This window comes from Chamaea fasciata, unplaced genomic scaffold (genome assembly GCF_029207755.1).
Source record: "Chamaea fasciata isolate MVZ Bird 193981 ecotype frontalis unplaced genomic scaffold, bChaFas1.0.hap1 SCAF_6, whole genome shotgun sequence".
Lineage (NCBI taxonomy): Eukaryota > Metazoa > Chordata > Aves > Passeriformes > Sylviidae > Chamaea > Chamaea fasciata.
Window position 1 is genome coordinate 49209223 of NW_027094091.1, and position 71753 is coordinate 49280975.

The 71753-nt window shown below is 41.7% G+C and overlaps 1 protein-coding gene and 1 long non-coding RNA gene across 3 annotated transcripts; one reads left to right on the forward strand and one right to left on the reverse strand.

Moving 5' to 3' along the window:
* Positions 1 to 2539: 2539 nt before the first annotated feature.
* LOC136291340 (uncharacterized) lies at positions 2540 to 3911 on the reverse strand. Its single transcript, XR_010721498.1, has 2 exons — positions 3705 to 3911; positions 2540 to 3403 (listed from the first exon to the last, which is right to left on the reverse strand). It is a non-coding gene; the product is annotated as an uncharacterized lncRNA (long non-coding RNA).
* Positions 3643 to 57268, forward strand: EMCN (endomucin). 2 transcript variants are annotated; one of them, XM_066186312.1, is made up of 12 exons: positions 3643 to 3767; positions 20720 to 20788; positions 23070 to 23165; positions 23563 to 23673; positions 30548 to 30670; positions 36565 to 36597; positions 39314 to 39385; positions 40991 to 41086; positions 42746 to 42770; positions 43764 to 43825; positions 54207 to 54269; positions 55536 to 57268. In XM_066186312.1, the coding sequence occupies exons 3-11, from the start codon at positions 23084 to 23086 to the stop codon at positions 54263 to 54265; spliced, it is 663 nt and encodes a 220-aa protein (XP_066042409.1). In that variant the 5' UTR covers positions 3643 to 3767; positions 20720 to 20788; positions 23070 to 23083; the 3' UTR covers positions 54266 to 54269; positions 55536 to 57268. The 2 variants fall into 2 exon arrangements, with proteins under 2 accessions (XP_066042409.1, XP_066042408.1); XM_066186311.1 differs by lacking the exon at positions 3643 to 3767 and adding an exon at positions 4170 to 4692.
* The last annotated feature ends 14485 nt before the right edge of the window (positions 57269 to 71753 follow it).

Genomic DNA, 71753 nt, shown 5'->3' on the forward strand with positions numbered 1-71753 from the left:
GATCCTTCAAACATGTTTTGAGTCCCTGTGGTGTATCAGTAGGGTTCCAGGTGTGTAAGAGTGGGAAAGACATGCTCTGTGGTACTGGATATTGTTACAGAGTCTGTTGGTAGAGCAGATAAAAAATTCTGTGATAGTCAGAGATGCAGTAATTCTACCAGCCTTGAAGAAATCTTTTGTAAAAAAAAACCCCACAGACTAAATGTATTCCTTAGTTGCCTGCATAAAGGCACTTAGAGATTTAGTGGAATTTTTCACATTAGCAGCTGTCTCTATATCAAGTCAATGAGACTGAAGCAGTTTCATCCTACAAAGAAAAGGTGGCTATCTTGGGGTTTTAAACACTTAAATACATTTATGAGGCTGGTCTTCCATATTTTTAATATTATTTTTGCAGAAGGATTTGGATACTGACATTTCTAGTCCATGAAATATTCTAATGTTTCCATTTAAAAAATCCTAACAAACTATCTACATTTTAGTATGTCCCTCAGCATGAATTTTTAGAGAGAATTCTACACGTAGCCATTAAAATATCTTGGTTTTCTACTGCTGAATTCAAGTTCTTTGAAGTTCTACTTTATACAAAAATTTTGATAAATGTAATAGGCTAAAACCCAAGTACTTTTAAAAATGATTTTTAAAAGGACAGAAAGCATAACTAAACAAAATATTCCTGCACTGTTACAACTGCATTTTTCAGTTCAAATTTACCTGGTTTATGGAAGTAAGTATAATGAAATATACAGGTAAGTCATAGGTACTTTCTGGTGCAATACTGCTTTAGGTGTGTTTGCTAAAATACGGATGAAGCAAAACAATAGACTTTGAGGGTAATTTGCTATTTTTTAATCGTTCTGCTGTAAGAGTTAAAATAACCATCAAGAGAAGGGATAGCAAGCATCAGTGGGAAAGGCTGAAAAATTTAGTCAGTGTGTTTGCTTCTTCACTTTAGTAAAACACCAAAGACTGTGTGTTGTTTGCACCCTTTTATTTTTGCTTTTGTAAAGACTTTGACAAATTGACTCTTCACACCCACACTGGAAATTGTCAGCAGCCCACAGCAAGGTAGCACTTTGCTGTCCACATTATTACCTGTTTTATGCAGTGGTGCTTCAAGGATATTGAACAATATGTAAAATTTTTACGTTCTCTAAATCTGAAGGGGATTATATGAACCTCATAGGAAAACTGTGCATGAAAAGGTAATGTTATGCTCCAAGCAATGTGAACTAAGAAAGAATATATAAATACAGCCAGAGACCAATAAAGCTGTAACTGCAAATCCACTGTGGCTGTAAATGGTTTCCCTTTAATAATGAAATACCACGCTGGCAAAAATGAATATATAACCCATGCTACCCCAACCATTACTGGACTACAAAATAATGCTATTTTAAAACAGAGAGTCCTTTCATTCTCTAGAGTGCTCTTTGGTCATGTTTCAAGTTTTCTTCTGCAACTAGGAAGGCTAAAAGCTTACTTGAAAAGTTGTGGAAACTGAGTTATGCAGTCACTTGTTATGGTGCTTGAAATGAAGCTACAGATATCCCAACACTGGCAGTAACACCACAGTTGGCTGGAGTACCAATGACCAAATTCCTCTGTAAAACAAAGCACATGTTGGCACTGAAGCTAAGTTTCTCAGTTGAACAAAAGTAAGAAAACTATTTATTCCATAAGCAAAACTTATTTGCTGATAGGAAGGAAAAAAAAATTCTTTTCAGTGAACACATAGAAGAATTATCTTTTTCTGCAAAGATCTCTAGAAGCTTTTGGAACCTTAAATTATTTCTTGTTAAAGAAAAAAGCAGTTTCCATTGACAAGAGTTGTGAGAATCTCTTCTGGAGCTCAGATATTACAAGTCAGAAGCTACAACTCAGCTTTAGCCTGAATTTTTCTTTCAGTGAGTTATTTGAGCTGTCCCTTTTCTGTTCCTATTATTTCTTACATGCATGGTGCTGCTGCCTGAGTTTGATCTAGCAGGAGTTAGCCGCCTTTGAAATTGACATGAGTAACTGTGAGGGACATGGTTCTCTTGATGTTTCAGGGAGCAGAAAGTTGTGTTAGGCCTCTCTGACCTAGAACCTGAGTTTCATGACATAATGTAAGGCAAAGCCAATTGGCTCTTTCTCTTTCTTTCCCTCCCAACCCCTTGTATGGGTCTAGGGAGGTTTTTGCACCTATATTGGTATGTACTGCAACACCCTGTGCCCTTTCTGCCTTCAGTGAGTTGCAGGGAACCACCACAGTCAGCATCTTCAGCTGCATCAACTCCTTGGGGTGCTGCTGTTCAGATAAACAGCAAACCGTTACTCATCTGGGCATTCAGATAGTTTCTCTGGGTCTCAAAACCCGAGGAAAGGATGCTGTCCTCATGCCTTCATGCCTCTTAGATCTTGCAGAGATTTCATTTCAGTCAATTAAATAATATCTCTTTCTGTATCCTTCTTCAGCATTAACATTTCAGGTGGCAATAAAAGGTTAGAGTCCTTCTTATTGCATTAGGAACAGTACTAACCTGGGATGAATTCACTCTCTGTGTTCAGATTTGTCATCTTTATTGAAGGCTTTCTGCTGCAGTAGTTATTGCTTTCCTAGCCCAGTCTAACTTTAGGTCCTACGTCAGCAGAAAACAAGCACAAAAACAGAGCACTGGCGCAACTCCCTGCCATATGCTCTGATGAACTTGGCAAAAGTGTCACTGTGTGGCCCACCACTTTCTGAGTCAAGTTTTTATTTCTGTGGGATCCTTTTCAGTAATGCTGAGAACACAGTCCAGCTATGGAGAACTTACATGTTTGCATCTCTCATGGGTTTAAATATCCAAGTTTGTCCAAATGAAGTGCCAGAAATTCATTGTCTACCATCAGATTTTTGTTGAGCACCAGCTTCTGTCCCCTGCAGAGGATGTGTCACAGTCCTAAGATGTAGCAATGTAATTTCTTTAAACAAAAGTTGGGTCAGTCTTCTCCCAATTAACAAGAAATAGGACAAGAGGAAGTGGCCTCAAGTTGTATTGGGGAGGTTCAGGCTGGATATAAGAAAGATTTCTTCACAGAAAGGGTTCTCAAACATTGGAACAGACTGCCCAGGGAAGCAGTTGATTCATCATTCCTGGAGATATTCAAAAGATGTGTAGGTGTGGCACTTCGGGACAGGGTTTAGTGGTGGACTTGGCAGTGTTGGGTTAGTGGTTGGGCGCAATGATCTTAAAGGTCTTTTCACCCCTTAACAGTTTTATGGTTCCATAGAATTCTATGATTCCTCACACAATGCCAGGCTGCTACCATTTTCCTCATCCCATGGATATAACAGCACTGTAGCTGGAAGCACTGTGGATTAGCTTTTTGGAGTTCATGCATGTGAAGCCATTCCATAATTTCTCCTCATATTTGGAACCTGTCATGAAGAAAAAAAATGTTAATTACTGAAATAAGTAGAGTTGACTATTTAATTATTCAGGCTGTTTATGAGGTTAGTTTTTCCTGAGAGCTGACAAAGAGGGAGAAGATCAAACATACTGCACTTCATTCTCATTGTGGTTGAAGGTTTGTGATTAATCGCCCTCAGCTGCCTTGAATCATTAAGGTGCAGAGCACAGGACTATTACAAGATCATGTTTTGATAGCCTTTAACTCTACAGCTCTGCTTAGGTTTCTTCCACGGAAGTTGGAGAAATTGCTGTGAGAAGGGGAGATACCAAAATATTGCAGTGTCCTGAGGAGAAGAGAGAGAATCTGTGCTGGCTGATTAGACAGTTCAGGTAAGAGGCTTGCTTTGGGGTTTGTACTCTCATCCCATGGCACAGCAAGTTCCTAAACAGAATAATAAAAAACCTTTTCCATTACTAGTGGAGCAGATACAGTTATGGCTAGTTGCAACTTTCCAAATAAAATAAAATAAATTAAAAAAAAAAAAAAAAAAAAAAAAGACAAATTTTAAAGGAAAACCCCCCACCCCAACTCTAACTGCACAGCCCAGAGCCTCTCGCTGCTGGGGCGCCTTGTTGGAGCCACTTCCTATTCTGGTGGCCCTTGCATCCTGTTGGTTGCAGGATGGCAGCTCTCTCAGGGAGACTCACTACCTTTAACATGAAGCAGCTGTGATTTTCCCCAAGGCTACTTTACACAGCCCAGAAAAGAGCCAGATGAGGGCTCTTGTTTCTTGTTTTGCTTCTTCTTGGCTGTGTTGTCCCCCACTACCTGGGCTCACTCACTGCTCACAAACACGTACTTTTAAAGTATCCCAAGCTCCAGTATGAAAGCTGGTGATGTATAGCATATCCTAAGGAAAGATTTACCTCTGTTCAAAAACCTTCCTGACCTCGTGACTGAAGAAGAACAAAATAACGTATTAACAAAAACATGGTTCACTGCCAAAGAAAAGGAGTTCCTGTAAGGACTGAAACAATAAATCTCCTCTGTACTGAACTCCCAGAGGGAGTATGTTGTGTTTCCTCTTGTTCTTTATCGAAGTCCCTAAAATAAGCAGGAATGGGCAGTGACCAGGCACAGTCACCACATACCTTTTTCCATGGAGTAATTAAGGCCTGCCTCAGAGTGAGAGAGCACTCCCTGCCCAGCTGCATAAGGGAGAACTGACAGAACTACCATCACTACCACCAACCATGAAGCTTCTGGGGACTGCCTTCTTTTTCCTTGCTGTACTCTGTGTTTGCACTGTAGGAGGTAAGTTCTTTGGCTTTTTTGGATAGACTTGTCACATCTCTTGAGTGGTTTGTGAACAAAAGCTCAGCTGTCACTTGCTGGGTACTTTTTTTCATTTCTACTGCAGTGATTGAAAGACTGTGTGTTGGAGGAGAAGGTACTAACTGGCATTTGAGTTATATGTGTTCTGTGAAAAACTTTCCTGCCATTGTATTTTTGTGACAGCTTTCTTTCTAGGTGTCATGAAGCTCCTAAATCTGAGAGGAGTCAAAAGCAGAGGTGTATTTACAAAAGTTTTCAGTTCTGTTTTTCTTCTACATGTTAAAGCATTTTTTGCAAAGATGGCTTTAAGGGGGGAATTGAAATGACTGAAAGATTTTGCAATTTTTGCTCTTGGAAATTAGATCCATCCTGATAGATTTCCCTGGCACTATGCCAGCAGTAAGTTTGGCCAAGAGTGTCTCTCAGAAATGATCTTAGTTTTGGCCCCAAAGATATAAGGGCTTACAACATTTATCAAGTGTCAGATAATGAAGAGTGCAATCCTACGGGCCATGGTGGTTACTGGGTACAATATCTTTTAGATTTGGTTCTTAAATGCACAGATTTAATAAAACTGTTGGTGTTTAGGTAGTCACTGAACTGATGTTTTCATTATTCTTCAGCTTGAAAAATCATGATTTTAGAATGAAATTAACTAGTAAAACCTGAAAGAGTGGAAGAAACTGCAACAAGGGCCAGAGTCTATCATCACCTTTGTCAAGAGATACATTTGAAGTAAAAGCTGCCTTTTATCTGTACTTTCATTTCCCGTCTCTCTGGGCTAAAACTTCCACAAATGCCTATAAATTGCCTGAAAAGGATCTATTGACCAGAACTTAAAAATTTGATAATACTAGATTAACTGATCTAAACGAAGTCAATCAACTTTTGCTCAGGTTATGTGTTGAAATCTAGTCTTTTGTGGTGTATCTTATGCTATTGCTTGGGCTCATTGCTGTTAGGAAAGCAGATCAATAAAGGAGATTGAAAATAAGCCTGTGCCACAGAAGGAACTGCTTTTAAAATCGTGTTAAGTAAGTACAAGTCCCAAAACCCTGTGTTGAAGTGCTATTTATTCTCTGTCTGCTACTCCTAGTAAAAATAGTCTTCCTGTCATTGTCAAAGCTTTAATTTCACAATTTCTGAAAAGCAAAGTGGAGTTGCATCAAAAAGAGCATATTTAACACAACAGTCCATAAAGCTTACCGGAAAGCAACATGCAAAGGTGGGAGGAATCCTGCTAATTTTGTACAGTCTTTTCTTAAAAAAGGATTTTCCCTCCTCTGCGTGATATGAACATAGCAGAACCGATGACAGTGAATAAGCAGATTTTATATAGGATACGTTTGTTCTGAACAATTTTGGTTCTGTATAAACAGAAAAAAAAGCATTTTTAAACACTTAATTGCAAGGTAGATGTAGTAGTGAAATTCTTTTTGCAAATTCACATTAGAAAATGAAGAACATTTATGGGGAAATTTGGAGTATGTTTTGTCTACCTTGTCAAAGTAAAGTTACATGCTCTGGTCAAGCTTGCTTCAAGCAGCCCCATGCATCAACCTGTTAAGACAGAAGTGGTTTTATTGTCTGTTGTGCAAAGCTGGACCAAAGTATTTGGATTTTCACTTTTTGGGATCCCTAAAAGCACTGGTCATCTGGGCAGTAACAGCAGAATCATGTAATCTGCAGCTGGGAAGTGATGGTGAGGAGACTCACACCAGTGTCCCTTGTGCTCCTTCTCCCTTTTTTGAGCATTGGTGATAGCAACAAGACTTTTCTGCAGCTGTTTTTAGTATTTTAAAATTATGATCAGTAATCTTTAGAGAAGGTCAAATCACACCCTGGTGTTTTAATACTCCCTCCCCCAGGTTTTGGAGTAGTTTGCCTTCAAAGCTCACAAAGACAAATGTGTGGGCTTCCAACTTTTTCCTGTACCACACACAAGGTGTTTGTCCGTGTATCTTTTGTATATCATGTAGAAGAGGACTATGACATTTCCACTGTGGTTAGTAAAGAACATACCTGATCTCCTGTGGGGCTTCCAAGTTTCATGCTTTGTCTTCAGCTGTATGCTCATAGTGCTTTTCTATGCAATTTTCTAACTTGTCTTGGGATCTTTCTTCCTCAAAAGCCCCTCATGTTTTGGTGGAGTCTACCCTATGCCAGCACATCACTGGAGGCTCAGTTGATAGCCCCCTGACAACTTGTTCCTTCTACCTAGACTTTTCTCAACCCTCTGGGAGTTAAATTACGTGCTTAAAACAGGAATTCCTTCATGCTCATCTCAAGGTGTTCAGTTCTCCTGGCATATTGCCCTTTATTCTTATCTGTTCCAAAATGTAGCTTGAATAAAAATGCTTTCTAGGTTGGTTCATAGCATTTTCAGCTTTAAGCAGGCTGCACTGAAATGTGTCAAAAAATACAGTGTCAAATTATAGTAATCAAATATGAATGCTCTTGAGTCTGCCTTAGGATGTAATTACTTTTAAAAATGTGTAAAGGTGAACTTTTTTTCTTCTAAAGATGAGAGGAGAAGCCTTGGCTTGTGCTTATAATGTAAGTGCTTAGATGTTGCATCTTCTTTTGCCTTGATCTTGGAATACAGCATGGCTGTGGCTGCACGGCACAGCAAACATTCTCCCCAAAGTGCTGGTAGCACAGCACTGCATCCTTCTCACACAGCTCCCAGGCTGGCTTCTTGCAGAAATGATGGCAGAGGAGAGTGGGCTGTGCTCCTCCTGGCATGGGGCTGGATGTGTCCAGGTTGTGCACCTGAGCAGAGGAGCTGGAATGAATCACTTTGCGTCGGACAGGTCCAGGGGTGGGGTATTAACGCCCAGCTGCTGACCCCTGCTGACAGCCAGAAGTAGCTCTATCCGAGTGCTCTGTCAAAGTTGATGGCACAAAGAAACAAGGGTGGTTTTCTTTTTTGAAAGGTAGGAGCAAATCTTGGCATTGAGAGTTTGGTCCAAATGCCTCTGAAGTAATTTGGAGCTATTCCATTTCACTGTGGATCAGCCCTAAAATACGAGTTTCCCAGCCCCCTTCCTCATTAAGGGGATGCTGTGTAGCATCCTAAGCCTACAGCACAGCTGATTAATCCCGACTCCCAGGCTGATGGCTTGAGAAAAGTTCCACTAAGACAGGGCTCCTGTAGTGATTACACACATTTGCAGCTGTCTGAATGCTGCTCTTGTTGATGTAAATTAGAGGAGATAGATAGCCCTTTCCTTTTCCATCTTCTGTGCTCTCCACTCACAAGCCTACATGTATTTTAAAAATTAAGTTTTAAAATTAAATACTAACTAAACTGTTTTGAGCAGTAAAAGCTTGTTAGAATGGTCTCACCTCACTCTGGGTTATAATTCATGTTTGTTCTCTGGACAACCAGCAAGGCCCAGACTGTCAAAGCTGGATCATTGTCTCATTTCTAGAAATTCGAGAAATGTGAATAGGCTTTAGATATTACTTTCTTACACCGTTAACTTGTTTGAGCCAAAACTTTGGATATCTTGAGTATTTCCCTGTTGTGGAAAAAAAATAGTTGCATTTGGTGCTTTGAATGTTTCTAGGAGTTTGCCAAGACTAGCTTTGTCAAAAATCAAATTATAGTGCTGGACCTTATGATAGCCTTTAATGGAATATTGAATTTTTATTCCCGTGCAGATTTTTTTGTTCATCTTTTTCCCCTGCTGCCACATTCCTTTAGTTCATTAGATCCTTTGCATATTGGGACAGTTTTTGCCTAATGGACTTTAAAGGTGTATTTATTACTGGACAGAAGAAAACTGCATGTTGCATCCCCAAAGCTGAAAGCAAGTTTACTGCATTTACTGAGGATAGAAGCAGATGGCCTGATACCTGCTTGGTTATGATTTACAGCCAAAATAAATGGAAACTGAATATGAAGGGCACGTTGCCTACAGCACTCAGCTCCAAACCTGGGAACACATAAAGCTGTATAACATGCCCAAAAATTGGTTGTCTCTTCTGAAAATTTACCAGAATGTTTTCTCTTTTCTTTAGCTGACTGTTTTTTTCTGTATTCAAACCTAGAGTTCTTATTATTCTTTACTGGTTTATAAATTAGGAAAAAAGATCTGCTGAGATCTGGTTTGGTTTGGTTTTGTGGGGTTTTTTTCCTAAATAGGAAAGTACCTAGAATTTGGACTCAGATTATTTATTCATCTGAGTCCTGTGGGGAAAAACCTGCTAAAGCACTTGAACTTTTATTATTTTTTCTACTGTATTTTGTACTGCAAAAGTAAAAATTGAAAATAATCTTTAAGAAACTCTTAACCTTGGGATGGGAGTGGTTTTAACTGGTACTATTTGATAGCCAGACTAAGTTCAACATGTAAAATTAGTAAAATCTCATTGAAAGCCGTACTTTTTATTTATGGCTCTTATGAAAGGGGGAGAGGATGGTGTTGTTTGTAATTTTTGCTGCAGAAGCTCAGGGAAGATTCCTTAATGGGTTTGTTTTGCAGCTCTGTAAACAGAGAGACAAAGTTGGATTTGTCTGTGTAGCAGGTGTTATTTCCAAATACAAGACAAGAATTAAAGACCTGGCTCCTTTAGGAAAACATCTACTTTTGGTTTCAACTAGCACTCTAAAAATGGGTTTCTCTATTAAAATTGATTTCCCTTTAAAACAGAAGGGTCAGAGCCCTGATTTGCACCATGTCCTGCCCTGCAAGTCACTGTCATTGTTCCAACAGCTAACATATCAGGTAGCAATACCTTGGCACTCCTCTTGTGCAAGTGGATCCTTGGATGCCCTAACAGTGGCATGTAGTAACAGCCAGAGCTACCTGCAATAGGAAAAGAGGTTTGACACAATTTAATGTGATGTTATCTCCCCACTGTGCCTTCTGGCCCTACCTCCCTGTGTGAGAAGACTGAGCTGATGATCACTTGCTGACATGATGACTTGGAATAAAATTCAGCGAGTGTCATCTGCTGGGGTGTTGTAGGAAGGGGTAGGAAGCTCTCTGCTGCCACCCACACATGTACTAGAGGCTGGTCAGGAAGGGTCCAAATTAATTTCAAAATACTTTTTTTCTCAGCAGTCAGAGTAGCCAACAACCCCTTTCAAGCCAGACTAACTAGTTGATGTTCCAAAGGTTATGTTTCAAACTCGGAGCAGGGCAAGGATTTTCTGACTGCTTTTATGTGGAAAGTGGATGCTTGCCTTTGGTACAAGTACAAATTCTATCCTGTTTATCAGTAGTTCAGTAGAGTAGTTTTACAACAATTTTGAATCCCTTTTTGTTTTTTTTTCAATGGCAGTAAGGTGCTTCTGGGTGTTAGCTGCATGTTGTAGATAGCAATGCCTCTCAGGTTTCTGAGACCACAGAGCAAGTGGCACATAATTTTGCATCACATTTATCTGCTGTAACCATTCTGCCTTATCACTCTGACAAAATTATGTGTTTTGCTGGGATAGGAGCACTACACCAACCTTGCTGTCTGAAGGTTTCTACAAGATAAATAATCATTCTAAAAAGCACATTCAATTACTCCTAATGGTATGATTTCTCAGTGTGGTACTTGATTTGAGGAGTGTCAGTGTAACTTTAGGGTTAAATCAATCAATGAGATGTTTATGCTTCCTGCAGATTTCTTCTTTCATAATCTTTAGCAGGTGATAAATGTTGGTTTTGGGCTTGAGAAATTCGGGTATTGAAACAACAGCTGATAAGAATGGCAAAAGCTTTGGATTTTTGTTGCTCTGAGGAAGACAATGCCAGGAGATTTACTAACCTTCCTGGCCAATTTGCATTATTTTCCTCTGTAAAATACTTATTTGTTGAGATGTCTTTCCATTGCATATTAATTACTTGAATTGATCAGAACCCCATATATTCCTTAATTTTTTACCGCTTTTCCTACTTTTTCTCATGCTTAACATTGTGTAGAAGGTTTTATTTGAAATCCAGTGTTGATAACCCTCTAAACATTATTATATGGGTGTTATCTATCCCATCATGAGGATAACCTGAAATCATCTTTCCTAGAGAGATGGAAATAAAATTCCTCCTCATCTCAGCCTGGGTTATATATCATAACAATATAGATGTAAATATAGGAGTTTGCAAACTCATTCAAAGATTACAGAAGCAGAAATATTACCAAATATTTCTTGACAAAATGCAAAAATGGGTGATGATTACTCTGCAAAGAAATGTGAAATTTAAATGTTTTACACCCAAAATCCTGGTCTCATGTCCAGTAGAGAGGGCAGCTTTTGACATGATACATGGCCAATGCTTCCATGGTCATTCAAAGTCCACAAAATCCACAAATGTGCAGGAATTCTAGACACTCTGGAACTCCTGCCAAGTTGTCAAACTTTATCTGCCCCTACCTCCTACAGATGTTCATAAAGTCAGAAATGTGTGGTGTATTGAAGGAAATGTTTGGCACCAGTGTGCAATTCCATTGTTGTTACTCATTCTTGCACAGGACTGTTAAAATCTGTTTCTGAAAACTACTGAATTCTCTGAATTATGGAGCTTTCTGGACATCCTATGGAGTCCAGATGGAGTCTGGGTGTCCTCTGTTTTGACTCACACCACATAACGCTTGGGAGCTGTAGCTACACCAAAGGCTGACTGTCCAGAAAAACTCTTCCAGCAGAGCAATTTTAGGTTCTCTTTAGGAAGGCTTTTTTCTTATAAGAGTAGTTTATAAATATATTTGCTGTAATTCAGAAGATAGCAAATGTATTTAAGAAACTGTTGGGCTTGCAACAACTCAGTAGTTTCCCACATGGGAAAAACAAAAGGACTTACTCAAGATCTATGCCAAATAACCCGGTCCCTGAGATGTGCAAGGGAAGGACATGGTACACATACTAGAGGTAAAAAACCCTCCCAGTGCATGGTGGTTTTTTGGTTCTCTGCACATTTTATCCTGTCTAGTTCAAACGGCTCTGGAGGATTCCACTATTTTTGCAAGCCATTCCCTGTGCTAATGGAGTCATGTGGCCGGCATGTCTTAATGCTCTTGAATTTAGGTGAACTAGTGCACAATTTATCTTACTGGCTTAGAGATGCTTTCTTGTAATGCACTGTCTGCTTCTTCCCTAATTGCTTTCACCTTGCATTTCCAAGAGCTGGCAGAAACTACTGTTTCCATATGTGAAGTGAAAAGTGGGGATTGATCATTCATGGGAGGAAAGTTTGAAGAAGAGCAGAAAGGTTTGTGGAGGAATGGAACAGCTTATTCACGACTGTAATTGTAATAGTTGCAATTGTCATGGGGAATACAATTGCTCTAATTGCCAATAAAAGTACAAGGGATGTCTACAGCTGTTCACCAGCATAATGGGATGAGCTCCCAGCCCCCCATGTCTTCCCAGTGCACTGACTGGAGCTGGGATTTTGACAGGCCTGAGCATCCTGAATGTGGGCCACTCTGTTCCACTAGGAAGCTGTTTCTCAGAGTGGGAGCCAGCGTGGCTAATGCAGGAGTTCCCACTGCTCTTTGACAGGCTACGTCCTCAGTGCTGACACTCTGTTTCAAGTGCTCTTTGTAGTAATAGCTTTGGTTTTTAAATAAGAATGCTTCGTTACATAGGGCTTGTAAGAAGTGTTTCAGTTTTGTATCTGATCTTAGCAGTTGTATCAGATTGGTAGAAATTCAGAATCACATGAGTATTCCATCAGCTTGGCAAGATAGAGATGAAGAGGTCTTCATCAGCTGTATGTGCCAGTTAGAGAAATGAGATATTTTCCAAGTCTACCCTTCACCCTTGCATGTAAAATAACTCCAGTGAGACTGTACTGCACTCAGGGCTTGCATAGCCCATTTCAGGCCTTCCCTTTGGGAAATTCTGTAGCATTTAACCTTTGTTCTAGGCAGGGTGGAAAAGATGAAGAGAGTCTCAATGGACCATTGAGCATGGAGTTACATTAATTATAGAAGAAATTTACAGTGTTTCCACAGACTTTTCTGACAGGAACTGCTTTTTGATGTTCCAGAGGCTTTCAGAGCTTTGTCAGGAACAGAGTGGCATGGGCGGGTGTGGCTACAATGAGTGTCTAGGCTGATCCCGGATGTTCTAAAAATAAATACATCATAGCAGACACTGCAGTGACCCTTTCCTGAATTATACAATTAGTCATGCTGCTGGGGATGCACTTGGGTCACAAACATAGCACAGAGCTATATGACTTTCCTAACTTCTGCAGCAGATTGAAAAGGAGAGCTACTGACTGACCCGGGCTCAGCTTCCGCCCTGGCTGTTTTCTATCTGCCCTACCCAAACGTGCTCTTTCATGGGAAACAAAAATAGGCTTGTGAAGAGCATGTTAAGGAAAAAGCGTTGTAAGCATCACAGTTTTCTCTCTGCCTTCTGGGTGGGGGTGACTTGCACTAACACTCTTATTCCTTCCTGTTGCAAGGAAAGGGGCTCTCCTTCATTTCTTTTTCTTCTTCTGCTCAATAATGCACAATATGTATAAAGCTTTCTATATAAAACTGCCCCCACGAAGGACATTTTTCTAATTTATTTAGCTTGAATAACACAAGGATGGGGGGGGGGGGGGGTCTGGCAGTTCATTTTCTGTTCTATAATATGGTCCTTAGAAACTCCAACCTTTTATCTTACACATGGACAAACAAATATATAACAATCAAAGGGTGGCAATCACCAGGTTTAAATAGCTTTAAAGGGTTTAATAAAACCTATTAAATAATTTTAACAGGTTTAAATAAAGAGAAGTACAGAGCTTGCAGCCTTCATTCAAGGCAGGCTGGAGTGCTGATGGGCATGCTGAGCGCATTTATTGTTCTATGGAGTGCAAACAATGTACTCATCCCTCTGTAGTACGCAGTAATAGAGAGATCCACCAAGCTTCACGTGAGCAGAAGGCACGCTGAGAAAGCTTGTGATTAAAAGCCTTTGATAGGGAGTTTGCATTTCTTCTAAGGCAATAAAAATGACCCTTAAAACTGGCTATTTAAGTGTCCAGATTTCTACATCCACACATGCAGAGAGGCAAATCATGCTGTGCTTGTGTTGTTTCAAATGCTCAGGAACACGGGGGCACTCATCCAACATTTCTCATTAACGTTTCGAGGAGGGGAGCCCTCGACAACCTACAGCCATGTTGGCTGGGGCTGTTCCTTGGCAGCTGCCTTGTCAGTATTTCTCTGTGCAGCAGGTCCCTAAGCAGGAGCAGTTTGCTGGGTGCTGTGAGCAGGTTTTGTGGGAGCCTTTTGCCTGGGGATTGGTAACTCCCAGCAGCTCTCTGCTAGTATTGGGTCATGTTAGCCCCACGCCTGGGTGAGCAGGAGGAGCTCTGGGGCAGTGCTGGCACCAAAGTTGCATTTCCTGCCTTCTCTCTGTTCCCTGCTGGAAAAATTGTGGCAGCTACCTCCCTTTCCTTCCTCCCCTCAGCTCTTGCTGCCAGCTGCCTACAGTCCGCCCAGTTTATGTTTCCTCTGCAGAAACCAAATCCCACATTGCCCCAGTTGCTGCTACCAGTTCCCATGCCATGCAGGAGCCCTGTCCCTGTCTCTTTCTCCAGCTTCAGGGCTTTACATTTATGTTCTCCCTTCTCCAATGTCCATCTCTTCCACTTGTTTTCAGATGGTTTTGCCTTTTGCAGGAAAAGCGTTATGTGTCGCTGGCTCAGAAGCTTCTTCTGCCTGCCTTTGTGTCTTCCCCTGTGCTCATGCCTGTAAGTTTTTCCCACTCTTTTGCAGCAGGCTGTCTCTGTCGTGTGACACCAGGCTGCAAACCAGGACCAGCAGCTACAGAGAAGAAGTAGAAAGTTGACCTTAAATGTAAGATCTCCACATGTAGGATTTGTATAGTATGTTTTTGGTTTGTTGCTGAAGAGAGACGTGACTGAAAGGAAGGTAACAGCTTGGCAGACCGGAGGTGGTTTCCCACCTCCTAGGCAGCAGGAATCACAGACTTCCAGCTAGTTGGCATCAGGCAGCAAAGGATGTGGCCTTTCTCCCTACCTTATGGTTTTAGTATTTCCTGTAGTATCAAAATACACCTTGCAGGGGTTCACCTTCAACATGGCCAGTGTAACTTTGTTCAGGGGCTGCATTGTCCTTCCAGCTGCCAATGTGAGAATTTCACAGCGGAGAAAATCCTGAGGTGGGAAATGGCTTATGTTGCAGGAGGCTGCATTAAGAGGTTTTGCAGCAGTGCAAAACCATTGTGAGACCAGTCTGGAAGAACACTTTGCAGTTCTGACTTTTGATGATAGCAAAGTGGCAGTGACCCAGCATGAGGCTGTTGCTGGGGACACAGCTTTCCTTTCAACAGGGGCTGTCGCAGCCTGAGTGGTTGTGTGCAGGTCCTGTTTCAGGCACATCTGAATGTGTGTGTGAGGCATGCCACACTCTGAGTATTGCTTTGCATACTAAAGAAATATGAAAACATGAAGGTTGTGGGGTTTTTTGAGTTTAATTCAAATTCATGAAGTTTGCAAATGGCTTTGTTTAATTTAATACCTTTCACTACACACTGATCTGCTGTGTCAGCTGTTGTCAGCTTTGGCCATTCACAGGATTACATCAGAACCATGGTTTCCATTTGAAATCTAGTTTATATGATTATACAAGGAAATCTTAAGTGCAAGTCCTTACTGATTAAATGCACTAGAAACAGTATTACTTCTATAAAATTAATTCTTTCTGAAAAAAAATCTGAGGGAGGGTATTCCTTTTCTTCTAAAAGAATATTTCTGGAGTGTTTCATTAATAGATTTTATATTTTTGATCTTTGAATAGAAGAAAGGAGTTGATGTTTTCAAACAACACTGTTAAAATTGCACTTAAACCTCTTCTAACAGTACATCTGTATTTTGTTCTTTGGACAATCTATGAACCTTAACACAAAATGCACTACAAAAGAAAAAAAAATAAATTTATCTCAAGGTTTAGGGTAAATGGTCCTACACTGGAAAGAAAGACAAATGAGTAGTGAAAACAGAAACGGGAGAAGTGCAAGGACTGTACTGGGTATGGGGAAAGATCAGATAAGAGAATGTAGAGATGAAGCAGCATTAAATGAAAGAGAAAACACAACAGACAACAGAGCTCCAAGGTAAGAGTAAATTAGTTGTGTATGTTGTCAGGCAGCAGCTATTTCTTGGGAACTCTGAGTTCCCAGATCAGTACCCAGATCCCAGATCATATTTTCTTACAAGGGCAGCTATCACTTTCTCAAAAAAGGACAATTTCTATTTTTTTTTTTAATGAACTATGCAGTCTTTACATGGGTACTGCAGGAACAGTGAGTATAGGAGGCTCTTTCATGGTCATGAGGGCTGGAAGAGTTATCATGGGCTAGAAAGAGATCAATATTTATTCCTGATGGTGTGGAAAAACAGAAGTCAAAAAACCAACTTTGGCTTTTCCATGACTTGTGTGTAGTTGCAAAGGCCCAGGGTCACACAAAAAACCATAATATAACATCCTGAAAGTGACTAGGTTTAGATTAGATATTAGGAAGAAATTTTTTACTAGAATTAGAGTAGAATTAGTTAGGGTGGTGAGGTACTGGAACAGGCTGCCCAGGGAAGCTGTGGATGCTTTTTCCTTGGAAGTGTTCAAGACGAGACTGGATGAGCTCTGAGCAAACTGCTCTAGTGGAAGATGTCCCTGCCAACAGCAGGGAGGTTGGTCCTAGATGATCTTTTAGATCCTTTCCAAGCCAAACCATTCTGTGATTCTGTGATAATACATAATAGACAAACATAATATACACACCTATAGCTTCTGCTTTATAACCTTGAAGCTAGGAATTATCATGTGCAGGTTTCCTCAGGACACCTCTGTGGTAATTGTTCCCAGGTACAGCCTATAGAGCACTGGTCAGGTTTTGAGTGGGAATACATTACACCCTCATCAGCAAAATGGTTAAGACACCAGCTTTTGGCTGTTATGCCAACAGTTTGACACAGGCATTGAAATACCTGCAGAGTTTATAGTCCAAATTTCCCTTGTCCATTACCTCTCGTTAAAACTTCAGTGGACATAAGTTTATTTCTTTGTCTTGGCTGCAGCTCCTCACCTACTGACTGCTGTTCTTGTGCCTTCTATTAATCGTTCCCTCTCTAGGCTGAACAAATGCAATTTTTGCAATTCTTCACAAAATTTTCATCCTTTTCTCTAGACTCCTGATTATTTTTATGGTTCTCTGCTAACTCCCCACCTCCAGGAATCCACATCCTTCTTAACGCGCTTCTAAAGCTGGACCAAGTGTTTGTCTGAATGAAAGGAATTTAGCCATATGGTTTTGTCTAGCTAGTGCAATGTCAAGTGAAAGAAATGTCAAACTGGCCATTCCACTTGTTATCTGTAACAGTAGTGACTTCTTCATAAAAATAACTTCTTTTCAAAGAAAGACAGCACTTAAATTCAGTAATTTGTGTAATGAATATAATCAATATATATGTTGAACAATATATTAATCTTTAAAAATGCTTTTGCTTTGGCATTTGCTTTTGTATTATCTGTTTGATGTGGTGTTTTGAACTTTGTGGTTTGTGACCTGTGGTATCCTGTAGGGTATAAACAGAAGTACTAATGTAATAACACGCAATCGTTCCTTTTTTTTTCTGTCCTGATTATTGCAATAACCGGCACCTAATTAAGGTGCCGGTTATTGCAATAATTAACACATGATCAGAACCTTTGTATCTTTTCAGTGTAAAGGTAAAAAAAATATGAGAGAGAGAAAAAAGGTTATGAGAACTTCAAGCTCAGGTCTTACAGACTGAAGCCTACATCAAAAGTTGCAGTCTGAGGACAATTGTGGCCATAGGTCAGTCTTGTCTAAATTCAAGGAGTCCTTCGGAATTTATAAGAAGAAAGTAAGTTCAGTGTTTCAGTTCATCCATTTAGAAATCTGGAGACCAATGCTTTCATTTTAGAAGAAATATACTGTTTAAATCCAACCTAGAAAAGACAACAAATGGAAATTCTGAAAAAAAGAACCAAACAAGCCACAACAATTAATCTCTTTTCAGTTTGGTTTTGTGGCCATATGTCACATGTTCTTGGATCTCTTATTAATTCCTTCATATTTTTCCCTGTCTCCCTGTCTTACTGACTCTAGACCTTTCTGCCCTTTTCTTCTTCCTCTCTTGTTATGTTTCTTCCAGTCTGGATTTCTTCTTGCCTTATTATCTGCTTTAAGACATGTTTGTTGGTCTGGGTTTTTTTTCGTTTTGGATCTTACCACCACCAGCATCCCCCCTTTACTCAGCACAGTGTTGAGTCTGAGAGCCTTTTAGCTCCACCTGTGTTCTCCAGACACAAGGGTGCTGCATCACAGGTCGTCTATGTTTCTTTAGCCGGGTCTATTGCCAGAAAACACAGCAAACGGCAGTGGTTTCTGTGTGGGAACAATCGCTGAGTAGATTTTGGCTTCTCCTACATCAGAGTACATTCATGTGCTCTCATGTCAAAGGGATCACTGCATTCCAATTTGGTGAAAAAACAGGCAATTGTAACTTTACTTAGTTGTCCATCGTCTGAGGCTGCAGCCAACTTGCCATGAGCAGAAAAAGAGAGATTCCTGTCCCTCTCTGTCTGTCAGCAGTCTCTAATGGTGAAAAATCTTTTCTTTATCATTTTTTGATCTCTTGCTTTTATCTCCCATAGGATTCTTCTTAGTTACAATTTAACATTGCAAATAAGAGCATAATAAGGTGCTAGTTCTATCATATCTTTTAATCAAACAGTTCCCCCCCACAATCCTGTCAAGTTTTAAACATTTTTGCATGGTGTTTTCAACTTATTTTTAAAGTATACTTAATTATTCACCATTTTAAGAAAACACTTAATTCATAACACTCTATTGTACTCTGTTAATTGATTTTACCTTAGTGTATCTCTAAGCCGTGATAAAATCAACAAATAGTGAGTCATAATAAAACTGTGACTTATACTCACATTACTTTTTAGTTTTAAAGAAACCTTGGCCTATCAACACGGTTATTAAATGGAACACCTTTAAAGGATGAATAATCTAAGTATTGCAATGAGCCTCCTACAAAGTCATGCTGAGTTAGAGGAAGAGTTTTGGAAGAGTGAGTTTGGGAACGAGCTGATTGGCCAGCTAGTACATTTAGCTGGCATTACAGACATGGTAGCTACTGAGATATGTTAAAACAAAACCATATGAAATGTAGGCACTGTTGAAAAAACATTCTGTTCTAGTGCTGTGGCCTTGTGGTGTGGGGGATTACAGGAGCTTTCTAAGCAGCACATAATGAGAATGAAGAGATGGAAAAATGCTCACCGTTTAGGGAAACAAGATTGCCTTTAGGTTTCTCTGGATAAAATTTGTTTTCCAAGTATTTCAAGTGTGGGCTACGAAGCATTACTCTGACTGGGTAACCAAATGGTAAGAAAACCTGTATTTCTAATGCAGTGTGCACGAGTCTGTGCATGGTGTGACTGTGTCCACGTGTTCTGGGGAGTAGAGCCGGGGGAGCAGCAGGCCCATAGGGGACTCATTTAATTTTATGTAGGATATGCCCATGTCAGACTGGGCCAGCATGTGCTATGACAAGGCATTATGGAGGCAACAGCATAGCTAGAAAATATGCCCAAGAAAGGGGCTCACTGGGAAGGGGCTGAGACCCATTCAGAACATGCAGCTGCCAAGAAGGCTGAAAACACACTGCTTGGAGGGGAGTTGTAAGGGCTCATGTGGTTAGACCTTTATACTTTTCTGCAGAGCCCCTGCAATTGTATTATTTATTATTTTTTTTTCCAGGTTAGATCTGTGGCTCTTGCTGGCTTCTGGTGGTGCTCGTGAAATGTTAATCAGAGTGCAGTACACTGAGCAAAGGGAACAAAACTGACTGTTCTGCCCTGTAGCCAAAAAAAGAGAGAATGCCAGCAGATATTACCATGAATGGAGTCACAGAAGAATACTGACATGCTGTCCTGACTCAGTTTAGCATGTCTGTATTACAGCATGCTAATGCAGCCTGACAGGATGTCACGCTTCAAACTTGACAGCACATGGGGATTAGCCTGTGCCATTTTCCTCTCCCATTCAGTTGCAGAGTTGATCTATTCCTCCACAAATGTACCCATACTTGTCTCACAGCAGTCTAAAATGGCTCAGAGATGCCTGTTTCTGAGTCAGTGCAGCTTTTTCACCCCTTTCAACATCCCTTAACATCTTTTAGTAGAAAAATATGAACACCTCAGCAATAAGATTGAAAATCTTGTTTGAAGCCAAAACACTTTCTGAGTTATGATGTTACAACCTTGCAACACAGTAACTAGAGACGGAAATTATTTAGCTTTTCGTTTGTTGAAGTTTCTTTTTTGGATGATTTATTTGTTTTGTAATATTGAAGAGCCACCTACTAATGACTTTTTAAGACTGGCATCATTTACTGGCAATAAAACCCCAATAGCTGGAGCACTGCATTGAGGGCAATGGGGCAAGTCAGTATTCTAATGTGGTGCTTCTAGAGCCATGCTCTGGGAATTCTCTTCCTCTCACATTTAGGGATCAAGGTGATGCTGAAAAGCCTCCCTGAAGTGTTTGTACTAGCCAGGGAGCTAGTAAAATTTTGTTACTTCAAGGCAGGAGAAGGGCTGCTTACTTCTGTGGCCAGTTATTTTAGTTAATCCTCCACCCTGAAGACTCAGAGAAGCTGTGGTTGTATTCAAGAAGAGGAGGAGATAGCAAAAACCACTTTAACTGTCTCCATTTCCCCCCTCCCAACTAGTCTGTGAGAAACCAGTGGGAAAAGAGCATGCAGTCCAAGGTGGAAGGCAGCAGCAGATGCTCTCCATTACAGCAGTCAGGGCAAGAAAGAGATTTAGGCTATAGCTTGAAAATGTTGGTAGCAGAGTTATATGATTTGGTTGCTTCTGCCAATAAGCTTCTGAACTTGATTTTCCAGGAAGATCCCTGCTGCTCTCTGCTCTGATGACTATGTAGTGCTAAATAGATCTGGAAGGTGCAGAAGTGATACAATTCTTTCTGTGTTTCTTTCAGAAAATGGCATTCAAACCACTATTGCCACTACTGTTAAGCCAACCACTTCTGCAGTAACATCAAAAGCTGGTAAGACTTCCAATTTGCTGTTATCTGGTGTTCTGAAGATCCTGTTGTCTTTCTAGCTTTCAGCTTTTCCAACTTCTGGGAGCAATTAGGTGAATTATTTCATAGAGGATGATCATTGAGCAATGTATTTCTCTGAATCTCTTCTGAAACTCTGTTGCAAAGAAAGGATTGAAGTATCTTCATATGGAGACAGTTAATTTGAGCAAGCTACACTTTTTGTTTCAGGTGAAAAAGGTTCTCTGAGTTCCTATGCTCTCAAGGAGTGGTTCAAGTGAGATAAGAGATTAATAAACAACCAAACACTCCCAGTTCAAGAGGACTTAACAGAGAAAACCTGCTTCAGATGTTAAAAGCCTGTGATTCTGGTCTACATCTTTGACTTTTATGTTCAGTTTTCTTTATTGTGCAGCTTCGTTATGAAAATGCATGAAAAATAAATATTGACCATATTTTGATCATGTGAACTCCTTTATTAGTCTGAATATTGAAAACTGCTGCATCTAATAAGTTATACATGTGAGAGAAGAAAACATGGACACAGTATTCTATTTTTTGATTACTGGGGATACTAATGAGTCTGCTGAAAGCACTGAGATTATGAAGTATACACTAGAAATGCTAGTAATGGAGGAGGATAAAATGCAACTGTATTTCAATATGAGTGTATTGTGTTTGTTACAGCAGAAGATTTAGACCTATTCAAATTGTGTTGCAGTTCTTTTATGCACTTCTCAAAACCCCTGATGTTTATGTCTGTTCAAAAGACACTTCAGAAACACCCAACACCTCACAGTGAATTAACTCTTTGAAAGTTTCACTGAAATTTTTCTTGCAGCTTTTTGTCATGGAAGGAAAAGCGATGTTGGTATTTATGCTGCTATGAGAAAAGAATTAAAAAGCCAGTATGAGATTAAGGCAATTTGTGAGTGTGGAACAAGGAGGCCCATTCCTTGAGGCATTGCTGTTCTAGGTGAACAGTCAGAAAACTGAAAGCAGAGAAAGAAAGTATAAGTTATATTTCAAAAGTTCCAGTGTGAACATTGCATTTAGAAGTACTTAAGTCATATGAGAGAAACTCTCATGGGGTGTAATGATTTATTCCTATTCTTTCACAAATGCCATCCATTAAAATGCTAGAAGAGGTAGTATGTAGGGAGAGGTAGTAGTTGTCAGGTATTTAGCTGAGCCTCTGTAGCTGACAGTAGTACTTCCTGTTTACATTAGATCATGGAATTGAAAACTGGACTCTTAAACTGATTAGTTATGGAGTTTTTTAGTCCAGATTCCCTGGCTTTAATTTGGTAAATCCATTCCTTTGAGCAAATGCCAGGGATACATGGGACCTGCCGTACACCATTCAGGCACAGCAAGACAAGGTGATGTAAACCTTGTATTGCTCTAGTGATGTTTGGGCAACTCTGCTCCCATCTTTCCATACCAGCAGTGGCTGGGAAGGGATCCCTGCTGCTTGCAGGAGCCCTTTCCCCTCCCCTCAGCATCCAAGTCTCACTCCTCTTGAGGACAGAACTAGAAGTCACCTTACAAGGGGCACTGAGTTCACCCCAAGGAATATCATTTACTAGAGAATACTATTCATATCATCATCCACAATGTCCTAAGCTTTACTATACTCCAAAGAGGAGGGCCTGCTGGGTGCTCTTTTTCCCCCCGAAGTCTGGGTGCTGAGGAAGAAGGTCTGGGAAGGCTGGTCAATGAAGAAGACTCAAACATGTCTCAAGGTGGGCAAGGACAGGAAAAAATTGCCCAAAGTCTGGTAGAGTCTGTTCCCCTTCAGCTCTTTTCCTGTGATCTATAAGCTGTGTTCCCATGAGTTACACTTCTTTATGGAGATTTTACATCCCTCCTCCTACTAGGCAGGTATGCAGCAAAATGCTGCTCAGAGGGGCAGTCCAGCAGCACAGGGAACCCATCCATCCACACCAGGCTCTGTTCCCCTTGCTTCTTCCCTTGGAAGTCAAACCAAGCACTTCTGTTAACCCCCAAAGATCATGAGCTTCTCCTTTAGGGGCTGGCTGAAAAGTACAATTGCTACCTTTCAGTAGGCAATTGCAGATTGTTCACAGGCCAAACCTCCCCTCTGAAACCAACCATATGTACTTTGAATCCTCATTCAAAATGTGTGGGTAATAAAGCTCTGTGAGGGCCAACCTTTAAACAGAAATTCACTGCCTTGGTAAGAGAACAGGGCTAGAGGAATGTGATGTTTATTTAGGCATGATAAAATAAATCCATAATGATGTGGATGCCTTTCTTGCAATAGTGGAACCTGTGACTATGACAATTTCACAAACAACGACACTGGCAGCACCAGGGCTGACAACAGCAGTCAGAGCTACAACTGAAACCATCACAAGCAGTAAGTGAAAATCTCCAAGTTAATTGATGCTGTTCTAGTGGTCATTGAGTAAATTAGGCAGCAGTGCCTCTTGGTTTGGGAGTTTGTTTTACAGGGAGTGTACTCTTTGGTGAAACCTAACAGGTGTGTGCAGGAGCTTCCTTCTGGTCAGGCTTAAAAGAAGCTCCAAGCTACACCTCCCAGCTGCATTATCACTGGCTTGTCTGCAGTGGGATGACCCACCTGTGGGACAGGGAGTGGCTTCCCTGCAGTCAGTGGGGCCCTGCTGCTGTTGATCTTGAATTTCAATTAAATATCCTTTTGATAATTTAAAATTAGTCTGCAAGCAGGTCAGTAGGTGTGTTTTATGTGTGTTTACGAAACTGAGGCAATAAATTGAATGTCTTTCCTGTGTTAGGCCCCACGTCTTCTTCTTCGGCTAGTACTACATCACAAACAACACAAAGTACTACAAAACAACCACCAGCAGTGACTGCAGCAGCAAGTACAAGTCTCACCACAACAAACAGTAAGTGATGACTTCATTGAGCCATTTCTGAGTCATTCTATGCTACATTTCCATAAAACCCTGCAAAACAGTAAAAGGAGGTAAAAAGAATAGTTTGGTGGTTTGGGGAAGCAGAGCCATTCATCCTACCATATTAGATATCTTTAATGAAGCTTGCCCTGAAATCCTCTGTAAAAAATATTATACCTTTAGTTTGTAATGGAGGTGATCGGAAGCCACTACATAGGATGTTCATCTCCTTGTAAGTGGGAGAGATGTATTTGGAAGGGTTTAAATTTTTTACTTTCTTCTTTGTTTGTTTGGGTTTTTTTTCAATAAATGTAAAAAAAAAAATTATGTGGTCAGAGTGGTAATAAGCATAATAAGCATTGTGTTTCATATTATTGCAAATCATAGTGCTGAAAGAGAGGTGGTACTAATTACTCTGCATCAATCTAAGGATATATTTTTATTTCCCATAATTCTTCAGAATAACATGCGTTGGCCTGGAATATCAGATTGGATTTTAGAAAAAAAAAGTAATAATGAAAAGACCCACAAAACAAACAAACAAAAAACCCGATACAAACAAAAAAACCCACAAAACCTCCAAACAAAAGCCCAACCCAACAAAAAATCAAACGCACATATCCAGCAAGTATCTGGGTTAATTTTAAAAAGTATAATAACATTCCAAAGGAAGTCAGATAAACTTAAGATAAAATTCAGCCTCCCTTGTCTGTGATATGCACCATAAATGTTTGCTCCAGTCTTCTGATGAACAGAGCTTTGGAGCACTCAAATTTTTTTATTTGAATTGACTAAAAAAATAAATACTCCAGATATTTAACTCAGCAGTCAGTGGTACACCAATACACTCAGAATTGATGTTTAGAGCATGCTGAACTGTTACAAATTGTAAGAGTGTGACTTCTCTTCCCTTGGCTTATTTGTCTGAAAAGTACTCCTTTGAAGCAGTCTGCATGCTTTTTGGTGCAAATTTTCCTTTAAAGCCACCCCTCATGGACCCAAGCCTGCTAAGTTTCCTGGAGAACTATTCCCCTTTTGCTTCATGGTTTCATTTTCTACTGATGCAGCTTTCCCTCTGTGTGTTTTGTAAGGAGTGGTCTGATTCTCAGCCCAAAATCTTTGGGGTTTTGGCTTGGTTTTTAAATGCCACTGTCTACGAGTCACAGAAAACACACACCCTGGCCAATGCACAGCCTGCTCAAAGTGATACCAAAGGCCCCAAAAATCTCTTAAAACTTGCAGTTGTGGCACTGCAGGCCTGTCAGAAGCCCGCAGCATGGCACGTTGCACTACGGATGTAATTCCTGCTCCTTTCACTTTGGCAGAGGTTCCTGGCTTGTGGCTACCTGAGCAGCACAGCCACCTGGAACTAAACCTTGGTGATAGGTAGAGCTCCCGGCAGGGTAAGGAAAGCTAATGAGGAAAGGCATGCCTGCCAGTGCAGCTTAGCTCCAGCCACTGCCCTGAGCTGAAAAACTCGTGCTGGAGGTGTGATGGGACTGGGCAAGAAGCTTTCAGCAACGTGCTTCCTTTCCATTCTTCTTGCATTCTTTTCCCACCAGCTAGAGTTCAGTCCCTAGCTGCTTGAGTTGTGATTTGGTTTTAAAATTCATTATTTAAGCTAAGCCCTCCTCCGCCCCAAATTTGTGGTATTAGAAATGCTTGGTAAATTAACATAAAAGCAGGGGTTTGCTGCCTCTCAATCCCCTTCATAAGAAGGAAAACTGGTACAGCATGTCCAGGACATTGAAAATGCCCGGCATTAAAAAAATTTGTATCATCTTTTAATGCAAAACTAGTACTTAGAAATATCTGTATGTGAAACCCAATTTTAGTAGGTTTTTAAAGACAAAATTTTGGTCTACATTTCGAGAAAATCATAGCCTTGGCTTCAGCAGAAAGGAGTGGGACGAGGCACGAGGTGTTGGGACAAGACGTGGCACTGGGGCTTCTGTGTGTGTGACCAGCCTTGCAGAAAACCCTCAGATCCCTCGGCCACCCTTGGCCGCTGGAGACAGCCATGCCTGCGTTTCCACCGCAGCACGGGCACAGCAGAGTATCCCTGGCTTCGTTCCCTGCGTCCTCCCAGCCCGTGCCGCCACCCCCGGCTGCAGCGTCGGGCGGCGAGAGCTGCGCTCCCTGAAGCCAGCGCCGGCACAGCAGCACTCCTGCTCTCAAAACGGACAGGGGAGGAAAGCTGGCTGCATTCTCCTTCTTTTTCACTAGCACTCTTTTCTCCCCGTTTTTGCACTGGCTGTGTGAAACTGAGGCAGAAATTGGTGGTGCCTTTATTTCAAAATTTACTTCAGAATTTACTTTTGCTACACCTGATTTTTAATAAAAAAGCTCTGCTGTTTTGTAATGGAAGTCATCCCTTTCTTTGCTTCAGTCCCTTCTGAAAGCTTCAGCAAATGATTGCATTCACACAACCGAGATTTGACAGGGCTTCCTGTCTCTGCTGCAGTTTCTGTGGCTGCTGCCACCTTTTATTATAGGTTCAGGAAAAGCCCCCAGTGCTCCATACACTGAAATCTAGCAAACATCTTTGTCCTTTATTTTTTTCAAACTTCAGTGTTCTTTTCCTCTCACGCCACAAAAATAATCTCTCCTGCTTGCCTTCCTGCCTTGTTTATTGTATTAGAAGCCAATGTTAGACTGGTCTCCTTAGCTTTCTTATTTATCAATATAAGATGTCAAATCTAAGTGCTCACATTAATCAGTGACCTCACTTGTGCAGTTCAGGCCCTTAAAACAAGAATGTGTATGGTATCACACATTGCATCTACAATCAGGATTTCATTTCCTGGGACACTTGAAGTTATCAAAGAGAATAAGAAATGAAATGCCACAAAATTTTCTGTTCTTCCTCCCTTGGACATGGAGCAAGCATCTTACTTAAGATCAGTATTCAAGGTGTTATGTGACAAATAAGAGTAGATTTTTGACTGTTGTGTTTCTGAGTTATCTCATGCCACTTTCCGGAATGATTATGCATTATGGTGCAGTAGTGTATTAAATATTAAAATGCAACAAAGGGAAGCAGTGGAGGATTTTTTTTAAATCAAACTACTGGTAATTAAAAAATAAGTTTTGTTTCAGGAACACTACCAGAAAAGCATTCTTATAACAGGTACTGCTCAATTTTCCTCAGTTTGTTAGCACATGCTGTAGGTGAACACTGGGTATAATTGGCTGCTGAGATATTTTATGCAGAGAGAAGTTTTAAAATATGTATTTTAAAATACTTTGGGGTTTTGCTTACCAGAAAACATAAAGCTGCAGACAGCACATGCAATCAACTGTGGATGTAAACATTAAAACTGAGATCTGTTTGGTTACCTCCCTAGCCAATTTTCGTTCCTCTGAATGGGCAAAAATGTCATTGGAATTGCTACAATGGGATTTTTCAAAGCTTTTGTGCACTCATTAATGCAAATGGCTTTTCAGGCTACTGATTATGAGGGCAAGGCCTGTATGTGTGTTAGTGCTAAAAATACTAGCTCAAGCTTTAGTCTTCCATTTAAAAAAGCTTTTGTGCTGGTATTTTAATGTGGTTTGGGTGGAGTTCGTTTTACCCCTTAAAAGTGTTTCCTTGATTGATTTATTGGTCAGGAAAGGTTTCAACACACATAGAGATGTCTATATTCTTTGCAGAGTACAGATATATGCAGTGTATTTGTGGGTTACTTGAAGCATCTTGCAATGTCAAAACTAATTAGGTAGCAGCTTACTGTAAAGAAAATTTAAAGTACCGTCAGGAAATGCCAAAATGTATGTCAATTATACATAGGTAGAAAGTAGAGTAGAAAACTAAAATCAAGTGAGGATATGTGTTGAATTTCAGCTGGATAAAGAAAATGAAGGATTTTCAAAGCATAGCTAGTAAGGAAATTCCTGAAGCTCAGACAGCAGTTTTCAGGGCAGGTTCAGGTTCTCTGTTGTTGAATCTCCCTTTACCAAATACGTGTTAACACACTGCCATTTATCTTATCAAAATATCAGCAGGGAGAGCTGCATCACCACCAGAGTTCTGCTGCTGCAGCAATCACCCCCATTTGCCCAGCTATTTTACGCTCTGTACTGCTTTACCATTTTTATTCATAATCAGCTGTTGACAACGAACCCACGATCCGATGATGGGAGCGCTTTTGCAGCAGCCGCATCCGCCCTTGTGCGCCGTGTTGCTTTTCTGCGGGGCCAGGCCTCCCCCTGGCAGCGGGCAGGAATGCGCGCTGCAGCTGGCTGAGGCGAGGCGTGATGAATGACTGCAGCGATGTGTCAGCGGGGATGGCAGGGCTGAGTCACCGAGCCCGCGCTCAGTCCCCCGCCTGTCCCCGCAGCGAGGGCTTGCGCTGTCTCCTGCCGCCGAGACCGAATTAAAGCTCGCACAGAGAGACGAGTTACGGGATTTACCGAAAAGGCACGTCTCTAGCACGCGTTCCGTGCTGTCGAGTACGTGAGCGGTGGCTGGGTAGGGATGCTTCTGTTCCCACAGGCTTTTGGTGCAGAAGCTGTCTCATCTGCTGAATGTGCTGGTGGTAGAGCCTGTGCTGTGCATTAGGCGTGAGGCTTGGATGCTGCTTAAAAGCTGCTTCAGAGCCACAAGTCGGCAGAGAATTGGGTTGCTAGGATTTAATCTTGCAGTGGAATTAAGGGAGCCTTACCCGCCAGGTCGCGTCTTCCATCTTGGAAGCAGTGAAAACTGGCACACGGATTTTTGCCCTGCAGCACATCTACTTTGCCCCTTGACACAGGGCGCACTGAGCCTGTTCTGCAGTCTGGCAAAAAAAAAATGCAACAAGCTTTATGCCAAGCCCTAGATAAAGGTGTAAGTCATACCTGGTGCTAGCTGGGTCACTGGGAGAATCTCACCCAGGGAAAATTAAAAAAACAATGAAATGGAAATGCCAGCATCCCTCCCCTCCCAATCCCCTGCCAAGGCATATCCAGAGCACAGCCCGTGTTCCTGAGAACAATCTGTTCTCACAGCTCCCAAACACAAGAGGAGCACCCGAGGCTGGATTGCTGCCAGGACTGATAGGATGCGTGGAATGAGTGATCCCCATGGGAAAACAGCCCTCTGTGGGGTTACAGGGTAACTGGCTGCCTCACTCCTCCTCTCTCCCACACACCTGATTGTTTTGCAGTGTTCACAAAGCATATTTGTGTTTGAGTGTCCCTGCACTGTTATTCTGACTTACTTTTCATTTTCCCATGCAATCCTCTACTAACCTATGTCAAGGGGGCCACAAGATAGTTGCTGTTACTGCTACAAGCCTCTGCATCTTATAAGGATAGAGGGAGGCACCTCAGTTTGGGGGTTTTTTCAGTTTTTAAAAATCAGTCTCAGATTAAAATTCAACATATAAATTTTGAGTCTGGAGCCACAACAATAAGAATCAAATATCGAAAAAGTTTGCTTCTAAAGATTGATTTAAAGCTTCCATTAAGAGAATGTAAGAATTGTTAACATCCCCAGATCCTTGCACTATACCATAGTAAAAAATGAGGTAAAGAGGATTTTGCACTCCTCTCTACTGCAGGTAAGACTTGTGTATTGAAGGGGTACAATGCTGAAGTTTCTGAAGGAAGCTGACGTGAAATGCTGCTTCTCATCACTAGAATTCCAATGGAAGTTTTAGGCACTTCAGTTGTTTTGCATAATGTTCATGCCTCAACCTTGAGAGACATCATCCCTGGCTGCCCAGCTTCTCTCAGTTTCCAAAATTTTATGAATTCACCTGGCTCCAGTGGCCTCAGCTCACTCTTTCTTAGCCTATTGATTTTTGGAGCTTGCCTTTCTAAGGTGCTGCACTTAATGAACAAGAGGGAAAGGGAAAGGCCAAATTAAAGGTGTGTAGTTTTTAGCATAGGAAGCTTTGAGTTCTTTGAGAGGCCAAACTGGTAATCAGTTTCTAGATAAAGTGAGTGATGAAGCATTCCTCCAGATTTACATATTGCATGTATGTGATGTTGCTTGCTGACTGAAACGTCTTAAATTTGTTTTAGTTCCAGGTTTTAAAATTAATATGAAGAGACACTGAAAACAGTTTACAGCTCAGTCACCTCTCTGATTTGTATTGGACAGGAAGTATAAGGTTACTCTTGGGCACCTCTATGTTTCATTCAGTAGGCACTCTCTTGCCTGTTTTTCTTCTGAGGTTCGAGTATAGACATAGGAATTATGGGCAGTGCTGGCATATCTTAAATTATTTCTGGTCATTCAGTGACCTTCAGTTCCACGGGCTCAGGTCATGTCCTGCACCATTGTCTTGGCCTCACCTTAAGCTGCAAATCTTGTGAAACAATAGCCTTGATCTCCTGTTGACTGATTAAGAGGAGAAATAAGACAATTTATTTTTCATACATTAATATTCAGGTATATGTTGTTTCCTAGGCCTTAACGGCACAGAATGAAATAATTAACTCTTTGCTTAATTGCAACCCTTAAACTTTTTACAGTATCGCATTATGTGACAATTGTAACTGAAGCTTGATTGATTGATTTTAAAATGAAGGAAAATATAGAGGGCAGTAAGTTGAACTTCTTTCTTCTGCTCATGTTGCTCTTGGTGCAACACTCTAACTATTCTAGGGTCCAGATTCAGAGCTCTGGGTTGTCTGCTGGCGCAGCTATGAGGCTGTTTCTCTTGCTACGATGTGCTTTGAAGGTGCCTTAGCTATGCCAGGAGTAACAATTCCATAAGGATGGTTTGTTCCTTTAGGGGCAGTGACCAGAATATGTAGCGCTTTCTTACCTTAAGTCTTTTCTCTGATGGTCAGAGCATTTGTCTGAGGGATGGTCCAGGATCTAAGACAATGCCTGTGCAGGTGCCTCTTACCTGAACATCTCTCTCATTTCCAGCTACACAAGCAAATGGAACACAATTGGCACAAAATGAGAATTTGAGTGCTGCACCTACTTCAGGACTGTCTTTTTCTTCTACGGTCTCTCCAGAAAGAAACACTCCTCCTTCTGGAACCTCAGGTAAGTCTTGAAAACATACACTTTCTTTTTCTATACAAGCAGGTAAAAGGATGCAAATAATTTTGAGTCTTTTCTTCATTTGCCGTGCATTGTTCTGGAATGAGGACCACATCTTATTCATGCAGAGTACACTGTGTCCATGTCATCTAGCCCTGAAGTTATGTTGAGTGATGGGTGAACTTCCAAACATTCAGTTGAGATACATGGTGTCATTACAGGAGGATATAAATTACAAGTGATAATAGTAATCTTCACACATGCTGTGTGAGGTAATTGTGTAGCATTGACTGTCAGAGGAGGTCATCAAGATAAATTCCCTGGCTGCAAAGCAGAGGAGACAAAGGAGAAAACAGCTATAATTTTGGCAGTTATTAAAAAATCTGGAGAGAAATTCAATGCACATTACCAATTAAATGATGTTGTTCAAAGTACAACATGGTTGCATGCAAGGTCAAAAATACTTTAATTCTTCCCAGCTCCAGTCTAGTTTTATTGTTTTCCTGGGTGTGTTTTGGTATATGCATTCTCTAAGAAACACTGTGGTGAATGCAGATGCCAGGTCATGTGCATGATCATTTGTTATGCTTCTAGCTGGCTTTACTTTCCTAGGTTTTGAAGAACCACTTATTCAGGTTTCCTTAAGATCTCTTGGGCCTTCACTTCATTTAGTACTAACTCTTAGCTACATGTGTGTAAATCCAACAAGGACACTGTCTTTGTTTGCATATCCCTATTATTAATAGTAATGTTTAACATCCCCCAAGGGGTACAAGACTCTTTATGCAACCCCTGGATTGTGTTTGTGGGAGATAAGCACGTGTGTGTACTGTAATTTTTCCTCATAAAGGATAGGATTGGATATAAAACTGGAGCAATATCATATGCTCACTATGCACTGAAATGCTTAGAAGCATGCAAAAAAGATTATAAGCATTTTAAGGAAGTTAAAGTCAACTCAAGGCCACTGACTCAGAGAGAAGTCTTTGCAATGATTTCAATAAGCCCATTCCCCATAATGTATATACTGTGACCTGTGGTTACTTGACTTTCCTGTAAGGTTTCTTGTCTTTTGGCAAATATAGGCATAGTACAGAAACCTCACCACTGCTATACTTCAATCATTTTTACTTCAACATTTTTAATTAAAGGGTCTCTCACTCAGGTAAATTCTCCAGGTTAATATTCAATTGTAATGCATATCTGACTATGCATCATGTGTATTGAATTACCTACTATGCTGTGTATACAGTTACATTTTTACACTTAAGATTTGTCAAGAAAGTTTTACAACCTTCCTGGGGTCTGGTTGTAAAAGTCACCATCTTACTCAGCTTACTTTGCTGTAAAACCAGTAAATCTTCTTGAGCTCCGAGACTACCCAAGATGCCAGAACTATAATTGCCTGGCCAAGACAGAAAGAACCCGTCTATCCAGGGGCAGTCAGTCTAGGTATCATTGGCATAGCCAGTGCTCTGAGTTCCCATAAAACCGCCATTTCAGAATCACTTCTGCCTGTACCATTTCCACACTATCACCTTTCCTGTCTCCTCACAGCACCAGCTCCTTGCTTCTTTCTTGAAGCTTGTATATACAAGAAATCCTCTTTCTCACCCTGATGTGGTAGGTAGCCTATCCCAAATGGTTAAGCCTTAGACCACCCTTGCTCACTTATTCTCTGTGTGTGCTAAAAAAGAAAAAATGTCTTGGTTCCTTCTGAACAGATTTCTTCTCCTCTGTGCAATTGCTCAGGCCCAGGGGAAGCCATATGCTGCACCCTAATAATTTTAAGGCAATGCAAGTGTGAAACCAGTTCTTTCATCCTGTGCTGAGACTAGAGGAAATGCCACCTCTCACACTGCCATTAGATTATTTATTTCTAGTTCTCCAGAATTTCACATTCAGGGGCTGAATGCCTTTTGTTCACCAGAGCAGGGGCTGGTGTGTGCCAAGGCTGCAGCCCTTGGGGGATACAATAGCTTGCAAGCTGGAGGTGTCTGAGCCACGTCTTCTGCGTGGGAGCTCAGAGGAAGACAAATTAATGTGAAATGGATCCAAACCAGAACATTTCTATTTGGTATGCCCAACCAAAATAATCCAGCTGGCTAAATATGTTTAGTTTTGAGACCATTTTCCATTTTTTTTTAAAAAAAAGCCATTTTGGTGAAAGCTTCCTTTCTTGATGCAGAAAAAGAAGAAAGCACATTTTCGCAGAGAAATTTCCAATCAGCCATATCAAAAGATCAGGGTGTGGGAGGAGTGCTACAGAGAGCTGGAGAGTGACTGAGATGAGTGGGGGAGCCTGGGAAAGAATGTGTAGGAACATCGGAGAACAGTATTGCTGTATTAAAGGAGAGTGAAAGCACAGTCACAGAGGAGGTGCTGCATAGTTCTCACCCAGGCTAGAGGAGGCAATGAAGACTGTTTTTAGCAAAGAGAGCAACCTGCATGCGTGCTGTTGGCACATGCACTTCTCTAACTTTGGCTGTCATGTAGAACATACCTCCCACTCCTTCTCCGCCTCCACAGAGGATTGCTTGCTAATATTTAATTTTCTCCTTTTGTTTAATTAATGAAAATTGGAGATTAGAGTCTAAATACATCTGAGAAACTGCAAGTATTGTGGCTTTTTATTCTGTGATCTAAACAACGAAAAAACCATAAAGCAGTATGAGCTTAAGTTCACCCAGCAGGGTGGTAAGATTAAATGATCTATTATAATAAACTGTCAGATGAATCAACCTGCTTCATCTATTGATATCTTTATTGCACTCCTCCAATTATAAATCCTACTCACTTGATTCACAGGACGCATCTCCCTAAGAAAATTTTTTATGAGTAAGACTAGTAGGGTTTGACTCTTTCTGTACACAAACTGCAGGAACTCTGGATAGTGATATTAGATAAAAATTACCCACTGTATCTTCAGCTCCTTCACAAAGAGAGAGGCACAAAACCAGAAGTTTGTGGGAGATGGAAAACATAGCAAAGCCTCAGTTAACACTATTACAGGTCTATGGTGTGGTCAGGCCAAGAAAGGCTTTTTCAAGTTTTTAATTTTGCTTTGATTTATATTGTGGTATACCCCCTCTGAGTAATCAGCCAAATGTATTCGTTTGTTTTGCCAGTGAACACAGTTGGATGTGGCTGCACTCCAAAAACCAGAAGTAGCAAACTGCAGGGTATCCAGGCTGCTTAGGTAGCGGCTGTTGGAGAACGGAGTGGGGAGAGTTTAGTTATTGGTCTCTTTCTCCATCTGTCGAGCTTCTCATCAGTGCTGAACCGACTCAGGCAGGCAATTTCAAATCAAACCATGGTCATGAGCCAAATTTTTTATCCTTGTCCTCCTTACTGCACAAGGAGGAACACAGCACAGCCAGTGTTGCACACCTTACTTTCATGATGAATCTGGAAATCTTCCCAGATTATTTATGCAGAGCATCTTGCTTGCAGCCCCAAAGGAGGTAGCAAGCTCTGTACAGGCAGCTAGAGCAACTACAGTAACTGTTACCAAGCGAAATGCTGGTTTTCCTTCTGTCCTCTTTCTGGAGAGCAGCAGCCTGTGAGCCTGCACCAGAAAGGGCACTGGATGGTTATTTAGAAAACACAAACTGAAAGCACCTGCTGAATCACTCTGATAAGCACAGCTTTGTTTGCGTGGCAGGACTGAGTGATCTCTGAACAGAGGGTGAACCGGTGCCTTGCTTGCATTCTGGAGATGGGGAGAGAGGAAGGCATGAGATTTTTCCAATTTAATTTTTCATGCTCCAGCAAAACCTGGGTGAGATACCTTCTGGAAAGATGCTGGTAGTTTTATTTTGTGTAGGTGTGTGCAGTTGTTAAAAAATAACAGAGGCCCAGAAAGAGAGGGCAGGTGGCTGCTGTCATGTTTCCTCCCTGGGATGATTTCTGCTGTCTGGGTTTATTGAATAGGCAAGGCCTGACCAGGACAGCTGCATGGCTTTTGGTTGTCCCAGTGGGTACTGAAGCACATATCCCCCAGCCTTTCCTGTTTGCAGAGACTTATATCACCTGTGTTTATGTCACCTGCATTCCAGTTTGAAAAGCCATTTAGTCTTTGAGGTGAACTTGAGTATCAGTCCTGGGCTTCAAACGCTTTTTCTATTTATTTATTTATTTATTTTAATTTGAGCCAAGATGCTTCTACTTGTTTGTAAAAGTGAATGTAAAGGAAAATGTTCAATTATGTTATAATATTGGAGCTCATTCAAAGGAAAGTTCCACAGACTTGAGAGACAATGTTCAAAGTGACTTCTTAGAGAAGTGACCTGTGTGTAAGACTTGACAAAGTCTTCTGCCTTTCTTTGAGAATATGAACACACGGGGCCTTACAGTTTGCTAGTTTGCCCACACACTGTGTGATCACATCGTATTTTTATCATGGCATCCCACACCTTATAGGCTGAAGGCAGTATTCTGGTAATAAGCAATCATATCATATTTGGATGTTTCCTTAATGCCAGGTGTGTGTCCTCCTGCATTCTGTACTGTGTTGTTCCTTTGACAAGTGATTTATTAACTTCCTGAAGGCTTTTGCTTGCTTTTGTTGATAATGTTGCCCAAACATGCTATAAACATTGCCTAATGATTCATCACAGAGATCCTCTTAGAGCACAGTGATACTGCTGTTTGCAGAAGGATTGATGAGATGACGAAAAGCTTAGGAAAACAGTCTCCTCTGCATTCTAGGAAGCCAGGGTGAGGTAACTGTATACATTCAGGATACTTAGCATTGCAAATATTTAATATGTTCAAGAAGAACTCTTTCTGTTGACTTTTAACTACTTAGCTTTTCAGCCTAAACATACTTTTCATGGAAGTTTGTGATTAAAATGCAGTTTAAGTTTTGTCACATGTACCATTAGCAAAAGCAGTTATTTGCACCCCAGTGGCTGAAGTGATCCATGGTTTTAATTGTGTGTAGAGAGAAGTAAAAACAAGAGCAGTATTCTGGTTTTCAAATAGTATGTTCACAGCAATAGAACAGTGTGTGTTACAGCTCTGCTGGCAGGAGCTGTCTTGTGCAAAGCACCAGCCCACAGCACAGAAAGTGTAGTGAGGGTAAAAGAGTGGATTTGTGCTCCCCGGGGAAACTGGTTTAGAGGAGCACTGCAACCTGGGCAGTCAGGGGGCAGGCTTAGGAATTACAGCTGAAGGAATTACAGCTGCCTTCATGATGTTGCCTCTCTGATACCCCAACCTGGCACAGCTGGGACACAGAGGACACAGCCACTCTAATTTCCAAGCCTGCCACAGTCTAGACATGCGGGAACAGCACCATGCTAACAAAAAAAAATATGTTGTGCACCAAAAACCTGTGAAGTAGCTCGGGGAAGCTGACAGCAGAGCCAGTAAGCATTGTGCCCAGTGCTCTGTAAGGTCAATTTTTTTCCTCATTACCAGTGCCTCTTGCTTTTGTTGTTTGGCAGTCTGCTAGCCAAAAGCACCAAGACAATAAACAAAGATTTCTTTTTTAAGGGTTTTGTGACTCTTGAAGACGTGTCTCAATTAGTTTCTTTTATTAAAACTCTTACTTGTCAGTTAAATGTCAACTATTCACTCCCAGGCACTTTTTCAGTTTTGGAAAAAGTTTTTAAGGAATGTATCAATTAATTCAGGATTTTCTTCTCTTTAGTAGAGTAACAACCTAGCGTAGGCTGGGCTTTGGATTCTACTCCCATCTATAAGGGATGGCTGGACACTTTCACCGCTTAGACTTTCTGGGCTTGGGAACAGTGTTAGCATGTCACTTCTGAGGCAGCACTTTTTGTGGGGGTTAATGAGCATGTTCCTAGACTCTGCCAGTTTGCATGATGCGAAGACACTGGACATCTAAAACAGATGCTAACAAAACTGTTCTTTCTGTTTTATTGCAGGCCTTCCCATGATCTCTCCAACAAATTCAACAAGTAAGAGCTGTAGAAAAGGTTGCTCTATGCACACTGATGAAAAAGGCTGGTGTGGGATGGGAGAAGGACAGCCTGAGGAAAGGAAATGTTCAGGGAGCAAGAAGGATCTGGGGAACAATGTACCTGAAACAGAGTACAGAGCAGTGGAAGAATGATGTTCAGCTTGTAGCACTGAGTAATTTTGCTGTGATTTCAACTGAATACCATGTTGGATTAGCAGATACTGGAAAGAAAACAGGGTGGGACCACAGAAAAAATCAGGCCTGGCATATTACGTGATGCAATGGGAAGCTGTTATAAATAGAGTGTTTACCAAGGAGCTCGTTCTTGTCAGTGGCTCTTGTTCCTCATCCTGTAGTGAGAAGCAGCAAGTCCCAGAGTAATGCAAGTTTCCTGTGCTGATGAACCTGTATTGTCCTATTTTCCTTTCTCTGGGCTTATCAGGAAACAGTCTCTTCTGTACTGTCCCTGCAGCTCTTTCTGGTGCTGCCTGCAAAATCTTGGTCCTCCTGCTACCATGGTGGATGTATTTCTCCAATTCATTTTTATTCTGGTCCCAGATTATTCCATAACTGGAAAATACCTTCCAGATCCAGACAAACTAGGCAGGAGGGGCTGACTTGTAAGAAACTTTAATGAAAGAAGTGGGGAAATGAGCTTAAGGTTTTAGTTCCTTACTCTGTTTTATTCGGTAATGTTTCTTTTCAGCTGTCATATTTCTTATTGATGGCCACAAGTAGGTAAAATGCTAACCTATGGATTTTTCTTTCTTTCATTACTCACATCTTGGTCAATTAACATATAACCAGGAAAAACAAAAAACAATGGATTTCAGTCCTCAGTTTTTCTCCTGAGGAGAGACACACATCTCCTGCACTAGTGCAGGGATACGCATTCCTGTTTTTCAGTGCAGTTTGTTTCTGTTGACGTTTCCAGTCAGTATCCAGGGTAACTCACTGGTGTGATAATTGCCTGCTTGCCCTGTATATCATGTAGTATACCAGATAAGGTAACAAAAAGGCAGTAATATTTCCTTGGGAAATTTGAAGCAATCACATGGAATTAAGAATGCATGGGAATTATTTTAGTCACTTGATGATGGCTCAGTTTCCAGCCTTACGTTATCACCCCTCAGCAGACAGGCAGCAAGGGAAAGAGAACTTCTGCTTTAAAGAAACAGTGATTTTTCAGAGATAAAGTCTTGGACAATGATTGTTTCCTGTACTATAGCATCAGAATGTCTCAGCTATGACTGTATTGTTTAGGCACCACACAAGCACCTAGTAAGTGCGAATTTTTCTCCAAAAGGCTTCTGTCTGTGTCCAGACAAATGAGGGTAGAAGGGGAAGGGGGAAAGAAAACAACCACTAAAACATTTTTTTATAATGGACATGAGTTTAAAATCAGTTTTGCTGATTTTAAAGGAAGAGGAATTTCTACATGGTTGGGACAAACAAACCTTGTTTGTTTTTGTAACTCCATGGATTTGAGTTACAAGTACTGCCTACATAAAAGTTTCTGTAAAAATAGGGATGTGTCTTTCAGAGACTTAGTAGAACAAAATTGCATTCTAGACCTGAAAATGGCCAAAGGACATCGGTTTTAATGACTTGATTAATTTCATAGCTTCCACTCTACAATTTGAGCCCTCTCCTGTTCTTGGGAAGAGGAACCATGCAATCCTATAGGTGTGGATTGTGAGTAGGTACCTGACCAACAAAACCTCAGTGGCTGCCACCCCATGTTCTCACTACTTATATATGGAACTATAACCTCTTCTAGGACCCTTTTTTAACAGATCACCTTTCCCAGACACCTTTGTTTGAGAGCCACTTCTGATGTTTAGGCAGGCAATGGAAATGCATGACCTTGCATCACATCTGTCCAGCCAGTCAGCTCCTTCAGTAGCAGTGAGCACTTGTCTACTCAAGCCTTCATCCAATATGGAACCCAATCCCATGTGCTATATAATGTATCTGGGGAAATGCCAATGTTTGCATTTTCTGTTTCCTCTCTGGAAGTTCAGTGATTGTTTTTCATAGGCTGTATGCAGCAAGGTAATAATATTTTGCGTTGTTGTTACCTGACTCAAATTCTGATTAGCACCTGAAGGTAGAAATGCATTCCTTTAAACCCAGCCCTAAAAAATGTCCCAGAGGCTCACAACATTGCTCTCTCCAAATGGGGCAGAGAGCAGGCACATTCCTCCATAACAGCACTCAAGAAACTTGCTCTCTACTAATATTGCATCTCTTCGGACTTCTTCATCTACTATTAGCACTATTTTTTTTTTCTTTTTAATTAGCAGTGAAATATTTTGGTCTTTCTTCTCTTGGAGACAGGTCTAATTTTCACCCTCTTTCTTGTTTATTTACTTGTTAAAAATTCTCTTGTAAGTACCTCTTGAAGAGTCCCACAACCTCCTAAAAGTGAAAAAGTTTGTAGCTCATAACGTGCAAGTGGACAAGCAGAGGATCCTAGGGAAATCTGCACCTATACAAAGTGCATGTTTCTTTAGGCCACACTAGATAAACTTTTCCACCCCTCTTGCCAAGTTATCCAAGTATTATTGAGAAGAAATATAGATGTGAAGCACCAAGTGAAGCTCCAGAACTGGGGACACAGTAGTTGTTTTGGGAGGGTAGTTTTTCAGAGGGAGTTATTTGACAAATTCTGGCAATACATGTTTGCCTAAAAGGCACTATTTCTTTTGCAGAGGCATTTTCTGAAAGTCCTAAAAGCGTTTCTGGAAACCAGACTCAGACAGGGAGTGATATCAGCTATTCTAGTGAGTATTCTTACTTAATTGTCTGGCTTTTGGGTTTTTAATTGATCAGTTTTGCTTTTGATTAGTGATTGGAGTAGCAGACAAATGAAACTGGCAGTTTTATTTGTAGCCTTACCAGACTTAGGCCGTATTACAAACCAAATTTAAATGGTGGTTATAAAACTCCTCTCAAAGAGAAACAGAGCCCAGTAAGTTGACACCTCTCTCAGAGAGAGCTGTAGAGCAGCACAATTATTCCCACGTACTGATTCAAAGTGGCAAAATTGAAACGCGCCCCCCCCCCAAAAAAAAAAAAAAAAAAAAAAAGAGAGTCATCCCCTCTTGGAGAAGACACAAGGCAACATATGAAAAAGTTGTTCATATACATGTTGTACATATTATATGAATATGTCATTGTGAAGGTATGATATGAATGTATGATTCATATTACCATGGGAGAGAAGGTCTAGGAGGCAGTCTTGTGCAGACTCTTTAAGCCCTTGATATTTGCGTGATGCATGCTACTTAATCTTTCATTTTAATACTATGCATCTCTGGGGCAAGAGTGTTGCTGCAGCTTTGCTATTTCTTACTCAGACTGCTGACTAAGCAAAATATGTTTGATGTTTTTCCCACTATAAACTGTCTCCCTCTAGTTCCATAGATGCACAGATGCATCTATATGAATATTAAACATTAATTGCATCCAGAGCCATTGAATGCAGCTTCCCCCTGACAAAGGGCTTAGGCCAGCAGGCAGCAGAGTGCCTGCTGAATTTGAATGTGGCAGGTTGCTGCCAGAGAAATGATAAAAAGGGAGAAGCTGGGCTTATATATTTCCCAGGGAAAGCTTCTCTTCATTACATAATTCTTTCCTTTTTTTGCTTCTTGGCTGGGAAACACCTGTCAGGAAATGGCAGATGGTGGGAAATAATAAAAGGAAAGAAATGTCCTCATTTTAAAAGGAGATCTTGCATTTTCTATCCCTGGTTGTAAGCGTTGTGGAGAATATTACTGAATTATGTAATTCCTTGGTGTCTTTCTGGGTGCACAATGTTAAAAGCAAAATAATCGCTTCAGTTGCTGAATTTCAGACAGGGTGCTTTTTGGGTTTTGGGGTGGGTTTTTTTGGTTTTGTTTTTTGATTTGTTTTGTTTTTGGGGGTTTTTTCCCCCCCAAAAGAGGAAAAAATAAATTGCCTGTTTAAAAAAATTATTTCTAGAGCATGACTTTCTCACAAAAACTTCGGAGGCCATCAGCACTGGGGTTGAATGCTGAGTGTTTTCATCAAAATTATGGTGGGCCCAGTGGAGCAGGTACTGAAACCTTGCTCTTTTACTGAAAAATGGGTGAAACCAGTTCCACAGGGTAGCATGAGTGTCAGGGAAGGAGTAAGGGTGGGAGAAGGAAGAAGCCTAAGTCTTCCCTCCACAAAGTATCCATGCCTGAGACTCAGTGGTTGCAGGAAGAATAACAGGAGCAGTAGGTTACCCTCTCCAGGGAAGTGGGTAAGGTTTGGTGAAGTGGAGCTGAAAGTGCCTCTCACCTTAGTGTGTGCAAGTACTATACACAGAGGCAATTTAAGTCAGAGGCAGCATCCAAAATTATGTTCTCCCTCTTTTGCAGATGTTATCTTGCCAATTGTCATCACCCTGATAGTCATTACTCTCTCTGTCTTCTCACTGGTGGCTTTGTACAAAATGTGCCAGAAGAATACTCCAGGTATTTGGTTTGCTTTCTCTGCAGGGTGGGAGAAATCAGCGTGCTTTTTATTAATAAAAGATCTCTTTTGGATTACCTTAACCGTCACTGTTGTGGTAGTCTGATGAGAAAGCTTTTTGTATTTTGTGTTTTGCCTCAAGTGGGAAACTAACACTTCATTTTCAAAATCAGTAGGAAGACCAGTGTGAGCAAAAATGATTTTTGGACTACATATAATGCTGTAAAGTTTTTTGTTCATGCTTTTGCAGCTACAAAGAGCTAACAAACGCCTATGCTAACACAATCAATCAGATAGAAATAGACAGTGAAAACTAAATTTGAAGATATTCAACAAAATCACTTTATTTTATCTTTCTCCTAGATACAGGCAAGGAAATATCAGTGTTTTCTTTTGGGATATACCTGATACGTACATACACACACAAACGCACATGCACATGATGCATGAGTAAAATTTTCCAGTTACAGTATAATGTGCATGGAGAAAAATCCCTGAGCAAGCAGTATTTTCAGAAATAGTGATTTTGACAGAACAGCTAAAGTCAGTATCTGTTTCTCTGCTGTCCATTAAATACTTAAGATAATGGGTTATAGTTCCATCAAAGTCCATTTGCCAAATGTTTCAGGGTTCCCCAAGTAGGCCACAGGTAAGTGTAAATTTCCATTAAGCGAAAACCCAGATCTGAATCCAGACTGTGGTTTTTCTGTCCCTGTGAGCTGGCATGAATTAGGAGACCTGTGCAGAACTGTGAAATCACCAGGCCTTGGAAATACAAAATCACAACAGGGTGTTGAAGCTGTAAACCAAGACAAACAGTGTGTCACAACCAATTTAGCCAATGACATGGAAAAACAGACCCAGATAAAAAGAGGAAAGTGTGATCCTTACTAAGAAAGTTACCAAATATTCAGAGTCAAGAGATAAAAAAGTGAGATGAAGAACATTTCCTTACCAGCCTCCCTATGCACAAATGTCATCAGGCACTGTATTAGCAAAATAATTTGGAAGATGTAGATAGATGTAGTCCTTCCTGTAGGATTTGCCCAGATCTATCCAGTGCACTTCCCCTGTGCTTGGTGCCATGGAGTTGGCTCCGTGTCTCTGATGTAACCCCCTGGCCCCTTCCATCTGCTCACACTTGCATATAAGCATAAAATACATTCAGCATATGATTCATTTTGGAGACAAAGCTGTTCCTCATCAATGGGGATGACAAACACTGTTCTCAGACGTCATGCCAGGCTGTACCCCCAGGGGGTACAGTCTCAGGAACACCCTTGTTCCCTCAGTCCCCTTACCCTGTATCTTTTAGCTCAGCTGTTGTGTACTTGAGAACCATTGCATACTCACATCCTCTGTGCCAGGTACCCAGGGATCTGGGAGCTGCAGGGAAAAATGTGCTTCTGTTGTGCTCTTGGACAAGTCAAATGTCATTCTCCCTGGTTTCCAGAAGTGTCGGTACCAGAAACATCAGTTCACTTCCACAGACAACCAGAAAAATAGCAATTACTATCCAAGCTGGTTGATTGTTTATGAACTTAATGCAATACTGCAAAATTGCAACTGAACCTTCTGCCAGCAACTGCAATAGCCATGTCTAAATATTTGGGATTTGAATTCCAGGAATCAAAATGATATTAACTTTTTTCTTCTTCCAGAGAGACAAGAGAATGGCGCTGAACAGTAGGTTGAATCCTTTTCATTGCTTTGAGATCTATCACAGGGCAATTCAGATTTTGCATAGGATTTTCTTTGATCTTTCTCTGTTTAAATATAGTAATCAGTTGCTATCCCAAAGAGAAATATCCTGTTGAAAGTGCTGCACTTGTAGTTATTGTAGACCTGTATGCATGATAAGCACCTGTTTCAGCATGGATAGAAATATGGTGACTCTCAACTGTTTTGCAATTGATCCTTTTGAAATGGATAAACAGCTTATGCTGCACCAGAGGACTCATTGGCCCAGTCTTTTTTCTTTTTTTTCTTTTCACTTTTTGCCCCATTGATCCTTTTCCTCTGCCCCTGCATCTTTTCCCACTTCCCTTCTTTTGTTCATGGTTTCTCTCTTTTTAATGTGTTTCGTTTTTATTCTGGATTATTTATATATATATTTCTCTTTTTCCCCATTACATCATGTTTCTCTGTCCCATCTTGTTTCCACTGCACCATTTTCATAGCCTCAGTTGAAATAGTAGTGGCATAAGGAGTGTGAGGAGAGGGAAACTGAGAAAGATCTATTGGAAGATACAAACTAAAGACCATTGAGCCTGGCAGTGGCTGCTTGTATGACCAAAAGCAACATTTAGGCTGCTGATTTGCTTGGTAGCCCTGACTCCCTGGACATCTGAAGTGGTCCTTCTTTGCAATTCAACATGGCTAAAAGGCTTGCATTGACAGAAAAAACATTAGTCCTTTTCCCCCAGATACACCTCTTCTGTGAAGTCCTAGATTAAACCTGGAATCATTAAACTTGATTTATTACATATTTTAAGAGAAAGGCATTTTCAGAGATGTTGGTATATGGTATTTTCTCCTACATGACCCCATGCAAAGCCCATTTTATGCCTGCCAATTTAGACTGGCGTAGATGCTGCCTCCTCAGGACCATAATCTCAGAGTTTTGTTTGTATGACCAACATGTGTGCTGACTGCTTAAATGTTTTCTGTCTTCAACAGGACCCAGTCAGATAAAGAAGGAGTCAAACTTCTTTCTGTGAAGACAACTTCTCCTGAGACTGGTGAGTATTTTGGGTGTATGTCTGTTTCCCTCTCTGAGCTCAGAGACAAGCAGTTTTTGGGATGTCATTTCCAATAGCAAACCCATCTTCAGTTCCTGTCAGGTTAAAGTCACTGCGAACAATTCCTCTACAGAGAAAATTCCCAGACTGTGATCCTGTAGAGCTGCAGTCAGCTGTACTGTGAGTGCTGTCAGTATTTGGGAGTGAGAAGTATGATTGGTTTAGGAAAATATTTTATTTAAGTCACTGATGGTAAGTGATCTAGCTAGGGATGTTCAGGAATAACAGTGATTGTGGTATTTATCAGCTATATCTGGCTGTACAAGGAAATTTGAGGACTGGTAATATCAGAACCAGAGAATGTTCTGAGTTGGAAGGGACCCTCAGGTGAACTTAAGTGAATGGCCCATGTGAAGATCAAACCCACAACCTTGGTGTTATTATTACCATGTTCCAACCAACTGAACTAATATCCCAGGGCTCAAAAGGTCTGGGAGTCTGCTGTATATAGTCAGGATTCTGTTGCAGTTGGTGTCAGCAGTGTTCAGTCAGCCCCGTACTCAGTCACCCTTTGCATTCAAAATCCTATTCTCATTGCAAATCCCCTTGTCTTGTGCTTCAGGTTCTTAGAAAATCTGTGGTAATAAAGCCTAACGGAGCAAAGGTTACTGATAGCATGTATAGAAGAAAGAAAAATCTCAGAGAGATGGGTGCTGTTATAAGTTCTGCAAAAAAATAGAGTGGCACAAAGTAAGACTGAGGCAGAACAGAATTCTAACTAATCAATCAAAACCCCTAAATCTCTCATGGTAGAGCTAGTCGTGGTGAAACTTCACACCTTCACCCAATGATTTCTCAGTCATGTAGGTCCCACCTCATCTGCAAAAGTCCTTCCAGAAAAACAGTCTCTTACTTCTTAGGTATAATACTCTTTTTTTGTTTTTAAGCTTTTCGGCCATCTGTTCCTCCTACTGATATTTCTGAGGCTGACCAATATCTGCTCTCTCCTTTTGTCCAAATCCTTGGGAGGTCCTCTGAAATACAGCACTTGATCTGAACTGTCTTCTGCTTGCTAGAGAGGCACAGTTTCATTTCTCCAGCCTTCTCTGCAAATCCCAGAAGCTTTTGTGCAATCCAAAAGACCCAAAGGGCATCTCTGGGAGCCCTTGCAGCAAACCAGAGTTGTGCAAGGTCCCCGTGGCCTCTCGACACAGAGCTAGGGGCTAGAGGGGGTCAGAAAGGGCATGCTCCATCACAGAACATGTCATTCTGCCCCACTGCTGCTGGGTAAAGGCAAACTACACTTCGGCATGATAGAGGCTGCACTTCTGAGCTTCATGATTTGGGAAGGGTTTTTTTGTGTTTGGTTGTGGTTTTTTAAAGAGTGTGTCTTTGGAAATGGACTTCTGGCTTTATTTTTAATATGAAGTTGTGTGTAGGTTTTCTTAAGATTGCAATGTTTTTTTGAGAGATGAATTAAGTTAGAAACTAATTAATGGATGTTTTTTGATTAGTTTTGCCCCCATCATACTATTTCAAAGATAAAGTGATTTCACTGACAGTAGCAGAATTGTTTATGGTTTACAGCAGGGTAAATGGGAAAAGACACAGGCTCACTTTTTTTTTCTTTTTCCACAAGGTGAGCTCTGTTGCCTGTTAGTCAGCTACTGGTTCACCAAATATCTGAGCATCTTCCATCCAGAGGATGCTTGATATTCTTTTTTACTGAACTATGATGTCTGCATGCTATGATTAGAAGGATTGAATCATAACCACTTAGAAGACAAGATTCTTGCCCTCTTCTCATTAATACAATTCATATTTAAACTGGCTGCCATTTTCACTTGAATTCTTACATCGTTATATGTTTCAAAATTAAACATGCTTTCACAGAAATTGAAGTCCTGCTTTTGCCTAGGTTTTTAAAGTCACTTTACTTCTTAAATTAAAAGCACTCCAGCTGAGGGGTCTGTTTCTTCCAGGAGTATTTGTCACTCATACAGATATTTTAAATATGTTAGGATGTCTGCCCATTTGAATCAGATTTGCTTGCTTTATTAAAAGCTCAGGCATAAAGGCAAATGTTTCTCATGGTATAGACACAAGAACTGCCTGACTCATGGACCTTCTCACAACTCCTGACAATAATTTCCCTGCATAAAACTTTTTTACAAGTGTTTTTCTTTTCACTTCGTCCAGCTGTTTAGAGTACAGCTTAGTATGTTGTGGCTGTCTCTGTACGTACCAACAAAACTACAAAAAAGTTGTGAGTAGAAAGACTGGAATTATAATGATCTAAAGAGCAGCCGTAACTTTACAGGCAGGTCTACATCATCCTCTCACTATCCAGAGGCAGCTCTTCCCTAAAGTCAAGCATATCTACAATGAAGTTCTCCTTTGATATGTATTCAAATTAAGATTTATTTAAAGTATACTTTTGGGGTTTTTAAAATTTTTTTCTTTTCATTACAAACAGAAGACTTTGAGATTGTATAATTTTTGTAAAATACATACAGAGCAAATAAGGACCTACAAACTGTTCAAACAAGCAACCTAGAAAGACCCTGTCTCAGTGTTGTGCATAGATCTTGATCAAAGGTTATGGTGAGTTTAATCTTGCCTTCTTTTATCTGTCTGAAAACCATGCCAGCTGCACATAGTTGAAAGAGATGTATGTGTCCAGAGGGCTGTTTATCCCATCTGCCTCGGACATCTCTCTTGGGCTGACCTGTGGCGGTCTATTGATTCCTGAAGGATCCAATTTGAGGACTTCTAAAATTAGGTTGTGAGTATGAAATGAAAGAAAAAGGAAAGACTCCTTTTTCAGAGGCACAACTGAATTAATTTTAATCAGGAATATTATTTCAAATACCAACAATTAATGTGAAAGAATACTGGAAAAGAATAGTTTTCAATTAAGCCTAGACTAAAGTCATGTTTTTTAATGGAGTAGTATTATCAGGAACACTAGGTAAAATAGGGATTTAATATTGTCATTTTTTATAACTCTTCTTAGAAAGATGGAATTGCTAATGGCTTTGAACTCTATGGCACAACTAGTATAGAAGGTATGTAAAGTATAAAACCAGAGAAAACTAAACTAGACTCAGAAAAATTTTCATGCATATTTTTCAGTGAACTGAAACACCTGATGCAAGATAGGTGCCTGTTCTTGCATCTTACTTGAAAACTCAGCTTGGATAAAAATCATCTCAAAAGTTTTACACTAATGTACAAATGCAGGACTTATGGCAGCCATTTCATGTTGACAGTACAGGCAAATTTAGGGTGGCTCTTCCTAGGGGGAATAAGTGATCTTTCACAATACAGTGGTCTAGAAAATCTACCTACAAGAATATTTATTTGAGATTCAACATAGCTTATCAGTGATAATTATATTTGCTGAGAATATAAGATGTAGGCTTTTAATTGATGACTAGGAGATCAACACCATCAGCCATGAGGTTAAAGTATTGCCTGTCTTGAAAACAGATCTAACTTTTTCTATAAGGGTTCTTGTGTATTACACTGAAAAACAGCAAAGGTATTGATCACCTTTTTAGGACTCAAGAAAAATGTTGAGGGATGAAAATTTCTCTGTTACAGAAAAGTTGGTGAATAGAAATTTGGGTAAGGCTACTCCATACAGGTGTATGACGTGATAGAAGCATTGATACCTGAGTAATGACTTCAGAATTTTCTTTTATGGGCCTTGCCTGGAATAACTATTCCAAAGCAGGTAAAATGTATGAAAGGCCCTTTTAGTAGAAGAACACCAGTTCAATATTCAATGTAAAGCCTCATAGGTGTGTGCAGGTGACATCATATTTCAGTCATGTTGGGTATAATCCTGGAGCCTAAGCATTAGCTGATCCAATAAAGCATGATTTATAACCGGACTGAGCTGTTTTGAGGTGAAAGGGTAGGATATGACTTCCTTGGCTTGTAGAGATATTGCCTGCTCTGAACTGAATTTGCTGAAAGGGTGTTAAATGTATCAGAGCTGAGGTAGCTCAGATTTTGGTGAGACACCTGAAATGGAAAGTGGCTGAAGAAGGATTTGTGGCATATTTCTGCATTAGGGCTTCCCGAGATACCCACTGTGGACAAAAATTGAAAATTCAAGTGTTGCTACTAAATGGAGATGGGAAAATGTATCTGGCAAAGATGGATATTTGGGAGACACCTAACCTTTTCCATTTGAAACCCCTTGAACTTATTACAATCACACTGGAGAAAGAGATCAGTTAATACCTAGAGGTGCTCTCTGATCGCAGTGCGGTGCAAAGATAGCATGAACCGAGGAAGCAGGAAAACTTGCCTTCTCCATATGTTCCACATCTCTTCCAAAAGCTGCTGCTGTTCAACAGTAATGATGGCCTTAGAGCTGTTACCTCCTGCTTCAGCTGAATGTACCTCAAGAAAACCTACTGTGGTGCTGGGGCTTGGACATGGAAAATCCTGTGGTGTTCTGAAACAGTGTGGTCAAATGACAGTGTCTTCATCACTGCTTTCCATAACCCTCCAAAATGCTGTTTGTTCTGCCTCACTCATCAAACCACAGATGTGGTTTTGGTACAATGGGACAAATCAGGAGCTGGTGCAGACCTTGTTTCTTGTTATGCGGAGTACATCTGAGCATGGGCTGTGGCATTTAAGGAGGTAAGAAATCTTTGGGGTTTTCCTCATTAGGGACCCAGCCCAAGGAAATTTACCCCTGCGAGGGGACATGACTCCATGGTGGGCCATGAGGTTTCCGAATATGCGTTGGGACTTTGGCCTCTTTCTCATCATGTCTAGGATCTATGTAGATATCTCTAGGAGCAGGTGAAGAATCTGAGTCACTAGATGAGTCACTCTGTCAATGGAAATTCCTCTCCCTCTTCCACTTACTTGCAAGACAAGCAGTGTTGGTCAGTGAAGAGCAGTCTGCTGGCACGCTGTGTGCTTAGGAGTGGTAAATGCGGGTGCTGCTGCTAATGTAGGATATGATATTGATTATTTCTGCTTCTTAGTCTGAGATGTAGTTTCAGGGTCTTACACTTTTTCTCCTTCATGAAGAACACCTAGAAGCTGCTTTATAGAAGTGTCCCCTTGCAACAGAGAAAGGTATCAAGTACCTCCCTCCCTTTCCTTTTCTTTCTCATTTGCTGATACTCTATTTTTTAAACCTTGTATCATATAATAGCCTGCAGTTGTGTTTCTTTCTTCACAGAAACTTTAGAATAAACTTTCTTAGCTTGTGGTTGGACTCTGTGTTTACTCACACCACAAAGTTCTGACTGCACACACTTCCAGCTGAAACTTTTGGACAAAACTGTTGTCAAAAACATATTCAAACTGTAGTCAAAATAGCATATGTTTCCTTCTGTATTTCTAATTTGTTTTGTGAGCTGTGCATATTTTCAAGGGTTTTTAAAGCAGTTTCTTATATTTAGCCTGCTGAGGGTCAGGTGATGTTTTCCCCTGTGAAGCACTTGCTGACCTTCCAGCCTGCAGTTTTCTGAGATGCTCCTCGTGAGGGAGCCACCTCCCGCCCTTTGCTGCCTCTTCAGCAGCAATTGCCTTCACCTGAACGTTTCCACACACCGTCTCTCTGCCACGGTGGATTGATTGTTCAGATCCTTCTGTCGTGCTGACAGTGCTAAGGAGCAGTTTGCAGGAAAATGGTGAAGTGTGTGGCAGGGAAGCTGCAGCACATTGCAAGTGCTGGACCCACTGGCCCACAGCAAACCCCGCCACTGGTTCCCACTTAATGCTGTTCTCCAGCATCTTTCTCTTAGTTCAGTGTGGTAAAAATAGACATTTTGATTCCTGTGTGTGCAGGGGTAGTTTTATACTTTTATAAAAGATTGGCTTCAGCAATCAGATTTTATGAAAATCTTGCTTTAATTCTTTGCTCCAAATCTGATTGCCACTTACAAGCAATTTCTCAGCAGCAGATATTGCAGTGGAATAACAGCACAACTAATTTCTTCTTACAGACAATGTAATCTGAGATGCAGTACAATCTATTTTTTATGTGAAAGGCTGTTTCTACATCCTTTTTCTTCCAGCCTTCCCAGTAATGTCAGAGGGCTTCACCCAGGGCAAAGACTTTCTGTACTCATAGTACTCAGTCTGTACTCTCTTTTTTGTTGTGATGTTCTGCATTGTATGTGTATTCTGAATAATATATTCTGAATGTGGAGGGGCAGGAGGAGAGGGAAAATTGCAGTGAGATTAATACAATATCCTTCCACAACGGCGAGACAAAGAAATGTTTGTTTCAGAGCATCAAAACTGACCTTATTGCAATCTGTAATTTTAGCCATTTACCCAATACTTAGTTACATACATTGGCATCAGAATGCAGCGTTAATGGTTGGAAATGAGTATATATGTGAGTGAAAAATTGAAACAAATACTGCACAAGTGAAATTTTAATTAAAAAGAAAACACTGCATTTTCACTGCAGTACTATTTCTTTTCTGGTTATCTTTCAGCTTGGAAGAGCCTTCAGTAGCTGTGTACCAAGTCCACTTTCCATGCACTTAAAACAAATATGTTAAAGGATGAGGATTTATGAGTACAATTTTTTTTTTCTTGTACGTCTTCTTTGTCTTTATCCTTTAGAACCATGAGCATGTTTTAGAGGAGGAAGTGTGCAGGGTGTATTGGATCAGGCCCAGTGCCTACACTGCCATTTTCTTTGGGTGGATCAGTGACCAAGGCTCTGGCAGAAGTGTTCAAAGGCTGCCACATGGAGGCTGTGTGTATGAAAGACCAGTGCTGTGTTGTGTAGGTTGCTGGAGAACTGTCTCCTTCAGTATTGAGGCTAAGGAATCATCAGCTGAGCCAACTGTACTTCCTAGGATGCTGGATCTCTGAAGCCTCAAATTCAGTCACGGAGGATTTGTTAGAGGGTGGATCACAGGAGGTGAAAGGAAGTGTGACAAACAGGAAAGGAGTCCAGTAATGTGTCCTACACCATAGTCTTCCAGCAGCCTGTGGCTTGGAGACATCCTTAATCCTTTTTATCACTTGGTGTTTCATAGTTTTCAGTGGCTTTTAATTTCACAAATTTGTCTTGTTGTGGTATCTGCAGCCTCCTGCAGCAACAAACCTGACAGTTTAACTACAAATCTGTCTGTTTTATGATAGTAATAGTTAGAGACTTCATGATGCCTCTGTCTTTGTTTTTGCAATCCAATTTGACACAAAAATCAACAAACAGGTGCAACACTGGAAGATGAGAGAGAGAATAAAGGGTGTAATGGCAGGCTTTGCATGTCAGCTAAAACTTCTGTGTCAGTATCTGATTTCTTTTTCCAAATATTCTAAGGCCTCTTTTTCAAACTGTGCATAATTTTTTCAGTTTTTGTAGAAGTGTGTGATACATATGATGTTGGCTTCTCACTGCCCTCTGCCAATCTCTCGGAGTCCATAACTCCTCCTCCATCAGGAGAGGTGTCATATGGCAGGACCACAAGTAAAGGAGGTCATGTTGCACTTGCAGCTGTGAAGTTGGTAGCACTTTAACTGCACCAAGTACTTTCTTCCAGTTCCCTTCATCTCCCATTTTTCTGAGGCCGCTCACCTACTTTTCAAGGTAGACAAATGTACAATGAATTTTCAATGTATTAGCAGAAAGTTATTGCCATAGTAGCCGTCAAATTGGATCAACAAATACCTTATGTGAGCTACTTAATACCTATATAATGGGAAGCTGATGGTTCAAGTTTCTCCTGATACTGTCCATCTCCTGTTACATAACACTAGAGTTTGTGTGTCATTCTTCTCTAAATGCATAATGCGGAGTAAATAAAATCCCAGTTTTTCACTGATGATGTTGTGCAGCAATTTTGCTCTTGTTGGTATATTTTATGGAACAATACCCTTTCTCTTTCAATGATGGTCTCAGGTTGTGCTAAGGGTGTTTAGATTGGATATTAGGGGAAAATTCTTCACAAAAAGGATTGTTAAGCATTGGAACAGCCTGTCTAGGGCAGTGGTAGGGTCATCATTACTGGAAGTGTTCAAAAAATGTGTGGATGTGGCACTTGAGGACATAGTTTAGTGGTGAATATGGAGATGTTGCTGGGCTGACAGTTGAACTTAAGTTGATGATCTTAAAGGTCTTTTCCCAACTCAACAATTCTATGATCCTGTGACAACCTTCAAAGGATCCAGGTAATGTATGTGGACTGGTTGAGCACCTCCACTGCATCCTGTGTTTTCTCAATCAGCAAAAAATTCACTGTGAAATAACTTCTTCAGTCTATTAAAATGCCATCTGTTCTAAAAAACTACAAAACACAAGTATTTGTTTTTCTTTCCCTTATGGGAAGCAAGGTTTAGTCCATTTGTTTTGGTGGGTGATGGTTTGGGGACAAGTTTGGGGTGTTTTTATTCTTGGAATCTGTTTGTGTCCATTAAGGCTGTTTTGAGATCAATATAAATGTCTCCTTACTTGCAGCTAACCTGAATGTTCTTCTTGGTTTGCCCTTTGAGTTGCAACTGGGTATTTAGCAGAATATCAAACTGCTGAACCATGGAACTTCAAAATCGATCTCTATGCATTCTCCAGGTGCACTGCAGCCCTGTATCTAAACCCATCCACCACCCTTCTATCTCTTGAACAGAGAGCATCCGTGACTACTTCTTCTCTAGTGTATAATCATTGTCTGTCTCTTCATCACTGAATTGTTGGCTGGCACTAATGATTACAGACCTTATGAATCAAGTATCTTCAGGCACATCTGCCACCATGGAGTAGCCATAACTTGCTTTTGTTTCACAAGGCTTGCCGGCTCCTGCCCTCTTGGAAGTGCAGCAGCAAAGCAATGTAGATCATCCCTGCCTGCATCCCTCCCTTTACCAGACATGGATATTGTAGGGCAACACTGCCCCAGGCAATAGCCAGGGGCAGTTCACTGTTCCAGGGATAAGGTGCCTAGCACCAGGAAATCTGGATAGGGCATGTAAGTGCTTGTGGTCTCAGGGTCTGCAGAGAGGCAGAGTGACCCCTCTGGCCCGGCCACCACTGTCAGCAGGTACGTCTCAGGCACTCTGCCTTCTGCAGCCAGTGCTGTTCCCCCATTCTATACTCTGGTCTATTGGCATAAATGGGATATTGTCCAAAAAGCTATGTTACTCTCGAGCCTGCCCTTAGACATGTTATTTCGCTGGGGTGCTTCTATTTCTATATATAATAAACAAGGAAAGTAGAAACATGCAGAAGGAAAAATAAAAATAAAAAAATAAACTAAAAAAGAAATGAGAGTTCTTGAAAATTTCATTCCTTTGCTAGTATAAAACTGTGCAATATTTGGACTGGTTCACTTTATTTTAGCTTTTCAGTACAAGATTTTTATCTGACAAAAACATTTCACCTAGCAAAAATATGTCTTTTTAAGATGTTCTAGTTTTTTCCTAGCAGAAACTTGTGCTTTCCTTTGCTCTATCTGAAATTTGACATAAGAGCTTCTGAAACTATCTTAGCAACACTTCAAAATTATTTTAAAATATTTTTTTCCAAAATTGTACACTTGGGAAGTGAACACCATTCCAACACACTATTGTTGAACAGTTTTCAGCAGATACCAAGTCTTGTACTCATCTCCAAAAAGCTGCACTAAATTAAAGAGCCTTTTTTTTGCTGTAAGAAAAGCTGTCTGAAAACTATTGATAAGTCTTTTCCATTCTCTTCAGGAGTGCAACTATTTCATTTGGCTGATAATTATTTAAATGCCTAATCAGTGAATTTTTTATAACCCTAATTTGTATTACAGTTTGCAACCCTAGGCCATTGATCATTTGTAGCTTTTTAATACATCTTCACTTCTCCTGGAATGTAATACATCACCTCCGTACCTCTCATGTGAGCATGAGGAATTGTCTCCTGTAGGTGAGCAGGGAGGGAGAAGAAGATATTTGGGTTCTCCTGCCCTCATGCCATGTGGCACTGGCTTCTCCAGGGAAGGAATATTGAGAACTGTGTGAAGTTTTAAGTCTTCATCCTTCTGCCTTGGAGGAACTGACCTGATGTACATGTTACTGGCAAAAATTAATTTTATATTTCTATCTTCTTATTTTTATAATTCAATGTTCTAATCATAGCTATAATTAAAGTCTTATTCCTCTTCAACTCCCTTGAGAACTGCCTTGGAAAATACTTTGTTGTAGTAACCCACCATTTTTGAGCAAATCACAGGGGAAATCATCTATAAAATAGGAAGACTGGTAAAAATTATTGTGTGGACAGTTTTTGCTGTTAAGTAAATCTGCCAAGGAGACTGGCTAGTTTGTACACGGGCCAGTGATGTATTCCTGCTAGACTCCTTTCCATGTTTATCTCTTTCCGTGTTTTTCTGATGCAAATGTATTTTCTGTTTCTTAGGAGAGAACTCATCTCATGGGAAGAATAAAACTCGGCAACTCTTCACATCTCAACAATAAATACGTAAGTTTATAGCCTTTGTTTTCCATCCTGTAACATCAGTGGTTTTTAGTCCCTGTAATACTTTTTAGTCTCAGTTTTGTGCCATGTAACCAAAAAAAAAAAGGGTTAAAAATGCGAGCCAAAAAGAGAAATTCCTTTAATTGGCAGCAGCCTCAAGGAAAATGGCTTACACCAAGCTCAGCTGCAGTACTCCATCATGATCAGATTCACAGGACAAACTGGGGGGCTGAAGGAGCTGCCAGCTCACAGAGACAGACCTTTATAGGCACAAGCATGTGACTTTAACTGTTTAGGATTTCCTGGATGTAAACCCCTGGGTGAATTTTCTCTCTGTTTGTGTGAGAAATAACAGATTTTTAAAGGCAGATACCTATTTAAAAAAAAAATAAATTTTGTACCCAGAAGTTTTTACTCCTTTTTTTCCCATGAAAAATCTGAATCTTTTTCACTTCATGCAAAAGCCAGCACTTTTTAATTGAGGTGGTTTACTATGGCTTGAAATCCTCGGTGGTTAACATACATAGCAAATGTTGGATGGTATTTTTATGTGTGAGAGGGCAGAGACCATGAGAAACCTCTGACCATTCAGCATCTCTGAAACCCAGTTGTTAGGTGCTGCATTTTCCTTCATGTATAAAGCTTTCTCAGGCACCACAATAGCCACTTCCCATGGAACTACTTCTCTCATTTGTGGAGAACTATGGAGAGCTGTGGTCCTTTTCTGAGGGAGGGAGAAGGAAGCAGCTGTGGAAGGGCCCTGTGTGGCCAGGGTAGAGCAGGAGGCAGGGGATAAGGATGGCCTGAGGAGCTGGGTGTCACAGCATGCGTGGGGTGGATGCAACAGAGGCTCTGGCAAAGCCCAGACTCCCCTTGGCACTGTAGAATGAAGCTCCTCTAGAATGCCTCCCATCACCCTCCACTGAGAAATACCTGGTTGACCAGAAATGTGAAGAACATCTTTGATAGTTTTGACCCATTCTCAATTCCCCTAGGTAGAGACCAAACTTTCCTTGTGCCAATAGTAAGGACAAAATTACCTCCTTTGTTCCTTGAATTAGAGCAGCAGAATACAGTTTTGCCTACATTTCTGAAAACCCAGAGATGATTCAATCTGTGTGGATCCAGGACAAGGGCCTGGACCATGAATTTAATCCTTGTTGTCTGTCCCATACTGGATTTATTCTTTGTCTTCCATTTTAGCTTACTCTTGTGTTCCTGAACAACCTTACCAGGAATAATAATTCTGAGATACTCTTGTCATTTCAGATGTGAGGCAGCCTGTTTTATCACGATATGCAGGAACATCTCACCGAAGTTGCGTTTCAATGGGAAATGTGGAAAAGCTGAAGCTTTTTACCGTCAGGACCCTTGTGTTAATGACCAGGTTTTGACTCCTAAATCTCAAGCATCTCCTTTCCCTTCTGGAACGACATGTGATTTTTTTGATTGCTTAATAATTGGTCTATCATGTATATTTATTTTTTTCGCATATAATAAAACAGAGAAATAAGGTTGAAGAGAATGTAAAAACAAGAAAGGTGAAGATAATGTAAAAATTTGGTGACGTTTGCATAGTAGCTACCAAAAATGTTTTCTGCACACAGAGGAAGGAATACGTCAGCATACTTTGTTGAACTTATGGTAGCTAGTGATCTTTTAATTGTATGTAGCAGAATACAAACAGGCCTGACCCTTGAAACAGGACTGGGCAAACAGCCACTATGAAAATTAATTCAGTGATTTGCATGAGACTCCTCACTGTAGCACATGCTTTGCTTGCCATGAATGTTTACAGGGTGGGATGCTTGGCTGAGATGCTGAAGTGTGTGCACCTTTTCTGTGATGGGAGTAATACACCTTGCACTGAGGCTCTTTGAAATTCTGTAAATTACTGAATATAATCCTTGCAATGTAGCAGGCAATAGTTGGTTTTCACCTCTTCCTTGGCTAATTGCTTTATGTGTGCTACAAATACAACTCCCATGTAGCCTGGGGCACGGAGTGGGAATCCACAAGGTTAGCAGTTTCACAGATGAGCCTTCTTCCCTGTGTTCTGTGTAATGCATGGGATTCCTGCGGGTTACTGAATAACTCTGGAAGTTCAAAGAGTGTTTCAAGTGCTAATTACAGACACTCCTAATTTGTACAGAGCTGGCAGTTCCAAAATATAAAGTAGTGCTTCTACCTGCATGTACCCTACCGTTCTAGAATTATAAATGTTTGAAAGTTATATTACTGTGAGTATTTGCTCAGTCTTAATCCACTGACTATAGCATTCCAAGAATTACCTTTTTTTAAATTGGGAAATAGAAAGAAGACAACTGGTGGTCTAAGCGCAGGACCAAGATGCAGGACAATCATCTGAGTTTTGATACGTATTGATACAATGTTTTTGAGGAACTTTTCTCTCCAATTTCCTTCTCTGAAATATTAAAACCTGCTTAGCACTATGGTGAAAGATGGAGCAGATTTATTAGTTCATGTCTATAGACAAAGCTGAAAAGTGTTTATTTCCCTGTGCTTGGCCGTTGCTCTTACTTCCAGTTTGGTGGGTCTTATAATCTTCCGTGTTAGTGGCACCATGAGAGACTTTTGGTGAAGCTCGATGAAAGATGGGGAACAAACAAGTGTCCATGCTGCAGCTGAACTTATGTGGTTCATTCAGGTATTCCTGGATCTCTTGTGTTCCTCAGGAGCAGAGAAGTCTCAGATGCCTACTTTGGAAAGGTCAGGCCATCTAAAACATGCTAGTTGGCATCTGCAACTACTCTGGTTCCCGATTGATGAGGTTTCCTTCAGAAAAAAACAGTCATTGTGGATTTTCATGTTGATTAAAAACCCAAGGTGTTTTGTAGTGTGTTGTATCATAGTGAAAGGACAGTAGAGAAAAGCAGAGATAAATTGTGAAATATCTGTATTTTTGTGCAAAATCTGTTCAGAAACTACCATGTTGTGTCAAAAAAAAATTACTGCCTATTAAAATTTATTATCTTTATTAAGTATCTGTCTTTTTCTGTTTGCAGAAATGCAATCCACTGCCCATGTCTAGTACAACTATTGTCGTTTACTCCACATTCCTGTTTCACAGAATGAGGTGGACCCTTTATGACAAGCCTGGAGAGCAGACATCGGATATTCTGGGCATGGTGGTGGCAGGGGCTCCTTGAGATCTTGCAGGAGGCGTGCTGGAGGTGACAAGTGGAATCTTCTCATTACAATCAGTGATGGGGAGAGGACAGGCCTCTCTGCAAATCCTGATTCTGGAAAAATTAAAAACAACTCAACAGGGAAGGTGTTTGGGCTCTTCGTGATAAGGGGCATAGCAGACAACCAAGCACTCATTGGAAGGCTGGGAAACATCTCTCAAAGAGACTGGTTTGTGCTGAGTGTGTATGAAGCAAAAGAGGTGAGTTTAGTGGACAGCAGAAATAAGAGCCTGAGATCCTCTTAACCCCAGAAATGACAAAACGTGTGGTAGACAAATGAACTTCCATTCTTGTTAAGATTCATGAGGGAATTGTTGTTTGTATGAAGGAGAGAAGACAGATTTGTTTGAAGGTTATCTGTAAAGCACAGAATGGATTTGGAAGAATATTATGGTGCTTTTCTTCTGCAGAGTTGGAGGTGCTGGAATTGCCTTTAATGGAAGCTGATGAACTGTTTGCAGAGAGAACTCACTATTTAAAGAAGTTACATGCAATGGCTCAGGTAGATGAAAAATAAATGAAAAATCAATTCAGGTTGTCTGACTCAACAGCTCCGCTGTAATACATGTCTAAAAGAGCCACCAGAGTTTTTCTAGTCTCTAGTATGTCAAAAAAACCCCAAAAGTTAAAGTTGGTCCTTCACTGCGAGGTTTGTCTATATGAAAATACTAGGAAAATGGATCTACATTTGTAAAAGTCCTCTCACCAAAGTTTGACTAAATCTTCCGTGGACAGTCCCATCTAAATTTAATGTTCTTCAGTTCCTGCATCCTAATTTGCTAAAGAAGTGAATGACATCCACTTCACTGTGGAATGAACATGCCCACAGAAATGTAATTAAACTTGATCTGCTTACAAATTAGTTCAGCTCATGAGTTACTTGTTAAACAAGTCTGTAGGTCGAGTATGTAATTCTGAACTACATGTTACAATCTGAGACTACAGAACATATTTGGCTGGCAAAGACTTTGGGGTATCATTAATTGCTGCCAGCAAAATGTGCAGGGCTCAGCCTTGCCAGGAGAAAGTGTTTTCAGCACTGCTTATCACACACTTAACTTGGGAAGGCGAGTCACTATCTTCAAGCACAGAAAATTTCCCTGAGCTCTTCCCAGAGTCTAACCCTGCTCAGTAGAAAGATTTACAATATTTTGGGAGTGACCAGTTGCACTATGCTGGGATTTTGGATGCAGTCCCAAACAAGAAAAGTGGGCACTGAAGAAAAAGAGCCAACCAAGCACAAAAAAATGGGTGGCACTGTCTATTGACCATTGGCTTTCTACTCTAAGATGCTGTATCAAGTAAGTGATTTGATTCACAGAATGAAAAGTACTTTCGTTATTATTTACAGGAAAAAGGTCTAGAAATGAGAAAAACAACCTAGAAAAGTTGAAAATAATTATTTCTAAAAGGTAGATGCTGAAAAGATAGGCACAAGTGCTAAGTACTTTTCAAGGAAAAACAGCTTATTAGCCTTCTAATTACTTATTTATTCTCACACGTTTGGCTGAGGGCCTCATGAGGGTTGCTCATGAATGGGCCAGTCTTTTGGGGTTTATTCCGCTTATTGGATCACAGGAATCATTCTGGCCCTTGACACTCCATTGTCTGTGGACAGAATTATTTTACAGGCACTGCTCAGAAAGCTGTTTAAATGAAAAATATTCCTTGGCCTTGGCCTGTTTGTTGTGGGAAAGTTGTACAGCCTGCCAGCAAGGCTGTTGCAAGGGAGAGCAGTAGCACTGTCAGGATATTTCACCTTCCAAAACCCCTAAAGGCGTCTGTGGTTTTGGAATGAATCCACCCCACTGAAGAGGGGTTAACCATACCACTGCACAGAAGACTTAGAGAAAGGCATTAAGCACATTGGTCTCTCTGGCTCAGGGCAGGGAGGCCATTGGCAGCATCTGTGAGACTCCTTGATTGTCAGCAGCCCAGGATCTGGCTTTTCTGCTGTGCCCTGTGGTGACAGCACTGCCTTCACAGCCTTCCCTTCAATTTTTGGGCAGAGTGCTGGCTATTGATTTGAGGTCGGATTTCTGCAGTGCTCCTGGGACCTCACTCGCCAGAGCATTCCCCAGCCTCGGTGTGCTCCGGCATGCTGGGCAACTCCAGCACACTGCCTACAGCAAAGCCCTCTCCTCAGAAGGCTTTAAACGTACATCTCAGGACCTGTCTGGCACCATTAATTATGGATCCTCAATTTCTTCAAATTAGAACTCCATATCTAATAAAATAAAAGAGCTTAAAGATTACTATATTGATTTCCAACTGAGGCAGCTTTTCCGCTTATGGCCAAGGGCAATCTATAAAACACAGACTTTAATTAACCCTGGTGAATGCAGCTAACGTGAAACGTCAATAGCCTCAAAATTTTCAGCGTAGACAGCTGAAAGATCTTGTCAGCTCCCTCACATCCTCCTTGCACATTCCCTGTGGAGACCCACAGCAGAGGCACTTCCCTATCAGGCTGCACTGGGACAGTGACAGAAACCTCTCTGCTGCCACAACCATCTTCATTGCTGGCAGTGCTGGCTGTGCCTGGTGCTGTCCCTCTGTCTTTGCTTCATCTTGAGGGTTAGACTAGACCTTAAAAGTCACTTCCAACCCAAATTATTCTGTGGTCTTCTCCTCCCAGGCCTTTGCAGGGAGGTAGGACAGCGATCCACAAGCAGCCTGCTGGTGGCCTACTAGGGACACCCAGCAGGTCCTGCTGGGCCCTGTGGACCCCATGCCATGGTGTGCAGATCTGGGGCTGTTCTTCAGGCTTCCACAGGTAACCAACCCTTCATTCCGTGGCTCTATCATTGTGGCCTCTGTGTTGTGCTGGGCCTGTTCCCTGGAACAATGTCCTGTAATTTCAGGGTGTCAAGCTGCACAGAGCTTAGTCAGTTTTTTGAGGTCAAAGCTACTGGAGGTGCCTCCGCAAGGCAGCCCCATCAAGAGCTCTGTTATATTTCAGGACCCTCACGGGTGGCAAAATTCCAAAGAGAGGAGCAGCAATCAGGACTTCTGCCTGTCCAAGGGTGCACAAACATGCCTGTGGGAAAGTGCCTCACTGCCTCGCATGGCGGGGCTTCTGTAGCAGCAATGCCAGCTTTTGGGGCCATATCATGGCACTCTAGGGAGCAGCACTAAACAGTGCAGCTACAGAACTCAATACCACAAAAAAACCCACTAAATAAAACTGGGAAGAAAGAAAGGGCTATGTGGGCAAGGAGCATTTCATTTGTTTTCTTCTCTGCTTTCCACAGAGCATTTATTTTCTCCAGATTTGGTGCTTTCTGATAGAAAAGCAACTGTGTTACTGTGTTCTTTATTATTATTAACAACTTTCACCTTTCTCATTACATCAGTAGGATGCTTCCCTGGTCAGGGCTGCTGTTTTTCTAATGAATGTGGCTCATTTGTCTGTTTCCCTCCCTCCCTGCTCCGCTTTTTGTCTTCTTGCTCTTTGGGTAGTAATTTGATGTATTGAGCTCTCACCACCTCCGCTGCCCCTGGGGCTGAAGTTCTGGCGATGCTAAACAGTTAAAATGCAATGCAATTACAGGCAGTACAGAACAGCAGAGAATAAGCCAGCAAAAAGTCAGTCGTGCATAACGCTGTGGAGACTGTGTGGCTGTCAGTCTCTGATTCCAGGAGATAATTTGGGCTTTTTAAGAAGTAATAATTGAGCCTTTTGCATATGCTGCGGTTATGAACTAGTCAAAAGCCTGTTTGCTCTGCACCCTGGAGCACCAGATGGATTGGATAGTCCCTGCAGGTCTTTGGGGACTGCCAGCTTTGCACTTCAAGACTTTTCTAGCTCCTGTCCATGTAAGTTATTCTTCTGACAGCTCTTATGCATACAGGCACCTTGTCTGAATTTAGCTGGCAAAATGAGGAAGGAAGGGTGAAGAAGAGCACACCAGAAGAAATCCACGTAGCTTGGTGGAGTTCAGAGCCAGAGCTCAACTCTGCATCTCACATCAACCCAAGAAAAAAACATTTGAGGGAGGAAACCATATCAGACCTTCAGCCCTCTGATTATGGTAAGTGCTGTGTGCTGCAGGTCAGGCTGCGGCCGCAGGTGTCCCATGCCAGCCAGTCTGATCACACTCACTTTCAGTCCTGTCTTCACAAATCCCATGTGCACATCTCTAGAGAAGACTCAGTACTAGGAAGCTGAACAAAGAGCTGCTACTAGAAAAAAAAATTAATTGGAGGGAGACTTTTCCCTGGAAATTAGCAGCTGAGCACATCGGAACACATACCTGATGGAAAGGGCAGAGAGGAGATGATTGTGGGTACCTGCAGCTGCTCTGCTGACCATCAGGTCCTTGCGTTGGACTTGCAGGTCAAAATTCAAAGGTGAGCTACAGAAAGGCCTAAATGCTCTCCCCAGCTGATGGAAGGGGGAGGAAGAGGCAGGATGGGAGGGAAAGCACCTTCTGGGTACAAACCCCCATCTGCCAAAGGCTTGTTGGTCTTGCTTACCACACTCTCCCTAGGTCCCTCCCTCATATCCACAAATCTGTGGGCATTCTTTGCAGACGGGGACAGAAAAAACTTTATCCTACTGCACTACAGTTTAAACTCTGCTGAATGCCCTGCATGAAGGGCCTGGCCTGCACCTCTGGGAGATAAATGGGGCCAGGATGTGAACCAGACTGAGCTTTCACGCTGCTTAAGCCAGGTGCTTTAGAAAACATGGCAAGCTGTCACACTCCTGTGCCAGACTGTGCATGGCTGAGGGGCTGGAAGAAACACCAGGTGCCCACCCCACAAGGAAGCTGACCCTGAGGCACTCATCTTCCCCAACACCCCAATAATTTCTTTCAGGTGCCACTACTGTGTAATCACTTGGAAGATTTTGCCTCATGTACAGCACTCCCTCTCTCCCAGGTAGATTTCTTATTGTTGGGGCTGCTTTGCACCCTCCTAAATGCTTCTCTTGCAAAGGATGGAGGCTTTGGGGCATCTTCCATCCTACCTGGATATGTTTGGGTTGCCTTCAGTTGGCCACACTTGGCTGCCAGCTCAGAAGCCAGAAGGCTGAGCACTGAAAGGAGGGTTTACTGGGGATCTGTGCAGTAGTTCAGTACATTTCAGTTCCTGGTCCTTGGCATGGGATGATGATGGGTCTCACTGAGGGGGGAAATTGTTATTGTTCTGTAGCCATGTTCCTTCCCTTTTTGGGTCATGCAGTATCTTGGGAGCAAAGGTAAGGTGTGGTTTTTGATAAATGAAGAATGCCAGTATGCTGCATCTCTGTTTTCTGGCCTTTCAAAGCTCTAAAGAAACAATTCTTCTGTGCCTACAGACCAATTATGGAATGAGCTGTTTGGGGATTGTCCCTTTGGCGGGGTGTGCACCATATACTCCTTGGAGGAATTTGCACAGGAGTCATTCCTGTGCTATCTGTAGTCTAGAAAACACAACCCTGCCTTTCTCCACATGGCTTTCTTAAAAACTGCCCGTTTCAACACAGCAGGGCTGGCTCAGCTGTGGTGGTCCTTTGTCCACACACTCGATTTTCTACTTCCCCACAGGTCTTAAATTAAATCCAAAGTATGAGAAGGAGGAGTCTAGACACTGAAACCATCAGTGGGTTTCCTGCATCCCTGGGGCAAGCAGGCATGAATTTATGTACCTGTGCATCCTCTGCAAGAAAAAAATTAAAGCATGTGGTCTATCTATATTTTCCTGATCTTATAATATTGCAGCTGTCTCTGAGGGACTACAAGGCAGAGGTGTGGGTCTGAAGAGGAGAGAATGAGCCTTGTTTTCTTGCACTTCGAAAAAGCCTTCTCTGAAAAAACTACAGTTTTCTGAGCCTTGCCATTGATTGCAGAATGGAGGTAGCTTCTAGATCCAGAAATGTTTACTTTAAAATATTCCAGACTTTTTTTATTTCCCTCTTCATTAAAGGAGGACACCTAACGTGCTCCTTTACTGTGCCAGTTTTAGGAACATAATCATTAGGATTCAGCTGCAGTGAAAATACAATGCACTAACTTTAGCTGAGCCTCAGTCATTAGGCACATAAGGTTTTTATTTTCCATAGCTGTGTCTGACATATTAAATTAGTTATTTTGCCCCTGTGTGTTGGAAGCAGCAAGAATTAGTGTAGAGTGTAGACAGCATACCTGGTAGAGCAAAATAAGGAAAAGTTATTGACCATAAGTACTGGAGAAAGATTTTCAGGTATTCAAGGTCATGTTCAGGGAAGAAGAAACCCTAACTATTATGGATCAAATAATCTCATGGCTTTCAGAGGTCTCTTTCCAACGCAGCACATGAATACTTAGAGTCTGTGTTTTCTAAGAGAAAATGAGAGACATTATTCCCACACTACCAAGGGGAAAAACAAGAGTGAAAGTGCATTGCATTGCCAAGGCATGGCACAAGCCTGTGGTGGGGACAGGGACAGCAGCCATTCAACTCCTGTCTTGTTCTGCAGGTTTAATGTCCAGGAAAACATATTTGTGTCCTATGAGTGGAATAGAAACCAAGGAAAGTTGCAAGGGCTAGTCATCTTTTTAGAGGCTAATATTGGGATAACGTTCACCCCATTCTGTTTTTTTTTTTTTTTGGGGGGGGGGGGTTTAATTTAAATTTAATTTAAATTTTTAATTGTTCACCCCTCCATGTTTTTGTGGCTTACCTGAAGTTATGTGACAGCAGGTGCCTTACCAGAAATATTTGGCAGGCAAACTTGCTACATCAGCCTCCAAAACTGCCTCTTGCCACCTCGGACCATCAATGCCCCATCCATCACTCCTGTGCCATTTGCTTTAGTCTCCCATATAATCAAAACTGGTCCTGTTTGAGCTGACTTGCAGTTTCCAGCACCTCATAGCAAATTGCTAGAGAAATACTGAAAACTTCTGCAGCAGGTGTAAAACAAGCAAAAAAATCAAAGCAGTGGTTTGGATCTGTTGGAAGACATAAAAGCACAGCTCCCCAAATATACAACCTATGAAATACATAAACTGCAATAGGGAACTAAAGAATTCCTATCCTAAAGATACCTTTTAAATCTTGCTTTGCAAAAGGAAGCAGTGCTTTTTGTACTGGACAACTTGCAGCAAACTTTTATCTTTTAATCCAGAGAGACTAGAGATACCAGTGGAACAAAATAACCATCTTTTTTATTTTTCCCCCTTCTCCTCAAGCCCCAAGAAATTTGGTCTTCTGATTGCAAATGCCTTTAGATGAACCCCAGGTGCATCACATGCAGTGGTGGTGGGTAGGTAGTGAAGTCCATGGTGGTTTATTTTTCCTTGGGGTTTCCATCCCCGGGGAATGAAAACTCCACTGATGAAACAGAAGAATTTTTCAAGGGGAAATGCATGACAAGCCCTTGTGCAGAGTTCCCACGCAGGGAAGGATATTTCAGCAGCCCTTGAGCTGTGAAGTACCATGGCCGGCTGGCAAATGAAAATTTTCACCAGTACTGAAACCAGAGCTTGGGAAGTGTAGTGAAGCCCTGCAGGTGGTTAAAGACTTGTGCCTTCAGCACCATGCTTTGTCCCAAGCATATGGACAGGTACATGCCATTGGCACCCGCTGGCCACATCCCATGTAACTCCCTGTGACGGATGGGGCCACTTGCTGGCAGCCCACGTCAGCACCCCGGGTCTAGGAGCTGCTGCTACCTCCGCATCCCCTCTGGAGACAATTTGCCTTTGCAGTGGGAAAGGTAAATGGTGATGATGAGGACGGTGATGCTCACGGCAGTCGCTTTATTTCTTTACCTGACTACTTACTTCTATCTTCTGTTTTGCAGGCTAAGTGTTGAACACAGCAGTCTACACATCTACATTCTTGTGACTGCCCTTAAGCTTACAGGCTTTTTAGGAGGGTGAAGAACTTCAGAGAAGCTGGCAGTGCTCCTGTCATCAGCTGGCAGTCATCAATGGAATGCTTTAACCACAACGTAATGGAGCAGCTTGGACGATAAAAAAGCTGTCTGGATACCTACAAGTTATTCTCAAAGAAAACCGTTTTCTTTGCATCTGTGCACAATTTGCTGCTCTTTCAATCTTCCGAGCACCAAAATCATGACATTTTGACCAAACATCCACCAGAGTCTGGCTTGAGAAATACAAGGCCTTGCCCCCCAAGGCAGGGCCTGTTTCTTTTTCCCTGTGCAACACACGCTGGCCACAAGAACTACAAAGCTTATGGCTTCAGCACATTTCCCCCAAATCAATGACTACAGTGTAAGGAAAAGAATGAGCTTCTGACTGCTCAGACCAAGAGCCTTATTTCCACCTGTGAAACAACATCTGTCTATCAGCAGAGTCCAGCACAGAAGAGCAGACAGATTATATTTAAATCTATGGAAACTTTATTTATAATTGAATTCAGCAACAATGAAACTATATACAGGAAAAACGATATACATCAAGAAATAAGTCTCTACATTGCCCATTCTCCAAGATCTATCCGAGTGTGTCGTGACAAGCAGGAGCACTCATAAATAAATGGGCAAATACTCGTCAGGATTGAGTTGCTCCCTGCAGGTTGGGCACATGGGAGCAGTGTCCAGGGCAACAGGGAGGCACTCGCTGCAGAAAACGTGGCCACACAAGGTTGCCACTAGCTGTTGTCCACTTTGCATAATCTGGAAGAGAGAAAACCACAACACGTATTGGGAGGAAAGAATTTGACTTTGCTGCTCCATTGGCACCAGGCAAATGAGACTTTAGAGCATCTGGAGTCACAATAATGAGGGGCTCACAGATCTGCCAGTGCCATCTTGGCAAGGACTTCTCCCTCTACCTTCGCCACCAAGAAGTGGCTTGTGGAGCTTCACAGCGAGGGCTGTGCTTCCAGCCAGCTGTCCACAGCATCCCACATCAGCCAACCGACTTGTGCAGCTCTCCTAATGCCTTCCTCCTCCTCCTCCCACAAAGCAGAAAGGATGACAACAGGCGGATCCTTACCTCCGAGTAAAAATTCAGGCAAATCGGACACCTGATAACAACTCCTGCCTCTGCACTAGAGGGAAGAGAACCAGAAGGAAAGTGCAGCTGTTAATATCACCACACTTCAATGGTTATTGATATGTAAAATCTCCCTTAATCGTGCAACTGCACTGACTAGCCATGACACATTCCCTTTGAAGAGCCCTGCTGCCTTTAAGTCTCTGTTTGCTGCATGTAATGAGGAGTTGGGGTCTCCTTGTCCTGAGGGAAGGAGTGTCCTGGTTTTCACTAGCAGAAAAGTGCAGTCAGTCACCCTGCTCTGGCATTTGAAGTAACAGCAGTCTCTAGCACTGGCCAGTTCGTGTATGGCAACTTTGACTTCCAGCGGGTGATCAGTAACAGCTTTGTGACTACAGCATCCAGCTGTCCTCTGGGAACTATTCACCCCAGAATATTCACTCCAGGACTCAGTTCTAAGGTACAGAGTAACATGGCTCTGGCAAGATTCAGCCCTGGGAAGGAGCCTTTGGTCAATGTTAAATGCTGCAGCACTGAGCTCTTTCAGCTTTACCTCAACAGAGCAGTTACATCCAGTAACTGAGAAGCTTGACACTGAAGGAACAAAGTATTCCTTTTCTGTATTAACCTAGCGGTGGGATTTGGTCACCTACAGACTTAACCACCAAAACTTAAACATCTACAAATTCATTGGCAAAATGCACTATGGTTTAGAATAGTAGAAGCCCTTTAGGTGGCATATTTAACACCTGAAAGTTCCGTACTCAAGTTCTCTCCTTCATTGCCTTTCCAAAAGGGTCAAAGTTCACCAGCTTTATTAAAACCTGTGTTTCCCCCACCCACCCACCCCCCCCCCCCCCAAAAAAAAAACACTTTAGAAAACCTTATACTACAATTCTCATGTTCTTTGTCTTCCCTAGTGACACAGACACCTGGTTTAATTTAATCAGTCTCATGCATTGCATCTTTCTTATCCCGATGGAGTGCTCCTACAGCAGGACTTTCCTGTTTCTCTGCAGAATGGGGATTTGACTGTGCAGGCACCCAACCTGAACTGCAAGATCTCCATCACAGAAGCAAACAAAGCAGGGCTTGTGACATCCAGCGCTGGCCATAAAAGCATGAGCTCCACAACTGCCTGTGTGCAAGTCTACCTTGGGAAGAAGGGCTCCAGCTCCAGGGGAAAGGCATCCAGCTGGCACCGTTCCAGCAAGGAACTTCTGCTGGAATTTGCCTGGCTGGAGCCTGCTGGCCCCATGATGCCAAGCCTCATAGATAACAATGGAAGTATTTCCATGTCTAACATTGATACTAGAGCTTGTCAGAAAAAGCAAATGCAATACTGAGCTATGGCCTGTGACCAGTCCCCCTCCCTTGCCACACCCCCGCACTGGTCTCGAAAGTTCTGTGCAACTGTGTTCTGTCCATCTGCCTTGGGCTGCCTTTTCCTCCCCAATGCAAATGGTATCGTTTGATCACCATGCAACATGGGAGAAGGAGGGAACTAAGTAGAGTATGGGAAGGCTTCAAAGATAAACCAGGCATAGCTGTGTAACTTAGTCCTACACAGAAAAGAAAAAAAGGCACAAAATTCAGTGTTTGGTGGCGCATGAGCCATACGTACTCTGAACTCGGAGTGTCCACCTCCTCTGCTCCCTGTTCTGCAGGGGCTGAGTCAGCCACAGGTGCATCATTAGCTCCTGTTTCATTACTAGAGCCATCCACCTGTTCCTGACTGTTCAGTGTAACATTTCTCCTTTCTTGTTCATGCACTGTAATTTAATTTTCAGAAGTTAGATCGATTATTCTCTCTCTCCCTGGAGCTACCCTTGAAATTAGTTATGTAAATAGTCACTAATGGTTCCTATTTTAAATGGACTCTATTCAGCTGGGTTATTTTAACCAAACTTAACAATCTTAACCAAACTACTTTCCCAAAGAGTAAGGCTGAACCCTTCCAGATATTGTGACTATTCTGCTACAGACCAACACAAAACATTTGCTCTATTGCTCTATTAAAGCACTGTCCGTTGCTTTTTGCTAAAGGCAATTTCAATCCCTGCTGCCTGAGTTTCTTGAAAAAGAAAAAAAAAACCAAAATAACAGCTGTATTTAGGACAATTACATTACCAACCGTAAAACATCAACTCACCTTCAAGAAACTTCCATCGATGCACATGGGAAGGGAGAGAAAAGGAGACACAGTTAGATTTGTTGAGCCCCCCTGTGCTGCATGCAAACCTCTGCTAAGAAAGCAGCTATAGCGGGGGAGGTGAGGAAGGGTAGGCTATCACCCTCTAAGTTTGGTTAAGAGCATTCAAAGCAGTAGCACAAAGAGGTGCTGCCCTGAAAACAAAAAAGTGGGTGCTGCAGATTCTGCTCTCATGGCTGCAACACGGTAGAAACAGGGGCAGCTTAGGAACCACCCAAACACCCTCCTCCCATGTTTCTGTTCCCTAACTCAGTTTGGCCTGGAGCTGTTTCTTTCCCTCGTTCTCCCTCAAAAGGGAAACTTCAAATGTGATATCCATAAACACTCAGTATAAGGTGAGCTGCTGCTGAAGAAAGGAAACCACAACAGGCATTAGGAGTAAAGAATTTCGGTTTGCTGCTCCATTGGCACCGGGCAACCAGGACTTGGAGTATCTGCACTCTGTCAGTCAATGCTAGAACTACAAGGAACACACAGGTGTGCCAGTGCCATCCTGGCAAGGGCTTCTCCCTCTACAGACACCACCTCTAAGGAGGGCCTTGGGGAGGAATGTGCAAGTTGGAGCTTCCCAGCAAGGGCTGTGCTTCCAGCCAGCTGCCCATAGCACCCACCTGAGACAACTGAGTTGTGCAGCTCCCTTTTAGTCCCCTGCCCTCCCACCAATCAGAAATGACAACATGTGGATCCTCACCTGTGCGCTGTCATCCTCCCAGTCTGGAGAACTAACAAGACCTCTTGGCGGATAACTAGAGGGAACAGAACCAGAAGAACGTGAAGCCATCAATATCACAGAGCATGGAGGTTTACCAAAACATATAATTGCAGAAATTGAAACAACCCCTTGTTCTGATTTAGAAACATCCCAGCCCAGAAACACAAGCAAGTGCAAGAGCTTTTGTGTACTGCACGCATTTCAGTGTATCACAATCCAAAATGCAAGAAACATTCAATAATGACTTCCTGCCAGAGAGGAGATGTTACTCCTGGATTTTACTAGTTTTTAGGGATTTTTTTCCAATCCTTCTCTTCCTGACAGGCCGCTATGTTTGAAGCCAGAGTTCTCCAAACAGAATCAAGTAGAACCAAAAGATTGCCAACAACCTGTATCTACCGTACATCAGAAATTACACTTTGGAGTGACACCTCATCTGTCACATACAATTCAATATCTCTTGGTTCCTGTTGAAGGTTGCTCGCCACTGCTTCGAGCCAGTTCTCGGCTGATCTGGAACCAAGTGAGTACTGCTGGCTCCCTTCCCAGTCCTGCAATGGGGTAAAAATGGAGACGGATTAGGAACTGCTTGAAGCCACCCTGTCCTGCTTCCCTGTTTCACTTCCCTGACTGGATTTGGGCTAGAACCTTTTCTTTCCCTCGTTAGCCCTCAACACTTCATGTTGGATGAAGAGCTGCTGAGAAACGGAAACCCCAACCACAGGAATATGGGGCAAAATGTTTGCTGCTCCATTGGCACCGGGCAACCAGGACCTGGAGTATGTGCACTCTGTCAGTCAATGCTAGAACTACAAGGGACACACAGATGTGCCAGTGCCATCCTGGCAAGGGCTTCTCCCTCTACAGACACCACCTCTAAGGAGGGCCTTGGGGAGGAATGTGCAAGTTGGAGCTTCCCAGCAAGGGCTGTGCTTCCAGCCAGCTGCCCATAGCACCCACCTGAGACAACTGAGTTGTGCAGCTCCCTTTTAGTCCCCTGCCCTCCCACCAATCAGAAATGACAACATGTGGATCCTCACCTGTGCTCTGTCATCCTCCCAGTCTGGAGAACTAACAAGACCTCTTGGCGGATAACTAGAGGGAGCAGAACCAGAAGAACGTGAAGCCACCAATATCACAGAGCATGGAGGTTTACCAAAACATATAATTGCAGAAATTGAAACAACCCCTTGTTCTGATTTAGAAACATCCCAGCCCAGAAACACAAGCAAGTGCAAGAGCTTTTGTGTACTGCACGCATTTCAGTGTATCACAATCCAAAATGCAAGAAACATTCAATAATGACTTCCTGCCAGAGAGGAGATGTTACTCCTGGATTTTACTAGTTTTTAGGGATTTTTTTCCAATCCTTCTCTTCCTGACAGGCCGCTATGTTTGAAGCCAGAATTCTCCAAACAGAATCAAGTAGAACCAAAAGATTGCCAACAACCTGTATCTACCGTACATCAGAAATTACACTTTGGAGTGACACCTCATCTGTCACATACAATTCAATATCTCTTGGTTCCTGTTGAAGGTTGCTCGCCACTGCTTCGAGCCAGTTCTCGGCTGATCTGGAACCAAGTGAGTACTGCTGGCTCCCTTCCCAGTCCTGCAATGGGGTAAAAATGGAGACGGATTAGGAACTGCTTGAAGCCACCCTGTCCTGCTTCCCTGTTTCACTTCCCTGACTGGATTTGGGCTAGAACCTTTTCTTTCCCTCGTTAGCCCTCAACACTTCATGTTGGATGAAGAGCTGCTGAGAAACGGAAACCCCAACCACAGGAATATGGGGCAAAATGTTTGCTGCTCCATTGGCACCGGGCAACCAGGACCTGGAGTATGTGCACTCTGTCAGTCAATGCTAGAACTACAAGGGACACACAGATGTGCCAGTGCCATCCTGGCAAGGGCTTCTCCCTCTACAGACACCACCTCTAAGGAGGGCCTTGGGGAGGAATGTGCAAGTTGGAGCTTCCCAGCAAGGGCTGTGCTTCCAGCCAGCTGCCCATAGCACCCACCTGAGACAACTGAGTTGTGCAGCTCCCTTTTAGTCCCCTTCCCTCCCACCAATCAGAAATGACAACATGTGGATCCTCACCTGTGCTCTGTCATCCTCCCAGTCTGGAGAACTAACAAGACCTCTTGGCGGATAACTAGAGGGAGCAGAACCAGAAGAACGTGAAGCCATCAATATCACAGAGCATGGAGGTTTACCAAAACATATAATTGCAGAAATTGAAACAACCCCTTGTTCTGATTTAGAAACATCCCAGCCCAGAAACACAAGCAAGTGCAAGAGCTTTTATGTACTGCACGCATTTCAGTGTATCACAATCCAAAATGCAAAAAACATTCAATAATGACTTCCTGCCAGAGAGGAGATGTTACTCCTGGATTTTACTAGTTTTTAGGGGT

Bases quoted from the DNA above. Each gene is read 5' to 3' on its own strand.
- EMCN (XM_066186311.1), top strand. From the start codon at position 4,632: ATGAAGCTTCTGGGGACTGCCTTCTTTTTCCTTGCTGTACTCTGTGTT. The intron at 4,693-20,719 runs GTAAGTTCTTTG...TGTTTCTTTCAG, and splicing joins CTGTGTTTGCACTGTAGGAG to AAAATGGCATTCAAACCACT. The intron at 36,598-39,313 runs GTAAGAGCTGTA...TTTCTTTTGCAG, and splicing joins CTCTCCAACAAATTCAACAA to AGGCATTTTCTGAAAGTCCT.